This window comes from Bidens hawaiensis, unplaced genomic scaffold (genome assembly GCF_021521415.1).
Source record: "Bidens hawaiensis isolate Kalapana, Puna unplaced genomic scaffold, B.hawaiensis_p1.1 tig00026837_1, whole genome shotgun sequence".
In the NCBI taxonomy this organism is placed as follows: domain Eukaryota; kingdom Viridiplantae; phylum Streptophyta; class Magnoliopsida; order Asterales; family Asteraceae; genus Bidens; species Bidens hawaiensis.
The window spans coordinates 228636-300724 of NW_027494319.1; the positions used below are offsets into that span (position 1 = coordinate 228636).

At 38.7% G+C, this 72089-nt stretch overlaps 2 protein-coding genes across 2 annotated transcripts; one reads left to right on the forward strand and one right to left on the reverse strand.

Moving 5' to 3' along the window:
- Positions 1-30604: 30604 nt before the first annotated feature.
- Positions 30605-46650, forward strand: LOC143574083 (GABA transporter 1-like). Its single transcript, XM_077058801.1, has 6 exons — positions 30605-30827; positions 31421-31513; positions 44708-45124; positions 45187-45317; positions 45417-45632; positions 46255-46650. The coding sequence occupies exons 1-6, from the start codon at positions 30605-30607 to the stop codon at positions 46639-46641; spliced, it is 1467 nt and encodes a 488-aa protein (XP_076914916.1). The 3' UTR covers positions 46642-46650.
- A 1080-nt stretch (positions 46651-47730) lies between these two features.
- Positions 47731-53626, reverse strand: LOC143574088 (E3 ubiquitin protein ligase DRIP1-like). The gene is made up of 7 exons (XM_077058807.1): positions 53462-53626; positions 52234-52333; positions 50766-51081; positions 49545-49957; positions 49412-49459; positions 48304-48376; positions 47731-48106 (listed from the first exon to the last, which is right to left on the reverse strand). The coding sequence occupies exons 1-7, from the start codon at positions 53610-53612 to the stop codon at positions 47897-47899; spliced, it is 1311 nt and encodes a 436-aa protein (XP_076914922.1). The 5' UTR covers positions 53613-53626; the 3' UTR covers positions 47731-47896.
- Between the last annotated feature and the right edge of the window lie 18463 nt (positions 53627-72089).

The window sequence follows — 72089 nt, forward strand, 5'->3', positions numbered from 1 at the left end:
CCACTACAAGCTACAAACTCGTCTTTCCGCCTTATCTACCACTAAATACAGAACCTACAACCAACATACCACAATACCAAGCAAGTTACACTCACGATCAAGCCTCTTACACTATAGTTTCGGTTATTGCTTTAAAAACAAAGATTTAACCGTAAAAATCCGTTTTTGGTCCGTTTAACTCCTTTCTTGGACCAAGATCCCTTGTATAACCCGTATACATCACTTGATCATGCAAGAATCGGTTTTCATCTTTGAAACCTCATTTTCTTGCAAATAAACTCAAGAAACGAAGATGGAAACGTGATTAACTCGATTCTTTACCTTGTTTTCTTGCTAGATATCTCAGTTTTTGGATCATGAAGTTGAGAGAAGATGAAGAACTTGAAGATTTGATGCAAAAAAAAGAAATGAAAGGCAAGGGGGGTCTTCCCCATTCCGATCGGAAACATAAGGGGGGTGGGGTGGGACCCACCTCTCCATTTTAGGCTACATGTTTGGATTTCGGATATCCGGATAATGTTTTGGATAATCTGGTTCAGTTCATTTTTCGGTTAAATGTTTAATTCGGCTTAAAACGAGGCTAAAATGGTCGTTTTTCGGCTTAAAAATGAAATTTATATAAAACCGATTTAAAAACTTTAAAAACTTAAACCATGACATTTATTAACTTAAAACATCATATTATTAATTATCGCGCATCTTTTTCGGCTTGATCGATCATCTCTTGCTCGGTTTGGTATTGAAGGTTTCGTTTAATGTTCGACGTTCCATTAAATCGAAATTCTTTTTCTGTGTCGTACTTTACTTATCCCGAAGCATTAATGCTCCGTAAAATCACTAAATATCATATATCTCGTCTATAATTGAACCCTCGATTCGTTCGGGTTTCAATAACTATCGATCGATTAATCGCATATTCAATGCGATGAATTATATATTCACGTACAATCAATACAGTGAACCATGTATTATCGTATAATTACTATGGTAATTCATGTACCCGACATTAAATATGACGTAACTATTGTCTACCGGTTAGGGTATACCGGGTTTCGTCGGAATCGTTACATTCTCCCCCCGTTAAGAAATTTCGTCCTCGAAATTTTACACGCCCACTATCCCCTTCCGAGAGAAAGGTGGGGGTTTTTCTTTCAGAATTCACCCTCGCGTTACCAGGTATAATCTGGTCCACGTTGTGAATTCCACTTAATCTTAATCAATAAAGCTTGGTGTGTCCAAACTGTTTAGTTTTTCCGTCTACTATCTCAACGGAATTATTTATGATATCAAGTATGTCTTCTATGAGTACTTCCATTACCAGTACTTTCGTTGCCTCATCGCTTAGGTACTTTTCAATCCGTATACATGGCAAAACATCATGTATAGTACTTAGCCCCTGGAGTACTTTAATCAATAGGCTAAATGACCAATCATGGAGATAGTCTCATGAGGTCCAATATATTAAGGAGCTATTTTCGGTTTTGCCAAGCCTCATATCACCTCTCTAAGGTGATGCCTTAAAAATGTCTTGTCACCTCTTTCCGGTGACAATGGTTTCCTTTGAATGTTGGCATAAATCCTTTGCCAATCTCGCGCTGCTTTCAGCTTATCTTAAATATTATAAATCTGATTGGTTGTTTTTCGAATCAATTCAAATCTTATGGCTTGATTGGCGCCCATTTTCAATTCAACAAATTGGTGATAATTACTTCACCCATAGAAAGCTTCAAGCTCTCGATGCTTCCTTCCCCGCCTTCCAATAATGGAAGTAGGATGACTATTTCGATCTGAGATAATTGAAACTGGTACTCCACGACGAGATACCATTTCACCATCATGGATTTGGGCGAGAATTCATTGTGGTAATCGTCATGGATTGGGATGAAATGCGAGGATTGGTTAATCGATCCGCGATTACCCAATTTGCCTCATGCCTTTGATATATCTTGGGAATTTGCGTCCCGAAATCCATTGTAATTTATCCCCACTATCATTGGCGAATTTTCTGTCGTTGTGGCGTTCCCAAGGGTTTTCGGTATGCAGCCTTATCTCTTGCATAACTTAAATATTCACCAACATACGTAACCATATCTTTCTCCAAACTCGGCCATTAATAAAATTCTTTCAGATATTCGTATCATCAATAGTCTAATCCGATCCCGGATGTATGGAATATTTCGATCTATGCGCTTCGTCCATAATTAATTCACGAAGGTCATGGAGGGTCGGGATCCAAACCCGATTTTTGAAGTAGAGAATTTCGTCCACGCGCTGTTCGACATTCTTCTCATTGCCGTAAAGTCCCTCCTTTTCCAATTGTTCCTCTTTTAACGCCTCACTTTGAGCGACTCGAATCAGGTCCGAAAGGTTCGACTGGACTATCATCCCCAGCGCTCGCACTCGCAATGGCTTAATCCGATCTTTCCTACTCAAGGCATCGGCTACGACGTTAGCCTTGCCGGGGTGATAACGGATGTCACAGTCATAATTGCTTAACAACTCGACCCATCTTCGTTGCCTCATATTCAGTTCTTTCTGATCGAATATGTGATGCAAACTTTTATGATCGGTGAAGATGGTGCACTTCGTACCGTAGAGATAAAGTCTCCAGATTTTAAGTGCGAAGATAACCGCTCCCAGTTCTAAGTCGTGAGTAGTGTAATTTTTCTCGTGTACTTTTAACTGTCGGGAAGCATAGGCTATAACCTTATTATTCTGCATCAACACGCATCCTAACCCGCTTCGCGATGCGTCACAATACGCGACAAAACCATCGTCTCCATCGGGGAGACTTAAAATCGGCGCTTGGCACAATTTTAATGGTTTCTATCTTATTTGGATCTATGTGAAATCCTTGTTGCTTTACAACATGACCAAGGGATTATGCATTCTTTATTCAAAATCACATTTCGAAAACTTCGCGTACAACTCCTCTTGCTTTAACACTTCCACAATTTTCCTTAACCGTCGTTCGTGCTCTTCTTTACGTTGCGAATATATCAAAATATCATCAATGAATGTTATGACAAATTTGTCAAAATAAAGTTTACAGGCTCGGTTCATGAGGTCCATGGACACTGCCGGCGCATTTGTTAGCCCGAACGGCATAAATAAGAATTCATAATGGCCGTAACGAGTCCGAAACGCTGTTGTTGCAACGTCCTCATCTTGGATTTTCTTCATTTGGTGATAACTATATCTAAGATCAATTTTAAATAAATCGCCCATTGCAGTTGGTTAAACAGATCATTCACTTCGAAGAAGTGAATACCTATTCTTGATCATCACTTTATGCAATTCTCTCTAATCAATACATATCCTAACACTTCCGTCCTTCATTTCCCAATTAACACTGGTGCACCCCATGGTGACTAACTAGATCGTATAAAACCTTTATCCAATAATTCTTGCATTTCAGTTGGTGCAAGTCGGTAAGATGCTTTAGCAACAGGGCCAGCTTGAGGTATTAAATCGATTCTGAATCCGACCTGTCGGGTTGGCGGTAATCCAGGAAGTTCTTCTGTGAAAACTTCTGGAAATTCGCATACCATCGGGATATCTTCTATATGTTTTCTTTTAAATACTTTGGCAATCGCGTTCGTTAAATACACCACGTCTTCTTGTCGTAAATATTATAACATCTCAAGATGAGATTAGAGTGGTAACATAATACCGTACACTTTTCTCTGTATCTAATCGCTTCATCGTCCGAAGGAGAGCTTCTAATCATCTTCTTTTCATATTTGATTTCAGCATCATGTTGAGTTAGCCAATCCATGTTAACTATTACGTCAAAACTTCTTAACTTTACTGATCGTAAGTCAATAAGGAAAGGTTAATCGTTCAGAATAATAGGACAATTCCGAACAATTTAGTTAACCATTAGGGGTTTACCGTTAGCGATTCTACAGTATAGGGTTCTATAGTTTCACTAATCGGTATCTTCCAAATGATAGGAGGTTAACAGGAACTAACTTCTATCGACGACCGTAAAAATATCACTGAAGCCTATTGATTTAAAACTACAACATACTTAACACCACCTTTGGATCATGACGTGCTTTATTCGAATTACTCACAAAAGCACGGCTCCTTGCTTGATCAGGGGTTGATGCTTGCCATGAGGTTCGTCTTCCAACGACACCTTGGTTCAACTTTGGGCAATTTCTCTCGAAACGTTCTGTACTGCCACATTCATAGCAAGCACAACTGTTTGGTATAATTTGGTTTCTTTGGATGGATTGTTATTGAAGTTGTTGGGTTCGGAGTGGTTGTACACGAATGGGTTGGGGTTGCCGGTTCACATGGCTTCAATTGGTTCTACAATTGGGGCATTACGTCCATCTTTACCACACCTGTGGCCTACTATCACTCGACATTCTTCTTCCTGCCGATAACCATATTTTTCCACATTTAGGGAAGGACCCTTCATGCGGTTCACATTTTCACACCAGAACTAGTCTTAGTATAATTCTGGGTTGTAGGACATACCTACTTATTTAAAAGCCTATCTTGCACTATACCTTTATCATTTCTCTTCTTTAACACTCGACGTCTCACCTAACGTCCTTCCAGTACGTTTCCCATAGAGTCAAATATATCAATGCTGGCTTGTGACACAACCCTTCCAAAGGTTGTATGTTTTACAGGATTGACAATACTCCTTATCGATGGAGTTAGTCCCCAATATAGCGCTCACTTTGTTTAGTTTCAGAAGTAATTAGCCATGTTCCCAGACATGACAATTCTTTCAAACGATTAGCGTGTTTTAAGTGATCAGCACACAACATTTCTATATTCCATAGCTCAGTTTCCAATCTCTGAACTTAATTACTCGAATAAGAGTGCTCTAGCTCAAGAATTTTAAATTCTGGTCATACCATCTGAGTAATAATTTTTCTAACTATAATTTTGTACCATCGTGTTCCATCACGATACAACATAATCTACCAACATATCTGTAGCATATTTCACTACACAATGTTCTAGACTCTTACCAATATCCTTAACCATTCCGATCTTTTCTATCCACTCGCTAATCTATTCCTCCCTTTACCATCAGTAAACTATTAATACTTTCCTTAACACAACCAACAAATATATCCTTCATACCGGATCTAATTCATTACGACTACTATTCATGTTTAGTTTATAACTAATACTTGTAGTCGTAATAGTATTCGGTGGGACATTATCACTCTTAGTAATAACACTAAGAATTAAAATATTCATATTCATGTGATTGCTCGATCTATAATTCTGCGTTCACATTTGCATCAACACTAGCAGTGATCTGTGATACGACATTCGGTATCATCATCTGCTATCTTTGAGCAATCAACTGAATCATATCACTCTCCATCATTGGAGTTACTCTTTTTATGTCATTCTGCCGTACTCATCCCGTACGCAGTAATCAACACTAATCTCACCGTATAACTCGTTACCAGCTCAATCATAACAGCAGGTACACATACACACCAAATATTATCATACATATTACACATACTAGTATCTAGTATATATGTCCCACAAATATAATAACATATGGACTTAACCTGACGTCGGTTAACGTTTAAATATGTTTCATAACCCCTGTCACCAACTGACATATAGATCTTTCTCAACAAAGATTAATGTTTAACATGCTTGATTTCAATATCCTTCTGCATGTCATCATAACCGATACATGCTCACCGTGAGCACCAAACGATTACGTACCACGGAGTTATAATTTCCGTGTCTATTCGTATATCCGGCATACACGGTATACCACCTACTAACGAACAACCAACTATGCTATAATGATTCCAACACCTCTTTGTGTATGGGTAATCATTCTATTCAAGCATATATGGGTATAGGCATCTAACGGATGTAAGGATAACATAGGGAGTTGCAAGGTTCAAGGTAATCGCGCAACATGGGTTGCCTTCAAATATTATCAATTACTATTATGGGAAACTCTATCACTTGCTCAGTCAGTGTCCTCAGGCGTTCTAGGTTCACTAAATTTGGTAATTCTCGATCTGGAGGTGATATGTCTCATATGTTTGAGAGTGAGAAATACATATATATATTTCTATATATTATTTTTATCTGCTCATTTATTATCAAATTTATTATTATTATTATTATTTTTATTTTATTTTATTTTATTTATTTATTTATTTACCTTAATGGAATAAGAACGGGTTCAGGTACGGGTCCGTCCGTACGTGAGGGTCGACGGTTCGTGTGAACATCTGGGGTTATTAGGGTATACGGTACCGGTGTTGGTAGGGTAAGGAATTTATCACTTTCGGTTGGGAGTTACGGTTACTAGATATTTCTGGCTAATGTCAAACGGGAGATCTAACTTGGTACTATCATAACTATGGCCCGATAAGTCAGGCTTATCATCAACCGATGCTATAGAAATTTCAGCATCCTCGGTACTTTTATTATTTCATCCCCCGATTCCTTATCCGGGTCCTATTTCTCAATACATGTACCCACAAGATATGTACATATATATATATATATATATACACATTAGCACGTATAAATAATATTATATACTTTACACATATGTTGCCATTTTTACCTATTAATGTACCCCGTGACTTCCCCTGAATTCCCTCGTACGGACAAGCATGTTATTATGTTCCGGACCATAATAACTCACTTGTCCATCCAAGTTCATCCAGACCTCGTCACTATAAATTATTAGTTGATATTCAGATCCTATAATACTTGAGCTACTGGTTATATTTTAGGTATCTTTTAAAGACATCCTAATTCTTTATAACCAATGGCTCTGATACCAAGTTCTGTAACACCCCGAAACCGCAGCGGAAACGTAAACGGGATGCAACAGACGCCTCCGATATCAACCACATTGTTTATAAAGAAAACTGAATGCATTAATATACTTCAAAATTACATTATCTCGTAATTCATTACCGTCTAGGTGATACACACATCATACAATACGATTCATAATTCTATTTATTATAATGTATCCTAACATCCCGCACGCAAATCTTACACACATCAAGCACTTAGCACGTAAGCAATCACTTCATTTTAGTTGTACCTGAAAAGCATGTGAGAAAACGGGTCAACTACGAATAGTTGGTGAGTTTCACAATTTGAGTAAACCTTGATAAATCAATATCATAATATAATATTATCTGGGGTCACTGTTAACCCAGTACTGTACCCTTTCCGGGGGCAATGTTAACCCAGAAACACCTCTTTGGACATCTGGGGACACTGTTAACCCGGTACGGTACCCATTCCGGGGGCAATGTTAACCCCGATACACTTCTAGAGACATTTGGGGACACTGTTAACCCAGTACTGTACCCATTCCGTACGATTCCCGTATAATCAAATATTTATAAATACACGCAAATCCATGCGTTCAGTATGTACTTAAACATTTCAATAGTAACATGCTTCCGCCCCGGGAAAATATTTGAAAACAATTCAGAAAAAGGGGCTCGTGAAACTCACCTTAGCACATGCAAGCAGGTAACAACAATCATTATCAACTAACACGTCCAAATCTTGTAATATGATCCCTACGATCGTTATTATACAATTATTGTTTATATAATCTTTAACCGTGTTAACCGGTATATCTGGGGACACTGTTAACCCAGTACTGTAACCGTTCCGGGGGCAATGTTAACCCAGAAACACTTCTCCGGACTCAGATTGTGATATCGTTTAGAGTTCCATGGTCACAATTACTATTAGTCGTTTTTCTCGTTTTGCGTGCCTAGCACGGTTATCCGTTTTTTACGTTTCAAAAATGAGTTTGGTCACACACGACCCGAAAGTAGTGGTTGACTGATAATTTAATTAAAGTTGTGAAATTTGAGCTCGGTTTAGACGCCCCGATTGGCCGCGGGACCCGTTTCCGTCTTTGGCGTACCGGAAACTGTTAAATCGGTTAAAAATACCCAAATCATCCGAATTACTTTCGGATGATTCATTTTTACTTGTTTAACTCTATTATATGAAAATAGTTCATTTTTAGGGTTTTTATACACCAGTCAGTTCGTTTAGACGAACTTTACCGGTTTATGCTTTTTAAACTTTAAAAGTTTGTTTTTATCTTCTTTTTAGCACAAATAATTATCCGTTTAGTCTCGGATCTTGAAATTTTGCACAAATCACTTTTTGACAGTGGGGAATTTTATAAAAATATTTCCAGAATTAATTTTTATATTTAAAATTTATTTATCTATTTTTAAACACCATTTAAACACTAAATATGTCGTAAATACCAAACGATCTTAGAAAAATCCCAAATTTCTCCTGGATGTCCCCTGCCATCTACATAGTCCCCTGTAATTTTTCCAGAACCAAAATCTTCCTTTACATGCCATTTTCACTAAAACCGAGCTAGAAAACCCTAGAACTCGTTTAACCGAAAAGCCTACTTAGTCTTCTCCAACAGACCTAAAATTTTGTGTTTGACTTATTCATGATATAAAAAGCTTATCTGAAATTTTCCAGAAGTTTTCATGATATTTAACTAATTTTCACCATTTTTGGCCAAAACCGAGCATTAAATTCACCAAATATTCATCCTTTATTCAAAAATTACCAAAAATTCACAGAACTCATATTTTCATGTGTAGATCATCCCTGTGAAATTTCGTGACCCAACTCTAAACCATTAACAATCTGTCCAAAAACTCCAAAACCGAACATAAACCGAATATACCTTTCGTTTTCCGCCACTACAAGCTACAAACTCGTCTTTCCGCCTTATCTACCACTAAATACAGAACCTACAACCAACATACCACAATACCAAGCAAGTTACACTCACGATCAAGCCTCTTACACTATAGTTTCGGTTATTGCTTTAAAAACAAAGATTTAACCGTAAAAATCCGTTTTTGGTCCGTTTAACTCCTTTCTTGGACCAAGATCCCTTGTATAACCCGTATACATCACTTGATCATGCAAGAATCGGTTTTCATCTTTGAAACCTCATTTTCTTGCAAATAAACTCAAGAAACGAAGATGAAAACGTGATTAACTCGATTCTTTACCTTGTTTTCTTGCTAAATATCTCAGTTTTTGGATCATGAAGTTGAGAGAAGATGAAGAACTTGAAGATTTGATGCAAAAAAAAGAAATGAAAGGCAAGGGGGGTCTACCCCATTCCGATCGGAAACATAAGAGGGGGGTGGGGTGGGACCCACCTCTCCATTCTAGGCCACATGTTTGGATTTCAGATATCCGGATAATGTTTTGGATAATCTGGTTCAGTTCGTTTTTCGGTTAAATGTTTAATTCGGCTTAAAACGAGGCTAAAATGGTCGTTTTTCGGCTTAAAATGAAATTTATATAAAACCGATTTAAAAACTTTAAAAACTTAAACCATGACATTTATTAACTTAAAACATCATATTATTAATTATCGCGCATCTTTTTCGGCTTGATCGATCATCTCTTGCTCGGTTTGGTATTGAAGGTTTCGTTTAATGTCCGACGTTCCATTAAATCGAAATTCTTTTTCTGTGCCGTACTTTACTTATCCCGAAGCATTAATGCTCCGTAAAATCACTAAATATCATATATCTCGTCTATAATTGAACCCTCGATTCGTTCGGGTTTTAATAACTATCGATCGATTAATCGCATATTCAATGCGATGAATTATATATTCACGTACAATCAATACAGTGAACCATGTATTCTCGTATAATTACTATGGTAATTCATGTACCCGACATTAAATATGACGTGACTATTGTCTACCGGTTAGGGTATACCGGGTTTCGTCGGAATTGTTACAGATGGGGTCCAAAACTTGCTATAAATAGAAAGGAAACAAGACATTCACAATTCGCTCAAAACTCTTTCATTCTCTCTAGTCTCAATATACACATACATATTAAATATTAATAATATAATACCGAGTTATCGTAACGATACCCGATCGAAGGAAATATAGACGAATCCGAAAGCTCTGCCTGTTAAGATATGACATTGTGTCATCGTGTAAAGTTTCTACTCTCGTGATTATCGTTATGATTATTGATTTTATACTAATCTAGGTATACTACATTGTGTTTATCCTAGGTGCTTAATACCAGGAGGTGTTATTTAAGTGTAAACTTGCAAGGTGAGACATTCGAGTTTTTGTACCACTCACATTTGTGTGAGACAACTGTTTTTCCGACACTGTCATGATGATTTCAAAACCTATAAAACTCATGGCAGATGGTCTAAATATTTTCAAATATATTTTTAAAGTATTTAAATATATTACAGTGATTAAGTCTCTGTAGACTTACGAGATGATTACTACTGGTATTGTGGGGTTTTGTATACAAGGCTTGCCTACTGGGCTATTACACGTTACTTATTGGACAAGTGTTAGCCAATAAGTAATATGACCACCGTCATAGATACGGTCGAGTGACAAGTACCTTTCGGTAATTTGTAAGCAGGCAGGTGTAAAAACATCTTAATGTTGTAACTGTAAAATGTGTCATTTACAAATGAATGTACTCACCAGTATTTCTTGCTGATCAAATATTTTAAACATGTTTCAGGTGACTTGTTAGAGACAAAGGAATGATGCCTGCGGGCTTCCAGCTTAAATAAGTGGCTTGTCACCAGAATAAAGAAACGTGTTTTGTAAATTAGGGTTTAACCCTATAAAACTTATGTTTGTATCAAAAAGGGATTAAATTCCCGGTTTATCATAATAATAAACATGGTGTTTTTATAACTCTGATCATTTTTCCTAACTACGGTTCTGATGAAATATTCCGCTGCAAAATAATTTATTAAACACCGATACCACCAATCAATGTTCACGGCTCCCCTCCCGGGGTGTAGCGGTCGGGGGCTGTGACAGCTGAAGTGGTATCAGAGCCACTGGTTTAAGCAATATGGGTATTTTAATAATACCTATTCTTAAAATTAAGAGTTAGGAAATACATGCATTAACCTATGTGCTAACCATAAAAATAAGATTTTAACCACACGTGAAAATAAGTATTATTCTCGTTTAGAGTTCGTTGTTTTATAATTTTTGATTAACATAATGAGTGAGCTAGTTGATGCTTTTGAACACATATCCGTTAACTCCACGGATATAGAAAAGGAGAATGTAGTCAACAACAACCTGAACCCATGATCTTTCAAGCCCAACCTGTAGAAAAACCAAAGCCTAAAAGAAGAAGAAGGATGGAAGACTGGCAACGAGGATTGAGAAGAAATAAGAAAGGAAAAACCACAGTCAAACAACCAACTCAACCACAACCTGAACAACCAACTCAACCACAACCAATTGAACCACCACCAACTTTACCACCACCTATGTCAACAATACCAATGCAAGAAAGACTAGGCAGATGCCTAGATGAATGTGAAATCTTCCAACCAACATTCAACGATATAGGTGCAGGAAGCTCCAGCAACCCTAATATATCATCCCAGGATCCAAATAATACCATGCTCCCTGATGACATCATCAGTCAAGCTCAAATGGAAGAATGGTGGACAAACGATTGGCAATATCAAACAATGATGTTAAATCCTTATGCACCATTCCAGGCTGAAACCGCAAACTACCCCACCATGACGCCGGAAATGACGACAGAGCTCCGTCACTACGGGGATGAATTGGTGGATACCGCCAATGGACTGAGGAATATTGGGGAGACCCTACTCTGGAAATACTATGACCGAGAGCCTTATATATAAAGCTATATATATACTATTTATATGTTCATTACCGTAATTTCTTTTGTGTAAAAAAATGAGTGTAGTGACGGATATATATATATATATATATATATATATATATATATATATATATATATATATATATATATATATATATAAAGTGTGTAGATGTAAAATGTAGTGATGCATATATATAAAAAGAGTAAATGTCGCAAAGATCGACGATTTTGACATATTCTGTGCCTATGTGTATTTTATGCTTATGTGTTATTAATATCTTGCTACTTTATTATTTGATTACGATATTAATAATTTATTTCTTGTATGTAATTCAGATGTCGAATGAGCACAATTGTGAAAATGAGCACAATCGTGAAAATGAGCAATTTGATTACGATATTAATAATTTATTATATGCTTCTAACCTCTTTATTAATGAAGCAATGGAATGGTGGAATACAGTCCTCCAGTCAAAGGGAAGTCATATAGTCTATACTATGCCTTGGGAGGAATTTAAAGAAATAGTAGAAAGGAAATTTTGTCCTCCTCGTGAAAGAGAAAAGATTGCTACTATGTTCTTAAACCACAAGATGGAAGGCGTTAAGTGTCGTGAGTATACGACAAAGTTCTTCGAACCGGCTTTGGCTTCGCCAGAATCAGTACTAATTTCTCGTTATATTTGGGGATTAGTAAGTGAAATCCGCGATCTGGTAAAGTCAGCTAGACCTCAGACTATTGAAGAAACAGTTGAGCTAGCTAATACCAGTGTTGTAAAACTCGGCCTAGGCGGCCGAGTACTCGGCGCCTAGGCGCTCCTCGGCACTTCACTGCACCGCTTTTCTTCTCCAAGGTCAAAAAACTCGGAATCGGACCTAGGTGGTCCAACTCGGTCCTAGGCGGTCCAACTCGGACCTAGGCGGATCTACTCGGCCTAGGAGGTCAACTCGGTCTTAACAAAATTTTGACTTTCATTAAAAAGACTCAATTTCTCCAAGAGCCCACCACGACTTATTTCTTTTTCACGCTAAAACGCAACCTAGGTTCGGTTCTAAACTTGCAACCACCGTTATTATCACCTGATTCGAAGTTCTAAACTCGCAACCAACATTATTATCATCCGATTCGAACTTCTAAACTCGCAAACCTCTTATTTAAGTTCAATTGATGTACGCCTTTCATCGACTGAGACATGTTCTTGAACTAATATGTATGTGCTATTGATTGTTTTGTATTTTTTATGTGTATTTTGTAAAATATTTAGTAAACTTTTGATATTTGACATATATATATATAATCTTCGAAAAATGAACTTCTTTATAAAATACCATGTCCGAGTACTCCCCGAGTACACCCCGCCTAGACCGAATACTCGCAACTCCCTAATCGACCGCCCTGAGGCGCCTAGCGACTTTTTCAACCTTGGCTAACACCATGACAGACAGATTAGTCCGAACCCAGGAAGAAAACAAAAAGAAAGAGTTAGCCCAGAAGATTACCCAAGAACTTCGGAAGAAAGGAACATGGAAATCTTATGCTCATCCTTTCTGTAAAACTCGCAGAAAGAGGCATTCAGGGAGATGCGCTTTTAAGAAAACTAAGTACTGCAATTTTTGCAAAATGGCTGGACATACGGATGAAGAATGTAGGAGAAAAGAAAGTCGTGTTTGCTATAACTGTGGAGAACCTGGCCACATCCGTCCAGAATGTCCAAAGCTGATAAAGGTGCCTGACAACAAAGCAAAGAACACATATGGACTTAAGAAGAATGCACGAGCTTTTCAGCTTACTGCACAAGAAGCGGAAATGATTCCAGACGTCATTGCGGGTACGTTTCTTATCAATAACGTTTACGCTAAAGTATTGTTTGATTCCGGAGCAAATCAAAGTTTTATTAACACGAAGTTTTGCCAAGCCTTAAACCAACCATTAACCAAACTTAATCAAGTCTGCACGGTAGAAATGGCTGATGGAAGTTCTATTCATATCCATGAAGTACTTCAAGAAGAAAACATAAATTTACTAGGCTACAAGTTTAAAGCAAATTTACTCCCAATGAATTTGGCTGGATTCGATGTCATATTAGGAATGGACTGATTAGCAGCCAATCATGCTCGAATCCTATGTAATACAAATTCTATTGAAATCCGTACGCCAACGGGAAAAATCATTACCATTCAAGGAGATAAAATGCTCAAGCCTAGGAAGTTCATATCAGTAATGAAAGTGGCAAACTATCTAAGGAAACAAGGCGTAGCATATATGATTTCTGTAATCATTAGCGCCAAAGGAAAAGAGCTAAAGGAAATTCCGGTAGTATCGGAATACTCTGACGTCTTTCTAGAAGATTTACCCGGAAAACCGCCTGATCGTGAAGTGGAATTTAGAATCCATATAATACCAGGAGTAGCGCCAGTTGCTAAAGAACCATATAGATTGGCGCCAACAGAGATGTTAGAATTAAAGAAGCAATTAGATGAATTGCTAGACAAAGGTTTCATACGACCTAGCTCATCACCCTGGGGAGCACCAGTACTGTTTGTCAAAAAGAAAGATGGGTCGATGCGTATGTGTATCGATTATAGAGAATTGAATAAAGTCACAATTAAGAATCGGTATCCTTTACCGAGAATTGATGATTTATTTGATAAACTCCAAGGAGCTCGATATTTTTCTAAAATCGATTTACGCTCAGGATACCATCAATTAAAAGTGCAAGAAGAAGATGTTCTTAAAACAGCTTTTAGAACAAGATATGGTCATTATGAGTTTACAGTCATGCCCTTTGGTTTAACCAATGCACCAGCTGCATTCATGGATATGATGAACCGAATATGTAAACCATATTTGGATAAATTTGTAATCGTTTTTATAGACGACATACTTATTTATTCCAAAACTAGTAAAGACCTTGTTAAACATCTTCATACACTTTTGACACTATTGAGGAAAGAGAAGCTTTACGCTAAATTCTCAAAGTGTGAGTTTTGGTTACAAGAAGTAAAGTTTCTAGGACACTTGATTAACCATGAAGGTATTCACGTGGACCCTGCTAAAATAGAAGCTATTACTAATTGGGAAATTCCTAAAACTCCTACAGAAATTCGAAGTTTCTTGGGATTAGCAGGATATTATAGACGCTTCATTCAAACTTTTCCCGAATAGCAGTTCCATTAACCAAGTTAACGTGTAAGAATGCCAAGTTTGAATGGGGACCTAAGCAAGAAGAAGCTTTTGTAACTTTGAAGCAAAAGTTAACAAATGCCCCAATACTTGCACTACCGGAAGGAACTGAAGACTTCACAGTTTGTTGTGATGCTTCTAAATCAGGATTGGGATGTTTACTAATGCAACGTGAAAAAGTTATTGCTTATGCATCTAGACAATTAAAGAAGCATGAAGAGAATTATAAAACACATGACTTAGAATTGGGAGCAATAATTTTTGCCCTAAAGATCTGGAGACACTATTTATATGGTAGTAAGTTTACCGTATTCACAGATCATAAAAGTTTAAAATATATCTTTGGGAAAAAGGAGCTTAACATGAGGCAAAGACGCCGGATGGAAATTCTTAGCGACTATGATTGTGAAATCCTATACCGTGAAGGTAAGACAAATATAGTAGCCGATGCACTAAGCAGAAAAGAGCATGAGAAACCTAAAAGAGTGCGAGCTCTAAGGTTAGAACTTCAAATCAATTTAATTGATGAAGTAAAGAATGCTCAGAAACAAGCAATAGAAGAAAATAATATTGCTGATGAGAAAGGAAATGATAAAATTCTCTGAATGGGGAACAAGATCTGGATACCAAATATAGGAGGGTTACGAGAAAAGATTCTCGAAGAATCCCATAAATCCAAATACACAATGCATCCTGGAAGAGATAAAATGTATCAAGATTTGAAGAAAATCTATTGGTGGATAGGAATGAAAAAGGACATAACTAGTTATGTTTCAAAATGCTTAACTTGTTCACAAGTTAAAGCAGAACATCAGAAGCCATCCGGATTACTTCAACAATTAGAAATGCCAGAATGGAAATGGGAATTAATAACAATGGATTTTGTTACCAAATTACCTACCACAAGAAGAGGTAATGACACAATCTGGGTAATTGTGGATAGATTAACAAAATCAGCCCATTTTATACCAATGAAGGAAACTTTCAAAATGGAACAATTAGCTAAGCTGTATGTAGACAAAGTTGTCTCATTACATGGAGTTCCATTATCCATTGTATCAGATCGGGATAGCCGTTTTACTTCTCATTTTTGGAAAAGTTTTCAAGAAGCTATGGGAAAAAAATTAAACTTGAGCACAACATACCATCCACAGACCGATGGTCAAAGTGAAAGGACCATACAAACATTGGAGGACATGCTAAGAGCATGTGTAATAGATTTTGGTGGAAATTGGGATGACCATTTACCACTAATAGAATTCTCCTATAATAACAGTTATCATACAAGTATTAATGCTGCCCCATTTGAAGCCCTTTATGGACGAAGGTGCAGAACTCCAGTGTGTTGGGCAGAAATAGGAGGAAAACAATTATCAGGTCCTGAAAGCATACAAGAAAGTAGTGATAAGATAAATCAAGTTAAGGAAAGATTAAAGACCACACGAGATCGTCAGAAAAGTTATGCGGATCATCGACGCAAACCATTGGAATTCCAAGTTGGAGACAAAGTGTTACTGAAAGTATCTCCATGGAAGGGAGTAATCCGATTCGGTAAAAGAGGAAAGTTAAGTCCAAGATTTGTTGGACCATTCCAAATTATCAAACGAATTGGACCAGTAGCCTATCAGCTAGAATTACCAGAGGAAATGTCAGGTATACATGATGTATTTCATGTAAGTAACTTAAGGAAGTGTTTAGCTGATAAATCACTAGAAGTACCCCTTCAAGACATAAAGGTGAATGAAAAGTTGAAATTCGTTGAGAAACCTTTACAAATTGAAGATAGAAAGGTCAAGAATCTCAAGCATAAAAGAATAGTTCTGGTCAAAGTGAAGTGGGATTCAAAACGTGGACCAGAATATACTTGGGAATTGGAGTCTGAAATGAAACGAAAGTACCCACACTTATTCCAATCAAATCTCGAGGAAGAGATTCAAAATAAGGAGGGGAGACTATAACAAACCACAAAATATAATAAAGGAAAAAGTAAGGAAAACAAAGGAGAAAATTCCATCCCACATTGGTGGAGGAAGAAAAAGGAGAGCCTTCCACCATGGTATAAATAGGAGTGTAAGTCCTTGTCCCAGATCGCTAGATTATAAAACTAGTGAGTTCTTTATAAGAAAGAAAATTTATATGTTAATGTTCTTATAAGACAAATCACACCCAGTTGTCCTAGAGGAGGGTGCGAAGCACCCGAACGCGCACGCGCACACACACACGCACGGGCGAAGTGCGATGGGCGCAATGTGGCGCTTTGATGGCGCACTTTGCACTTCGCTAGCATCGCCGTCTCCCATCGCGATACGCGACAGGTTTGGGTTAGCCTCATCGCGTACCGCGATGACGTGTAATATTATCCAGAAATTTGGCGGTATAGCGATACGCGATAAGCTATCCAACTAACTCCATCACGTACCGCGACGTGGAGGTTACGCAGAGGACACGTGGCGTGCCACGTAGCAGGCCTAGGGCTGACTCGATATAGCTACAAGATTCTTCGCGATACGCGACGGCTTTCTATTTATGGCCATCGCGTATCGCGATGGGGTCCAAAACTTGCTATAAATAGAAAGGAAACGGGACATTCACAATTCTCTCAAAACTCTTTCATTCTCTAGTCTCAATATACGCATACATATTAAATATTAATAATATAATACCGAGTTATCGTAACGATACCCGATCGAAAGAAATATACACGAATCCGAAAGCTCTGCCTGTTAAGGTATGACATTGTGTCATCGTGTAAAGTTTCTACTCTCGTGATTATCGTTATGATTATTGGTTTTATACTAATCTAGGTATACTACATTGTGTTTCCTAGGTGCTTAATACCAGGAGGTGTTATTTAAGTGTAAACTTGCAAGGTGAGACATTCGAGTTTTTGTACCACTCACATTTGTGTGAGACAACTGTTTTTCCGACACTGTCATGATGATTTCAAAACATATAAAACTCATGGCAGATGGTCTAAATATTCTCTGTAGACTTACGGGATGATTACTACTGGTATTGTGGGGTTTTGTATACAAGGCTTGCCTACTGGGCTATTACACGTTACTTATTGGACAAGTGTTAGCCAATAAGTAATATGACCACAGTCATAGATACGATCGAGTGACAAGTACCTTTCGGTAATTTGTAAGCAGGCAGGTGTAAAAACATCTTAATGCTGTAACTGTAAAATGTGTCATTTACAAATGAATGTACTCACTAGTATTTCTTGCTGATCAAATATTTTAAACATGTTTCAGGTGACTTGTTAGAGACAAAGGAATGATGCCTGCGGGCTTCCAGCTTAAATAAGTGGCTTGTCACCAGAATAAAGAAACGTGTTTTGTAAATTAGGGTTTAACCCTATAAAACTTATGTTTGTATCAAAAAGGGATTAAATTCCCGGTTTATCATAATAATAAACATGGTGTTTTTATAACTCTGATCATTTTTCCTAACTACAGTTCTGATGAAATATTCCGCTGCAAAATAATTATTAAACACCAATACCACCAATCAATGTTCACGACTCCCCTCCCGGGGTGTAGGGGTTGGGGGCTGTGACACCCGATTACCCAATAACATAAACCCATTTACCCGATTACTCAATATAGCTTATTATATTATATATATACTGTATTCCAAATATATTATTTGTCAAAACTTGTTTATGCCAATTATTTGAAACATTTTATCTTTATGGTAACCATATTTGTAATCGATTAATTATATTTTGTCAAAACTCGGTAGAAACCTAGAGGGGTTGGTGTCACACCCCAACCTACGGCGGAAATGCCGGGGCGTGAACTGATTGCCACAGCTCACAAGGTTACTATTATGAAATTATAAAGCGACAATATCTAATTAATTTATTTATTATCAAATAACATTCATATACAACAAAAATAAAGAAAATTACAAATACAAAACCAACTATTCTTGTATATGTTTTATCCTAAAGTCATCTCTATGTGAGCTTCAGTTCGATAAGCAATCCAAATCTATAACCTGCAAATGCGTACAAAATATATGTTTGTCAACAACACATGTTGAGTGAGTAGATCACCAGTTTTGACACAAACAAAAAATGGTAATAGTATATAATGATATAAGTGTATAAAAATAGGCAAAACTGTTATCTGTGAGTATAACCAATTAAACCATAGCACATACATAAACAATCAACCATAAAGAAAGGGCTAAACCGTCGTTGCCATGCGAATGGGCATTGGTTACCAAAAATGAGGTGTCGGTGAAACCATTGCCAATGAGATCGGGCTTCGGCCACTACGATGGTCGTATGATCATACTATAATGAGATTATGTTGGACCTCTCCGAATGCGATTCAAGTAAGCAAGTAAGCAAATAGCAAGTAACATGCAATCATTTAATTGATACACAACACAAAGATCACAGTTTGCGTTTGAGAAATAATAAGATAAATAATATGATAAATGGTACGCAGGTGTCCCAAAAACATTTAAAAACAAGTAAAATAGGGGAGTGATTACTCACCTGATCGGATGAACGAAATGTAAATGATGATGAGCGAAAGATGAACCCTTCGGGGTACACCGACAAGGATTACTAATTAAATATAATAATATAAATAAATTAATAAGAATATATAACATGATTTAATGAGTTAAGATTTCGATGAGTTTTGAATTATGATTGTGATTAGAATATCATTGATTGAACGATTTATTTTATATATTGATTATTATTGTAAGAATTAATATAATTGTTTCACATTAATTTATTAAAGTCATAATAATAATGGATAATTATTTAGTTATAATATGTAGTAATATATAAATAAATATGTTGTTTATAAATCCTTTAATAAAAATCTATTTAATAAGTTTATTTTATACATACTATATATATAAGATTAAATATAAGTATGTTCATAAAGACGTTCAATGTCAAAAATCCCCAATAATGAAGTCGGTTTCAAACAAAATTTAAAGTTTATATATATATATATATATATATATATATATATATATATATACGAATACTTAATGAAAATAATTGATAAAACGTAAATTAGAGATGTCGGTTAAACAAAATAATGTTTGTCTAATAATTAACTATAAATGTATTATTTATTAAAATATATATAACAAATACTAAAAAAAATTAAAATCTAAAAATCCGGGTGGCCGGGTTCGAACCCGCGACCACCAGGACCACAATCACGCAGATCAACCAATTGTACCAACATGATAATTGTATAACAGCTGAAACGATTAAATTTTTTTATACAGATACGATCAAAAACCCCAATTTGACATAAACCCTAATCTATGCAATCGATCCAGTCTGTAAGTTGTTTGATTAATATACCATAGGTTAATGATAAGCGATTTACAAAGATTATGCGGCCTATCTAAATTACCTGCTGGGATGTTAACACGAGGGTTAATTGAATCATCACAGTGTCGGCTTTAACGCGCCACGGACACAATACGAATGGTAACGAGAATGAAATTAGATAAGGGGGTTTTGATTGCGAGGCTATGAAGAATGATTCTGAAACTTTAATTGAATCATGAAGGTGATTATGCTGTATAACGACATACGGGTGAGATGGATTGATAATATAATCAATTCCTAATAAACACGATCTCGTTTTCCTAATTCTTATTGTCGGTTAGGCCAGTTTATTATGTAAAGCGAAGATCACGAAATCAATCTCATAAATTAGACGAGAATTAAGGGCCAAGTAACAAAACAGGTATATGGGTTGAATATGAATACTGGTCTAACGGGTAAGGATAATGGGTAATTGGGTTATTTATAATAATATAATAATATATTTACATATTTGCATAATGGACCCTGAAGAATATAGGTGGAAACACATTTGGGTAAAAGTTTTGGTTTAGGGTAATTTTTTTCATTACTTGAAAGTTTTAAATATGTATAATATATACAATATTTAGAAAAAAAATATTATAACAATAAATTAACTTGATAAACGTGATATTCTAGTTGATTAAAATTTACCCAATAACGAAAACGGATCGGTTAACGGATAAATAAATATTAATTGGAAATCCGAGTTGTTACAATTGGAGCCGGGTATACCCGGTGGGTATTTTATCAAAATCCGATAAGAAACCCGAAACCCGATGGGAAAACCCGAAACCCGATGGGTAATTACCCGATTAAGACCCGATGAGTTTGGGACAGGTTTGGGACAGACTTTCATAACCGGGTATGGGTTTGGGAATACCTAAACCCGACCCATTGCCATCCCTACCCCCTAATTTCTGACTCGAATTAGTGAGGTCTTCAACTCCAATAAGCTTTCACATCTCCACGAACTTAATCTTCCCGAGTGCTTTAGTTAAGATAGCGGCTCGTTGTTCTTTCCCGCTTATGTGTTGAACCACAATCTCTTCTCGATCAACACATTCTTGAATAAAATTATATCGGGATTTATATGTTTGGTTCGACAATGAAACACGAGATTTTCATGAGGGCAATAGCCGAAGTTATATCGACCCTCAACACCACCTTGTGTAATTCTTCCCGGTTATCTCGCTAACCTAATCTCTAAGCCACACAGCTTGACACGCGTCTGCACTCGCCGCCACATATTCTGCCTCACATGATGATAACGCCATGCTACCTTGTTTTTGTGAGCACCATGTGATCGGTGAAAGCCCGAGATAAAATACATGGCTCGTTCTACTCCGCTCGTCATCCTCATCAATGTTATAACTACTATTCGAATACCCGTTTAGCATCCCCTAATCCTAACAATATTTGATTCCATACCTGTTGTTGTTTTCACATACCTTAGAATCTGTTTGATTGCATTAGGATGGGACACCTTAGGAGCTTGCATGTATCAGCTAACTACCCCGACCGAATATCCGAGATCAGGTCGGGTTTGGAGTAGGTACCGGAGAAAACCATCCAGCTTTGGTACTCCGTTGGATCTACATCATCCTCGTATTCGGCTTTCGATAACCTCAGGTTCGGGTCTATCGAAACATAGGCCTTATTACAATTTTTCATCTCGGCCTCTTCTAGGATTTTCCATGCATAAGCTTCTTGTTTAACCCGAATTTTGTCTTCGTCTTGGGAAACTTTGATCCCAAGATAATAGTATAGCAAACTGAGATCTCTCATCTCAAATTGGTTCTTCATCTCTTAATTAAACCTTTTTAATTCGAGCCACGTTCGATCCAGTTACAATTAGATTGTCCACATACACACCGATAATTATGATCTCGTTATCGGTGTGTCTCATGTAAACGGCTTGTTCTTGAATGCATCTTTCATACCCTAGTTTCTTTAACGTTCCATCAAGCTTGAGATTCCAAGCCCTAGGTGCTTGTCGGAGTCCGTACAAGGCTTTCGTGAGACGGTAAACTTTGTCTTTTCCTTTCTTTATGTAACCCTCCGGTTGAGATACAAATACTACTTCATTCAAGTTCTCGTGTAAAAACGCTGTTTAACGTCGAGGTTGTGAACTTGCCATTTTTCTTGCGCAGCTAAGGTGAGTAAGACTCGTACGGTTTCGAGTCGAGCCATCGGTGCGAATACTTCATCATAATCAACTTTGTATTGTTGTATGTAACCTTTAGCTACGACCCTCGCTTTATATTTAATAATTTTCCCAGCCGCGTCTCGTTTTAATTTATAAAGCCACTTGAGCCCGATTGGTTTATGACCCTTAGGTAGGTCCGTTAAAGTCAACGTACCGTTTTTTTCAATAGATTCCAACTAGACCTTCATTGCCTTAAACAAGTATTTGTTATCTTTTTCTTCGAAGTAATTCTTCGGTTCGTCCTCGGCGAGCAACATCAAAACTTCTTCCAATTCTTCTTGTTCCCGGTTAACCCCATCATTTATTACGAAGTCCTTGAATCTTCATGGTACCGTATGGGTCCGGGCTGATCGTCGGAGTGGTGTTACGGGCTCGTCAGTAAACTCGGTTTCAGTCAGTTGACCTGTAAGCGAGCCCGTGCCATTTTCTGCTGTGTTCGTTGGCTGAATCGACACATTTTGGGACTGCTGCCTAATTTTGGGCTGTTCATTTTGGGCATGCTGCCTGGTAGTGACTGGATCATTCCCGGTCGAGAAATCCAACTTCAATTATGAAATCGTTTGATATGGTCTCGGTTGATGATCTCGTCCATACCGAGCTCCTTTTCTCATCAAAATTCTTGAGACATGAATTTTCTTCTTAACCGGGTGAACATTCGGTAAGCTTTCGATCCAAGTTTTGACCCAAAATATACCATCGGTCGGCTCCTATCATCCAACTTTTTCAGGTTAACTTTAGGTTCGACTGCAAAATCCACACACCCGAAAACTTTTAGATGATTGATATTTGGCTTTCTCCCGAGCAACGCTTCATAAGGTGTTTTCGAATCAACGGCTTTTGTCAGAACCCGGTTTAGGATGTAAAAATTATGTATTTCCGCCTCTCCCCAATATTATTGAGGAACCTTCATCGATTTTAATAAACATCGGACAGTCCTGATTACGGTTCAGTTTTGCCTTTCAACAACCCCGTTCTATTGAGGCGAATACGGGGCTGTCAATTGTCTTTGTAGGGCATGTTTTTCACACCAATCATTGAACTTGATCGATGTAAATTCACCCCCACGATAAGTTCGTAGCGTTCCTGAAACGTTTAAACCCGAATGCTTGGTTCGTGTCAGTTTCGACCGCGTTCTTGAAACGTTTAAACCCGAATGCTTGGTCCTTGATTTTAATAAATAACACCACATGTATCGTGAATAATCATCCATGAGAAAGAAAATATAGCGATTTCCAGCCGGGGTGCTCGGTTTTATCGGCCCGCACAAATCACCATGAAGCAATTCGAGCGGTTTTGAAGTCCGAAAAGAAGCTTGATCCGAGTATGGTTCTCGAGCCTGTTTTCATACTAAACAACAATATCATATGTTAGCAGTATGCGAAATATAAGGGATGCCACCATAGGCGGATCGAAGACAAGCCCAGTGGGGGCCAGTCACCCACTGAGATTAAATTTAATGAGACTATATTAAGTTTCGTAGTGGTAATTGGTAAAAATATAATAAAAAAATCAGTTAAGACCCCTTCTGGCTTTTGTTTTTTAATCAGCCCAATATTCTATATTTCTTCCGATCCTCTAAAGTGATAAACAAACTCATTCTTTCTTTTTAATGGTCGACTAAAAAATGTTAACTGTTAAACGAAGAAGATAAACATGGAGATGATTCATGACTATCAAGTTCATTTGGAGAATTAGTTTTACCCCTTGGAACTGCAATGGTGAAAACTTTTTTAAACAATGAAGATGTATTTTGTTTTGTTATATTCAGTGTAGTTCATTTTTATAATTTTATGTAATTTATTTTATTGATTATTTTTACCCCCACTGAGTTAAATGTCTGGATCCGCCACTGGATGCCACGTACCATTCCTTTGGTGCTAAGAGACTTCATGGACTCGAAGTTAAGATGACCGAGTCTGGCATGCCACAACCATGCCGGGTCATCAAGCTTTGATAGTAGGCAAACCGGTGTTCCAACGGTCAATTGGATTTTGTAAAGCCGGTTCTTCATCCTTTGAACTTTCATAATTAATTTTTCTCCACCGTCATGTAAGAGAAGGTAGTCGGACCTCATACGGATATCACATCCGTACCCTGTGGCTTGTCCGAGGCTAATTATTTTACTATGTAGGCTCGGTATGTAGTAGACGTCGGCTAGGAGTTGGTTTTCACCGGTTTTGCTTGTGAACATGATCAACCCCTTTCCTCTTATTTCCACACACGCGTCGTCGCCAAATCTTACTCGTCCCGAAACCCGCTCGTTTATAGGCTCGCGAGAATCTCTGAGTGTTCAGGCATTCAATCACTATTAGATTGAGATGGATAATTTATAGAAAAAAACATGAAAAAAATGATTCTTTTTTTTTAACCTCTCGTCAAAAGTATAATATACTATCTCCCAACTCCTTCAGAGAGACAATCGGGAAAGGGTACGGATTAGATCAAATAGGAAAAAGTTTGTAATAGATAGCAATTGATTTATTTTTACTTTGAAGAGCAAGAAAAAAAGGAATGTGCCCTCTTATTTTATTACTAGATGTTCCATTAGTAACATTCCTTTGTAGTTTTGATTTTTTATTTTACTTGTGTTTAGTCTTTCCCGATTATAAATCATATAGAAATTTTTGAAATGGATTTTTTGATTGGTTCATCAATAGTGTTCGCCCATAATCCCTTTTTGACTCTGGACCATTTATTCTACTATTATTAGTGAGCAATAATGGAATAATTCTATCATAGAGATAAGGGACATAATTCACATGGATATAGTAAGTCTCGCTTGGGCTGCTTTAATGGTAGTCTTTACATTTTCCCTTTCACTCGTAGTATGGGGAAGAAGTGGACTTTAGAAGCACTCCTAATTTATTTATAGTCATGTGGTTTGACGCTCCGTTGTCAAGATACCACGTGTCAGCCGTTTCAGATTCAAATTGGCTGGACATCACTTTCTGAGAGAACGTCATAGAGACCAAGATCTAGCCGCTAATACGATACATCAACACGAAATCGATACTTTAAATATAATACTTTATTGATAAATATGGAGTAAATACATTATGGTGGAGATAAGTTATGGAGAGAATAACTTAAACTATGTACAAGTTCTCTACTAAATTATGAGCATGAGCTCCCTATTTATAGGCTATTAAAAATATACGTTAAATACAAAGACTAAACCGTCTATAACTTATTCGATCACTACGGACACCAAAACCGTGCACTAACAGACTCCCCTTTTCCGTAGCTATCGAATACTTTATCCTTGAATACTTTAACTGCAAATCACCAGTCACAAACCGTGCACTAACACTTTCTTTTCATCCAAGAATACAGTGGCTTTGATTCGTGCCATGTATAGGTTCTAATCGAGTTCCTCGGTTTTCGTGATATTAGCCTCCTGTTTGGCCCTCCTTCGTTCCGTACACGCGGATGCGAAGTGTCCGTATTCGTCGCACCAAAAACATTTGACCTGTGATCTGTCCTTCTTCGATTTAGAGCTCGAACCTCATCGGTCCGATTTTGAGATGGGTTATTCGAACCCCGACCATGACCTGATTCTTTCCCTCGTCCTCGACCCCTTGACTTGCCTCTACCGCGTCCCCTATTCGACTCGTAGGATCGGCTCTTGTCCCTGGTGTCATAATTATTGAACATCAATTTACTTTGATTCTCGGTTAGATCGTATTCATCTTTAATCCATTCTTCGAACGGCTTTAAACGACCTACAATATAATCAAAAGTAATTGTTTTTAAATCAACAGTTTGTTCAATGGATGCTACCATCAACACTTTGTACAATGGACACTACCATATGGATGAAGCTGCGTCTTGGTAGTCTGGTGAGGAATTTCTTCACGAGCTTGAACTCTTAGATAACTTGATCGAGTGAGGCCGATTTTGCTGCAATACCGACTATTCTTGTTGCGAACTCACCGATTGAGCTTGAATCTTTCATCTTTAACCCATCGAGCTCTGAGTTGAGTGTTTGAAGTCGCGTCTCCCTTACTCGTTCTTCCCCTTGATGTCGTATTTTAACGGCTTCCCACATCTCTTTGGCAGTAGTCATGTTCCCGATTTGCATAACCAATTCTTCGGGGATCGATTGGAACAATAGTGCAGTTGCCTGATTATTTTTCTTGGCATCGTTACCTGTCCCGGGTTCGATCACGTTCCAAACATTATGTACGCTGAAAATTGCCCTCATCTTCATGCCCCATATCATGTAATTCGTTTGATTCAACATAGGGTAGTGAAGCGTGGCTGTGTTGGTCTCCTTAACCGTAACCCAGTTTCGTTATTCGGTTCCCCCATCGATCCTCTTCTCCGTTGCCTTCTGTACTTAAGAAGGGTAGATGGTTCAATGTCCAGACCTTGGATCTTTAATTAAAACAATTATTGTTTGATTGTTTTGAATCTACCGCGACCACGCTTTCCTTCTACCGTGACCACGCTTTCACTATCAATTCACGATTGTGAACCCTAATCGCACAAATTAGATGCGACTTGCTTGTTCTGCCGTAATCGTTCAAATTGATTATGTAATTCTAGAACAATTGTTTTGTAACATCCCGAAATTTCGAGAATAATATTTAAAAATATTATTAGCGTCGAGAGAAATAATTGAGTTAGTGGGGGTAATAATAATAATAATAAAATATGAAAGGATAAGTAGGCTTTTTAGATGGAATTAATTATGGACCAAAAAGGAAATATGGGCCTTAGGTCCATGGGCTTAAGGGAGTATAAATACCCCTTAAACCCTAATCCTTTCCATTTTATTCATATCTACACCATATCCTACACCTTGAAAAACACACACTAACACTCTCCTATATCCCGAGCCAAGATCCAAAGGTGGAAACCCGAACCCGTTGGTGCTTGAACGTTGTAACGAACAAAAACAACATCAAGACTAGACCGTGTTCGTAAACCGACTCGTTTAAGGTACGTTTATAGTTATAAATCGTTCACTTAGGTTCGGATTCGTGTAATAGTCCTATATCTGAGTATATGTGGTAAAAACGAATCCAATGATACAAAACTTACTGAAATTGGTTTATATTTGATAGGTTAATCGGTTGATTAACGAGCCACACCTATATACATAAATCACACATTTTAAAACGAGATGTTTAAGTATTTGGACGGTTGGGGTTTGCAAGCGCTGGTTAGACGAATCCAATGATACCAAAATCATGATGTTTCGTCATGATTTGAGGGATTAATTGCAGATCTAATAGGGTTGACTGCGTCTGTACTTATCAATTTTGACTTTGACCCCTTAGTCAAAGTTTGGATAAGAACATATGCTAATTCGTTATTATGAACGGATTAAGATAACAAATCTGGTAATTCGTTACTCGCCCATTCGTTCTGTCAAGATAACGAATTAGCTCACCCAGTTCGTTATGTTAAGATAACGAATCGAGTAATTCAATACTCATCCAATTCGCTATATTAAGATAACGAATCAAGTGATTCGTTACTTACCCAATTCGCTATGTTAAATATAACGAACCAGATGATGACAAATGGAGGAAGATTACATGACGAATCAGATCATGTGCAGGTAACGAATTAGGCTGTGTTCTGATAACGAAATAAGCTTAATTCGTTATAGCGATTGAGATGGCGAATTTGATAATAATTTAAAATTCTAATGAAAATTGTGTTAAGACAGTTGATGTAAACAAAAATTTTCAAAGCTGAACCGGCAGCTCGACCCCAGCCAAGGGATCTGCCCCCTGGACCCTGCTAGGGGCTACCGCCCTAGATACTCGCTGCCAGGGGCGCTGCCCCCGGACCCCCGTTCGTTGAGGGTTGTAATTAAACTAGAAATACGATACGGATAGTGATAGTTAATTGATGCGTGTAATTGCTATATAGTTAGTCGCGCACAGCTAAAGAACGGAGTAACTGTTAACGTTTAACGTAACCGAGTTCTGGTGAGTTTCTAGCCCCATTCCTTGTTATGTTTCGGGGTTGTGTGCATACTCGATGTGATTAGTTAATACACTTACCTTAAGTGGTAAGTGTATGCTATATATGGTATAATGGATAGATATGAATGATTGCTTGTCGGTACGTGAACGATCTTCGGATATTGCGCGTACCGTCAGGTTATAAATAAAGATAAGAATGTTATATGTAATGTATGGATGATGTACGAACGTTATGAATGAATGCTTGTCGGGACGTGAACGATCTTCTGATATTGCATGTAACGACAAGGAGTATGATTGTTAAATGACTGATGTGAAGAACGCTTAGAGTGTTCTTATGCTACGATGTGATTGTTGTATATGCAAAGTAAGTGTATGCAGGTACAGGAACGGTAAATGAGTTATACGTCTGACGTAGTAAGTTAGGATGGCAAATCCCTCTAACTTCCGTTGGATATAGACTTGGCATGCGATGGCGTAGTTAAGGACTGCGGGCCTTATATGTGTTATAGATGATAGATGAGAACGTAGTTAAGAACTGTGGGCCTTATACGTACTTAGGATATGATCCAACATAGGAAAGGACTGTGGACCTTACACGTGCTGTTATTGTATTGTGGTAGCATAGGGGAGGACTGCGGACCTCGTACGTGCTATGAACTAGGTTGCAACATAGGGAAGTACTGCGGACCTTGTACGCGTTGTTATTGTAGGATGGTATAGGGAAGGACTGCGGACCTTGCACGTACCATAAATGGTGGACATTGGTAAGGACTGCGGACCTTTTACGTGTTCACGACCTTGAGTATAGGTATAGACGGTGGACTATGAACATACTCTCGGTAGGCTGAGGTAGGTAATAGTATGTATGCATGAACGTATGTTGGAAAGGTAACTGGTTAAGTATGGATATGTATCTTCAGATATGTATGTATGTATGTATGATAGGTGTATGTATTGTATGCCGCCTGATTAACTAGAACTCACTCAGCGTAGCTGACTTTTAGTATGCACACGTGTGAGTAGATTGGGACAGCTAACTTGAGCGGGCACATGGTGGGCGAATAAGAGACTGACATCTGAAGACTCAAGATGTTTTAATGTTAATTGACGTTTATTTTGAAAGACAATAATGTTTAACTAAGACAAGTTATGAATTATTATGTAATGTTTTATGAAAATTTTAATATTCTACGACATTTTTATTTAACTCTGATGTTTACAACTGTGTTTATGAGTAAATCCAACGTTCAAAGTAGGGCACCGGGAACGGGGCCTTACATGTTTGGTCCGTAGCCTATCTTGATTGCCTCTCTGAAAATTGATCAGCCTTGATAAATTCTCAATTGCACCCTGCCACCCCCAAGGGCTGGGCTGGCCCTGCTTTGGATCACCATAATAAATATCTTCGCATGCATTATGAGATTAAATGTTTTGAAATTGATCTAAACTTCATGCATCACTGAAACGTATGAAGTGAAAATCATCATGAAATGATGAAAACATATGTTTACTAATGATACGCAACATACATGTAAAAACTGGTACACGTGTCTTCCCTTTACAACATAAACTTAACAAGTTTTCATGTAATATGCGGGTTAAAGTTGATGCTATTCACATATAACTCAAAAATTCTTTCCATCGCGGTATATTTTATCCCTACTCTAACCAAATGTTAAAAGAATGAGTAGTATTGTTTATCTAACCATTGGGCATGGGAGAGTCGAACCACCCCATGGTCCAAGCTGGCGAGCTCCACGTCGTGGAACCTGTGCCGCATGCGTTTGGATTGCAAGTGTGATTACTTGGCGGGTAAAGCTCAACCAGTGAGAAAAGGTCAGACGCCTTTTTTTTAAGAAAATAGTAATAAGTAGATACTTTTCTTAACAAAGAAAGGTAATTTTCTTGTTAGTACTAGCTATTGTGTATTATTATTATTATTATTATTAAAAACTAAAGTGGAAGGTGACATTAGGTGAGAAAGTGTATCATTTAGGTTTACAAAGGAAACTTTGAATTAAATTCCAAAAAGTAAAACATAACATTATGGTTATGGACTTATGGACATGCACGTTAATGTGTTAAACGTCAAACATGTAATGTCAAAGTGATGCCGCCCTTACGGACTTTCTTCTCCAATATCCATTAATTAAAATGCTAATTAGTACCACAAACCATTCACCAACACCCACCCGGATATATATGGCCTCAACCCCTGCTGCTGATAGTTATGGCGATTACGACGAAAAAGATGTCACGCCCGTGGTAGACCATTCACTTCAAAGTAACACCACTAGTGCTGGTACTAGTACTAGTGGTAAAGGCTCATGGAAGCATGCCGCGTTCCACGTGGCAACCACTATTGCCACGCCTGCGACATATGCCCCACTTCCTTTCGCAGTCTCTTCTCTTGGATGGCCTCTAGGTACGTATAATATTATTTATTTTACAAAAAAAAAAAGAAAAGAAAAATCTATCTTTATAGTATAGAAGTTGGTGTTGTTGATGTTTTGTTTTGTTTTGTTTTGTTTTGTTTTGTGCATGATGTATATATATAATTAAAATTAAGGGTGATTAGCTTGGTGGGTGCAACATTAACAACATGCTACTCTAGTTTTCTCATTGCCTCTTTATGGACATGGGATGGGAAGAAGCATACCACTTATAGACATCTTGCTCGTAGCATCTATGGTCAGTTTTACTACGTTGGACCGAATTTACTTCACTCGCTAAATTTGCGACTAATTTTTTTGTAGCTAAGTGATTGTGTCTCTAATACGGGTGTAAACGAGACAACCTGCTTGTGAGCTCCTTGATATTGACTCGCTAAAAGATTGAATGCCAAACTCGAGCCTAAATTATAGCTCATATAGTAAATGAGCCTGAGCCCAAGCCTAATCAAGTCTATTTGTATATATAATTTGTTTTATATTTTTTGTAATATTTATTATTATATATAAACATATGATAAAACAACTAAATAATTTATATTATGTTATATATAATTTTCATTATTAGGGGTGCAAACGAGCCAAGCTGCTGGAGATCGGCTCATGAAAAAGCTCAAACGACCGAGCTTAAACGAGCACGAACCCGAGCTCGAGCCTAAAAGTAAGCTCGCTTAATAAACGAGCCCAAACCCAATCTTCACTTATCGAGCTTAAGCTGGCTCGTGAGCTTAAACGTGTCTACCATTTATATAATGTTATCAAAAAATAACTTTATAATATATATTATGTTATATATATAAAGTTAGAATTAATATATATTTACAAATAATTACAAATAAATAAAAATTAACTAATAAATAGTAACGAGCCGAGTTTGAGCTTTGAAAACTACTCATGAACCGAGCTCGGGCTTTACAAATAGAGCTCGGGCTCGGCTCGTTTGCACCCCTAATTATTCTAAATATAGATAAATAAAATTAATAACTTAATAAGTGAGTTGAGCTCAAGCAAAAAAAACCTCACTAGCCGAACTTGAGCTTTAAAATTAGAGCTCAAACCCGGCTCTCATAGGTTAAATGGGCCGGAGCTCAGACTTGGCTTGTTTACACCCCTAGTCGCTAATGCCCGTAATAGTGCTAACACATATTTTTGGTAGCATGATCTTTTCATTTTCTAAGATCAAGAAACTGCAGCTATAGCTTAATTATTAAAATCAAACTTATTATAGTGTTTAAAGTTTAAACTCTAAAATAACGAGTTTTCTTGTCAATAAAAACATTGTTGAAGAGGTATGTACCCGCCTCAACACCGAGCGAGGCGGGTAAACCCACAAGATATAGACAAGACATTATGAAGGCACAAAGCCAAAACCTATGCGCATGGCGCATATCACATATGCTCACGCATATCACATATGCTCAGGCATCACAGATGCTCAGGCATCACATATGCTCACGCATCACATATGCTCACGCATATCACATGCTCACGCATATCACATCTGCGCGTGGCGCATCCGCGCGTGGCGCATATCACATGCTTGTGCATATCACATCTGCGCATGAAACATCTGCGCGTGAGAATAAAGAGAAGACCTCGCGCATCCTCAGGATAGGCGCGTATCACACATGCACATAACCAACCTTGTCCTTATCCAAATCAGGATTAGGGCAACCTTGATTGTGCATGTCAGTCAACCTTCCAGAAGGTATCTTTTTAAGGAATAAGAATATGCTGATGTTGACAGCTGCCAATGAAAGGTGGACAACTCAGCAAAACCCATGTGCTACCACGTGATTATAACCAATGAAAAAGCACGAGGTGTCCCAGAGGACACGTGACGCAAAGCAATTGGAGGAGGCCAACAAGGCCCTAATTGGGTCTGAGCCCAATCATGAGAAACCCTAGCACTATAAATACCACATCAACTCCACAAGGAGAGGATCAGTGAATTACACACAATTACAGAGTATTCAGCTATTAAGCAATACACTCCATTTTCCTTACTCTCATATTATTATCTTCTCCCACAAACACTTATTCTCACACCGGAGGGTTACCCCAAAGAGGACCCCTCTGTCCCTTTCTGAGGGGTAAGTTTACGGTGCTGTTCATTTTGTAGGTGGAGGAACCCAGATCCCAGAGAACCATCGGTGAAATAGCATAATCACACCCGAGGAAAGTAGATCGTCTACTAGTGAGTCGATCCACGTTTCTTCATTGGCGCCATCCACTGTTACAACGGCAACAAGATCTCATCAGATCTCTACAAAAACAAATTTTCACCATGGTTTCTGGCGTTCGTAACGTTGATCAAGTTCTGGAGGATATTGAACGTGAGGATGTTAATGAGGGACAGCAGTTTATGAGGGTGCCGCGTGATTCCACGCGCGCCACCAGTAACCGTCCCTTCATCACAACTCCTCATGGCCAGACTGAAACTCCTCCAGACGATCTCACGTTACAAAATCTTGCCGGCGCGAAACAAAAAGGACCAATGGGTCCAGAAGATGAAACCAGTGACCCCAAAGAATGGCTCATAAACGAGCAACGACGTCTAATGGACAAGTACAATGAGCTGGTCAAACACAAAAAGTCAGCCGACTTAACACAAAGGCTAGCGTTTGACAAGCAAAACGTTCATGGAACAAAAAGGGCGCGCGCGCCGGAAGATGGTCACTCTGTTCACACTGCACACACTGAGTTCGGTGATGAAGAAGTGCACAGCATGAGGAAGACGCGAGATACTCATGCAGGAGGCTCACAGCTCCGCGCGCACGTAAACATTGCGCCTGGAGCCAAAGCCGATCTGGATCTGCACATACCGTACAGCCCACCAGTTAGAGGGCAAGTGGACGTAACCACACCGTACAGACCAGCCATCTTGGTGAAACATTCAAAGTTCACCGAGCGCATCGCGAAGGCCCCTATTCAGCACAAAACCAAGATGCCAAGTGGTTTGGGCAAATATGACGGCACAACAGATCCAGACGATTTCTTACAAGGTTTTTACAACACTGGAAACCTAGAAAGCTGGACGATGCCAACATGGTGTCACATGTTTGCTCGCTGCCTCACGGGCGCGGCGCGTGTCTGGTTCGAGAGCTTGCCGACTGGGCAAATCGATGGGTTCGAGGAACTGTTGGAAAAGTTCCAAGCCCACTTCGTACAGCAGCGCAGACACACGCGCGACCCTGACGACATCATGCACTGCGTGCGCAGGAATGATGAAACGATTGAAGACTACATAACTCGTTTCAATCAGGAGTCTCTGGCAATCGGAGGTATCACTGAGCAACTCTTGCGCGTGGCCTTTATACAAGGCGCGCGCAGTGATCAACTCCGCCGAGCTCTCGTAAGCAGAGATGGCATGCCAACCACTTGGGCCAAGCTAATGGAAGCATCGCGAGTCTTCGCGAGAAATGAAAAACAAATTGCCCAAGATAGGGCAAGAGAAAGAGCGCATCAAGCTGACCGCGCAGCAACGAAAGAAGGGGCAAACAGAACTCTGTGTGGTCCAGGTTGCAACCAACCAGTTTTTCTCCCGCAGAAAAGCAGGCACAACCAAGCTCACCCCAGCCCCAAAAAGACGTTCGTAATCGCGGGGAGGGTGACAAGAGGGAAGGCGGCAGAGATCCTAACAGACCTCTGCCAAGAATATGGACTCCCCTCACTAAAACGCCTTCACAAGTGTTAAGCACTGAGAATGTCCAGTTCAAAAGCCCCAAGCCACTACACTACAAGGGACCATCAGACAGTGGCAAGTACTGTGAGTTTCACAAGTCCACAGGACACAACACTGACGCATGCCACCACTTGAAGGATGCAATTGAAAAGGATGTGAAATCAGGCAAGCTGGCTCACCTGGTGAAAAACTCAAGACCAGAAAATGAACAACCAGAAAGAGCCTCAGCCAGCAAAAAGTACAAAAGAATCTGTGTAGCCGAGGGAGGAAGGCAAGGGCAAATATCAAGAAAGAGAAGCGCGCAAATCCAAGGAGATTGGCGCGAGCAACAAGTAATCTTCCCAAGAATCAGGGGAGGCCCTTCCATCAGCAGTCCTCTTGTCATCACTACACACATTGCTCATTATGAAGTGTCAAAAGTCCTGGTGGACACTGGCAGCGAATCAGACATCATGTATGAGCAATGTTTCAGGAAACTGGATCCGGCAGACCAAGCAAGGCTTGAAATTGTGAATGCACCAATCTCTGGTGTTTCAAATGAAATCATTCATCCCCTAGGTCAAATACAATTTGAACTAACCATGGGGGATGAAAAACACAAGCGAGCCGAAGTTGTCAACTTCTTGGTCTTGCCCACCACTTCATGCCACAATATGATCTTGGGTAGGGAAACGATTGCCCAATTCAACGCCATACCGTCGCCAGCGCACGGCGCATTGGGGTTCCCAACACCAACAGGTGTAACTTTTGTATACCGAGATCATTTGTGTGCAGTGACAAGTACTCCGCGGGAAGGGAGAATGAAACTTCCAATGGCAGACAACGCGCCAGAGGAATGGATTCTCAACCCAAAATTCCCGGAGCAGACAATCACAATTGGCGCTACGATATCAGACGACACGAGGTTGAGAATGAAAAGATTGCTCACAGCATATATGTCGGTCTTCGCGTGGCAACACTCTGATATGACTGGGGTTCCGCTAGACCTGGCGCAACATTCTCTCAACACGTTCAAGTCTGTAGAGCCAATTGCTCAAAAGAAGAGAGTCATGGGGGATGAGAAGGCGAGGGCCATGAATGAGCAGGTTGAGGATCTATTGCGCGCAAACATCATCCGCCCGATACGATACCAGACATGGGTAGCCAATCCTGTGATGGTAAAGAAAAGTAACGGGTCGTGGAGGATGTGCATTGACTTCAAAGACCTCAACAAAGCGTGCCCAAAAGATTGTTACCCCCTCCCAAACATCGACGCAAAGGTGGACTCCGTGGCGCCATTCAAGCTCAAATGTTTCCTGGATGCCTACAAGGGCTATCACCAGATTCAAATGGCACCACAAGACGAGGACAAGACCGCCTTCAGAACCGACAAGGGTGTTTTTTGTTACACAAAAATGCCCTTTGGTTTGAAGAATGCGGGAGCCACCTACCAAAGACTTATGGATGCCGTTTTCAGCGAGCAGATTGGAAAAAACCTAGAAGTCTATGTGGATGATTTGGTGATCAAAAGCAGGGAGGAAAAACAAATGCTCAAAGACATCGAAGAAACCCTTGGGAGCCTAAAGGAAGTTAACATGAAGCTCAATCCGAGCAAATGCACTTTCGGCGTACAAGAGGGAAAATTTCTAGGAGTAATGGTCACCAAGGATGGTTTCAAGGTGAACCCATAAAAGGTGGAGGCCATCCTTGACATGCCCTCGCCATCCACCATGAAAGAAGTCCAGAAGCTGAATGGTAGATTGGTTTCAATCAACAGGTTCCTAGCGAACCATGCAAGCAAATCTACCCCATTTGTCAACACATTGAGGAATTGCTTAAAGAAAAGCCAATTCAAATGGACTCCTGAGGCCGAGCAAGCTTTCAGTGAGATAAAAGAATGTTTGATAAATCTGCCCGCGCTCACAGCTCCACTTCCTGGTGAAACTTTGACATTGTACTTATCAGCAGGAGAGCGCGCCATCGGCGCAGTATTGTTGGTGGATCGCAAGGGAATCCAAACGCCAATATACTATGTGAGTCGGGTGCTGACAGATCCTGAGACGCGCTACTCCATCATGGAAAAGTTAGTTTTGTCACTAACACACGCGTCGCGCAAGCTTCATAGATATTTCAATGGTCATCCCATTGAAGTTCTGACTGGCTACAACATCCAGCAAGTCTTGCGGCGTCCCGCGCTCTCAGGAAGGCTGACAAAATGGGAGCTGGAATTAGGAGAGCACACGATCGCCTATAAGCCCCGTCCAGCAATAAAGGGACAAGTCTAGGATGATTTCATTGCCGAAGTCCCCGAAGGAAAAATTGAATAGGCTCAGCGCGAGGTAGACCCTCCGCGAGCCAATGATGAAGAAAATGTGTGGAGATTATTCACCGACGGAGCTTCAAACAATGAAGGATCCGGCGCAGGGCTCAAGCTGGTGGATCCAGAAAGTCAGGAATATACTTACGCCATCAGGTTGGACTTCAAGAGCACCAACAATGAAGCTGAGTATGAAGCCCTGCTGGCTGGCCTGCGCATCGCGCACAAATTCGGAGTTAAAAAGCTAGAGGCCCACGTTGATTCATACTTGGTAGCAGCACAGGTCAATGGCCTTTATGATGCCAAGGAGAACACCATGCCTCTGTATCTAGAGTAGGCGAAAAAGCTCATCGAGCAATTTGACTGCTTCAGAATCATTCATATTCCGCGCAGTGAAAACAAATCTGCTGACGCGCTGAGCAAGATGGCATCAACCAGCTTCGATCACTTTGGCAAGGATGTCAGGGTAGAAGTAATGAGCAACCCGTCGGTGGGAGCGAAGTCTGTCCTTGTAACTCATACAACCCCTTCATCATGGATAACTCCAGTAATGGAATTCTTGAAAGAGGGAAAAGTACCAGACGATCGCGCACAGGCGAGGAAGATAAGACACAAGTCGCAGAACTATGAACTGCTTGATGGTACATTATATCGACGCTCTTTTCTTGGACCGCTCATGAAATGCCTAGATGCTGAGGAAGCAAGCTATGTGATCAGAGAGATACACGAAGGAATTTGTGGAATACATGCTGGCCCGCGCATGGTGGTTGCCAAGGCAATGAGCGCAGGTTACTATTGGCCAGGCATGTACTTGGACGCTTTAAAAGAAATCCAAAAATGCAAAGCATGTCAGAGCTATGCGCCAAACACCATGCGGCCAAAGAACAACTTGATTCCGGTGACCTCCGCATGGCCTTTCCACAAATGGGCAATCGATATTGTGGGTCCCCTACCGCAAGCGCAAGGGCGAGTAAAATTTTTGGTAGTGGCAGTAGACTATTTTACAAAATGGGTTGAAGCCAAGCCACTAGCAAAAATCACAGCCGAAGCGATGAAGCAGTTTATCTGGAGCCACATCATATGCCGTTTTGGCTTGCCCATGGAAATTGTGAGCGATAATGGCAAACAATTCACTGACAAGAAGATATCCAGCTGGCTCAAGGAATTGCGCATCAACCAAATTTTCACTTCAGTATACCACCCTCAGGGGAATGGCCAAGTGGAGCGCGCGAACCAAAGCTTGCTGAATGGGCTGAAGAAAAGGTTAGAGGGAGAATCCCATTCTTGGGTTGACGAGCTACCTAATGTCCTGTGGGCGCACAGGACATTAAGCAAAACCAGCAATGGCGAATCCCCGTTCAGCCTAACCTATGGAACGGAGGCAATGATTCCAGCAGAAATTGGATGCCCATCCCATAGAGTGCTCATGATGAGCAAGATTGATAACGAGCGCGAAAGAAGGTTGGATCTCAACTTACTTGAAGGGCGCAGAGAGGCGGCTATCATCAGTGAAGCCAAATACAAGAAAAAACTGGAAAAATATTACAACCAGCGTGTGAAAGAATGCCACTTCAAGAAAAATGATTTTGTCCTTCGAAACAATGAAGCTAGCCGCGCGATACCCCCGGGAAAAATGTCCCCAAATTGGGAGGGACCTTATCAAGTCTCGGAAGAATTGGGAAAAGGCGCATACGCTTTAAAAGATTTGAATGGAAAGAAGATCCCGCGCGCATGGAACGCGGCACAGCTTAGAAAATGTTTCATGTAAAAAATGTCAAGTTTGTAATCAAGGCTTTTTAAGCCATTATGAATAATGATACGCGCTATCTTCTCTTAATGTGGATTCTATTACCTTTTGCATACATGTTTCACACTTCCCTTTATTAATTTTGAGCAATATGACAACATTGTATTGACATCAAAACGAAATAAAAACGAAGTAAAGCATACATGCGCGAGCTTCAAGCTCAAACGCGTTAACGAGTCTTAACTCTAAAACGTCAGGGCCTTAGCCCAATTCTATTACCTTTTGCATACATGTTTCACACTTCCCTTTATTAATTTTGAGCAATATGACAACATTGTATTGACATCAAAACGAAATAAAACGAAGTAAAACATACATGCGCGAGCTTCAAGCTCAAACGCGTTAACGAGTCTTAACTCTAAAACGTCAGGGCCTTAGCCCAATAATGTGAGCCTTAGCTCAGGGCCTTAGCCCAATAATGTGAGCCTTAGCTCAAATCACTCATAACATCCATCCTACATACTGCGCAGCCTGACCATAAAAATACCTAAACACAACTAAGGCAAAACAAATGCCAAAAAATAGTTGTTAAGGTTTCAGGTCGAGGTCGCGCATACAATTGTAATGGATATCTGAGCAACACATATTGATACGTAAAGGCTAAAAAACTCATAATTCCATATAATAAATGCGCGATAACGTCGCGCAAAAGAGGAATAATGAAAAGGCCTAGGCACGTGTCAACATAATCAAGATACGGCAAAATCACTTACAATATGACAAGGATTAAGTATAATAATTTCCTTACAACCTTGTTCTTATTTCAACGTGCAAGCATATCTTATATTCAACAAGCAAACATGCAATATAAAGAGATGAATGGGGAATGCGCAAGATGCGAAGAAGGGAAAAACAAAATTTCATTCCAAAGCTTTGAAATTTACAAGTTTACAAGATGATAAGATACAAACTACAAATAAAAATAAAAAACATGAAGGGCTTCTCAAGTCTCCACGTCGACGTCAGCCTCTTCATAGTCCTCATCACCGCCCTCAGCATCTGGCGCAGCCCGCTCCTCGTCATCTCCAAACTGACCATAGTCAAGTTGTTCATCCTGAATGGAGTCTTCTATCACAATAGTGTCAGGAGCGGATCCTTTGGCCACGCCAGAGCCGCTAGCAGGGGCAACATTCCCCGCGCCATCATCGCCGCCACCAGCCCCTTCGCACTCGTCAAGTAATTTCTTTAGCGCGCCGAGATCGGGCTGGTCAGCAAGCGCGGATATCTGCGAATCATAAGGAAAAATATGAGTACAAAAAGACTTGGAAAATAAGTCAAGGTAATCTCATTAAGGTTAAAATACCTGAGCAAGGATGGGAATGGGAGTATTCATATACTTCTCCCCCATCACGGCCATGTCCGCGCAGGCAACGTCGCTCTGATAAGGGTAGTCGGATGGGTTCTTCTTCAACATGCCATATTCATAGCCATCCGTAAACCCTTCAGCTCGACCCACCAAGCGCGCGGCAGCGTTGCAATCCATCACAAGGGCCTGAAACTCGTCTGAGTATTTCATCGCGTAAGCGCAACGAGTCATACCCTGTGAGATTAGCCATTGGCGATCCTGCGCGATGGAAGCAACAGACGTCTCAAGAGCAGGAATCTGAGAGTTTAACAACTCATCAGTTTCCTTAGTTTGTTTCAGCTCCTATTTGTCGGACGCTGCTGCCGCCAGGACTTCTTCCTTTTCTGCTCGCGCAAGCTCGAGTGCTTCCTGGCTAGACGCTGCCGTCGCCAATGCTTCATCTTTCTCGGCCTGCGCGGCCGGCAGCTCCTCCTTCAGGCGCGCAACCTCACTCTCCAGTGATGATTTGTCAGTTATAGACTGGACGAGAGCTTGGTCACGCGCCTCCGCATCAAGCTCCAAGTCGCGCACTCTACGCGCGTACTTGGCCGCGTCCGCCTCGGCCTCCTGCAGCTTCTCCCGCGCAGCCTGTAGCTCATGACCGCGCTTCACGAAGGCGGTGTTGGCACTTGCCCTGTTCGCACTGAGCTCTGCTTGGAGCTTCTCAGCTCTCTCTCGAGCATCAGAAAGATGCCAAGCAGATACTTTAGCCTCTTGCTTGGCTTCCGCAAGAGCATCACGTACCTTTACGTAATCATAGCGAAGCTCTTGGGAGGCAGCAAAGAAAGCCGACCCAGCAAACAGATGATCCTTGAGCAAGTCATCGCGAGCGCGGCCCTCCTGAAACCTCCTTTCAGCTGGAGGCACAGAATGAGCCCAGAAGTCCTCACACACACCCATGGACTGAAATGAGCTGTCCTCAGTAATGTTCCATCTCGGGCGGTAAATGTGATCGGCTTCCTGCAAACACAAAGTAATGATCTAAGTCATCAAAACACTAATATGGAAGTCCGCGCAGCGGAGCAAAAACGAACCTATACCTGCGGGGATGAAGCAGAAAAGTCAGCGCCAGCCCCACGAGAAGGCTGCGCCGGAAAATCTCATGGCGCTGAAGGGCTGACGCGGCCGCCGTCGGAGTCTTCAACTTCAAACTCCTCAACCTCCTCTGAAACAGGCCTTTTCTCCTGCGACCTAGAGCCAAAATCAGTCTCGCGAGGAGGACTGTGCGCAGGAGGAGGTGAAGGAGGTCTCGACGCCGCCAGGTCGGCGCGTAAAACGGCCTCCTGCTCCTTAGTAATCCCGATGAGGGGAGATTCAGTGCTTACAGGAGCAGGAGCAGAACCAACGGCGCTGGCACCGGCGCCAGGAGTGCCGCCATAAGCTTGTACGCCAGCTACGACTTCTATGAAAAAATCAACAAAAAGAAATGGTTCATGACTTGATCTAAAAGAAAAAAGTCAGAAAATAAAAGCACAATACGTACCTTGGCGCAACTCCGTTCGCGAGGCAAACATCGCCATGTAGTCCATTCTACCCTTTTTCGAGGGTAAAACAGGGGACTTCGAAGCGACCTCCGGCGCAGCCTCGGCATCTTGTTGCGCTTGAGGTTGATCCACCAAGGTCGCCGGCTCTACAAACATTTGAGTGAGCAAAGATTCATTAGTAATTCTATCAGAATCGCGCTCATAGAACCATAAAAGATAACCAAAGGATAAGCAAAGTATACCTGTCGAAGGCGCAACGCCGCTTCCCTTTTCCGCCGCGCGAAGGGAGGAGGTAGTGGCACCATACCGCGTGTGGACAGGAGGTCTGCCCACTTTTTGAGGCAGGGAAGAGAAGGAAAACTTGGAGGGAAACTCCTGGGTTTTCTCAAATCCCCTAGCCTGAGTAGGAGGATCCTGAACAACAGGGGCATCATCTTTCTTCTGTTTCTTACTGGCCCCTGCGCCAGTTTTCCCCTTAGCTTTACGCTTTAGTTGGGGCGCCTCCTCCTCCTCCTCCTCTTCCGCGACCTCCAGCTCATAGTTCTCAAGCGCGTCTACAATACACGCAACAGAAGTGTTAGCAAAATTTGGTATTATAAAGGCAAATGCATAAGTACAAAGGCTTACCAGGCGCATCGCTGTCAAAGAGAAATCCCAGATCAACAGGGATGAACATGTCATCGAAGCGATCGGGGAAGCCAACCTCCCCAGCGCCCAGCGCGACGGAGCCACCCTCCATATGCTCATCATAGGCGGCGTGGACATAATCCTTGCTGACTGCACAAAACAAGTCAAATGATATCAGCAAAAATAATTATATTCGCGCAGAAGTAATGCAATGAGATTAACTTACACAAGCCGTCAACTTGGATAACGGGCTCAGTCGCGCTGTCAGCCCACCTCCTGCTCATACCAACCCCCACCAGCGCCTCCTCACAAATTTTCTTGGCGGGGGATGGTTCGGCAGTCAACTTTTTAACCCAGGCGCCAGTTGGGTTCTTGAAGACACCCACATCCGCAGGCGCAGAAGAGATCGCGCGCATGGTCATGCGGATGGGGATCACACCAGCCCTGATGTAAAAATATCTCTCAGACCAGTCATGAAGGCTCTTGAATGAAACAGTGCAGCACTTGACCTTCTGACTGCGAGGAATAAATGAGAACCAAGAACTTGGATCTTGGGCTTGTAAAAAAATTGAAAGCGACGAGGGGTGGGCTCCTCGCGCTGAGATTTGCACATGAACTCAAAATGAGTCATGCGCACAAGTCCAAACGGATGGACTTGGGATATATGAATCCCATAGAACCTAAGCAGCGCACCCACAAACCTTGTCATCGGGAGACGAAGGTTGCAGTGGGTGAAAAAATGGCAATACAAGGATATAAAGCCGGTGGGCGGGTCCGCCGCCGTTTGCCCGGCCGCCGGCAACATGCAGCCATACTCAGGGAGAAAACCCTGAGTATCGATAAGGCTGTCAAGATCGGCCTGCCTCAGTTTGCAGGGGATCTCATCCCACTTCTTCACTGCCTTGGTCCTCCCTACCTCCTTCGATGAGGCCTCAGCAGCCCTCTTCCCCTTGCCGGTCTTCTTCAACGTCGACATTACTAACGATTTAACACGGCGATGGATAGGGGAGGTTGTGTTGTCTGAGCTATCAGACATATAACTGTAAAAACGGACAAAGGATGGTCTGAAGAACAGAGATCTGGAAGCAGAAGACAGCTAATCGGAATAGTATGAAAGGAAAAAGCTCTGAATAAACAAGAAGATGAAGGATAAAAAACTCAAGGGGGCTGGCTTTTATAGGCCCAGGAGAGAGAAAATTTGGTGCTGATCGGACTTCCCGCGCCCCCACTCGCAGGTGTAAGCCAACGCGAGCGCGACACGTGTCCCTGACACTGTGTGAGGGGACACGAAAAGAAACGATACAGCTGCTGCCAGAGTTCACGCGCCACCACTCGCAGGAACGGACCAACGCGAGCGCGACACGTGTCCCTGACACTATGTGAGGGGACACGAAAGGCAACTGTAGCACCTCGAGCACACGAAAGGTCTGACACGTCTCCATCACTGACGCATGTCAGCAACAACCAACCACGTACAGGGACGATTCGTTTTCAACCAAAAGGATAGAATTTCGCGCAACGATGAATAATAAGAAGAAAAAGACAAACCCCTACTAAAAGAGCAAACTATTAAGTCTAATATCTATCTTACCTCGCTCGCGCGAGACAAGACACACATTAGACTGGGGGGGCTTGAAGAGGTATGTACCCGCCTCAACACCGAGCGAGGCGGGTAAACCCACAAGATATAGACAAGACATTATGAAGGCACAAAGCCAAAACCTATGCGCATGGCGCATATCACATATGCTCACGCATATCACATATGCTCATGCATCACATGCTCAGGCATCACATGCTCAAGCATCACAGATGCTCAGGCATCACATATGCTCACGCATCACATATGCTCACGCATATCACATGCTCATGCATATCACATCTGCGCGTGGCGCATCCGCGCGTGGCGCATATCACATGCTTGTGCATATCACATCTGCGCATGAAACATCTGCGCGTGAGAATAAAGAGAAGACCTCGCGCATCCTCAGGATAGGCGCGTATCACACATGCACATAACCAACCTTGTCCTTATCCAAATCAGGATTAGGGCAACCTTGATTGTGCACGTCAGTCAACCTTCCAGAAGGTATCTTTTTAAGGAATAAGAATATGCTGATGTTGACAGCTGCCAATGAAAGGTGGACAACTCAGCAAAACCCATGTGCTACCACGTGATTATAACCAATGAAAAAGCACCACGTGTCCCAGAGGACACGTGGCGCAAAGCAATTGGAGGAGGCCAACAAGGCCCTAATTGGGTCTGAGCCCAATCATGGGAAACCCTAGCACTATAAATACCACATCAACTCCACAAGGAGAGGATCAGTGAATTACACACAATTACAGAGTATTCAGCTATTAAGCAATACACTCCATTTTCCTTACTCTCATATTATTATCTTCTCCCACAAACACTTATTCTCACACCGGAGGGTTACCCCAAAGAGGACCCCTCTGTCCCTTTCTGAGGGGTAAGTTTACGGTGCTGTTCATTTTGTAGGTGGAGGAACCCAGATCCCAGAGAACCATCGGTGAAATAGCATAATCACACCCGAGGAAAGTAGATCGTCTACTAGTGAGTCGATCCACGTTTCTTCAATTGTATAACTAACTTTTATACCTGGTCTATCTTTATATATCCATGTTGGTGTTGAAGGAAATTGGGGTTACTGGTCTATTGCATTTTTCCAGCAGGTGGCTTCTTTGGGCAACAATATTGCCATTCAAATTGCTGCTGGAAGCAGCCTTAAGGTCAGTCAAATAGTCAACAACTCGACCGATACAAATACATATACGCATCCACCACTATTTTTTATAAATATTTACCGTCATGTGCAAGCCGTGTACAAATACTACAACAAGGATGGCAGTTTAACACTTCAACATTTTATCATATTCTTCGGTATCTTTGAACTTGTTCTTTCCCAGCTTCCAAATATCCATTCACTAAGATGGCTTAATGCTGTATGCACTTTAAGTACAATTGGATTTGCTGGCACAACCATTGGTGTAACAATCTACAATGGTATGTCAATATTAAACAATCTATATATAAAATTGTGTTTTATGTATTTATTTATCATGCAGGGAAGAACATAGATAGAAGAAACATAAGTTATAGTCTCCATGGAAGCTCATCTTCAAAGACGTTTAAAGCCTTTAACGGTCTTGGCGTTATTGCATTTTCATTTGGTGATGCTATGCTTCCTGAAATACAAGTAAATGTTATTAGATTTTTTTGCATGTAATGACTGCACCTTGTGTGTATATGTATATGTATATTACAACTTGGACGGGCACGACTGTGATGTTTGCAGAGTACTGTTCGAGAACCCGTGAAGAAAACTATGTACAAAGGGATTGGAGCTGCATATACCGTTATTTTATTGAGTTACTGGCACTTGGCGTTTTTCGGTTACTGGGCGTTTGGTATAGATGTGCAGCCTTTTATCCTTGCTTCTTTAACAACCCCTGGATGGACAATTGTTATGGCAAATATTTTTGCTGTGATTCAAATCTCTGGTTGTTATCAGGTAATTTGCTTGAGCTTTTAACTATTATACTAGGCTTTTCATTTCAAACACTAAAGCATGCAGATTTTTTTTTTATTTTGTAAGTTAATATATTTGCTAAACGTATCGTAAAACTATAGAGTTATTTGCACCGATATTCCATGTGGTTTGCCATATTGCACGCATAGTCTCCACTTTTCTAACATTACAGATATTGTTCATCCCGTTCACAAACGGGTAACACTGATGGCCCCTAGAGTTGGTGCAGGTTAGTTTTTGGAGTTTTTTTTTCAAGATGACCAAAATATCCTTGCCTAAAACGGAAAATAAAACACCTTAACTCGTGGGACCAATTTAAATATTAAAAAAATTGCGGGTGTTTATAAAAGTATATATTTTATAAAAGTAAGGAATATTTTGTGGTAATTTAAAATGTTTTGAGTTAAAAAATCAATAGATTTATTATGGATACAGGGGTATTTTAGGTATTTTTAAAATAATAAATCATAAAACTTAACCTGCATTCACTTTAAGGACCATCTGAATTTTGAAGGTTTATCTATTTAAGATATACTTTGGCATAGTTTTGAGCCGTTTGAGATAATATATTCGTAATGTTATGATTTTCTTGGTGTTTGGCTAGATATATTGCAGGCCGACATACGCCTACTTCGAGGAAAAAATGACAGCAAGCAAACAAACTAACCGATTCGCGCTGGAAAACCATCTTCTACGCCTTGCATTCACTTCTATTTACATGGGTTTGATAACATTAGTGGCTGCAGCCATGCCATTCTTTGGGGATTTTGTGTCCATATGTGGAGCCATTGGGTTCACACCAGTTGACTTTGTGTTTCCTGTTTTAGCACACTTGAAAGCTGGGAAAATGCCCAAGAATTCTAGCCCCGTTGTCATCTTGAACATTGTTATAGCCACATGGTTTTCTGCTGTTGCGGTTATGGGTTGCATTGGCGCTGTTAAGTTCATCATAGATGACATCAAGACTTATAAATTCTTTCATGACATGTAAGTATGTATAAACATTCGTAATAGTGTTATAGAACTTTCACATTCATTTAGAAATTTCAATAAGTAAATTCAAGATATTATAATTGAACAGCCAGTATCATTGTTTGTCATGGCTGCAATATTTTATTCTTTTTTATTAAATGAGAGAATACTTTATTGGTGAAGTCATGGGACCCACTAATATTATGCTAAACAACCGAATAAAGGGAGATGACCTTCAAGAGGTTGAAGACAGAAAACCAGCCGAATGAAAATAGTAATGAAGATAATATATGGTGTGTAGATAGTAGGGACCATGATTTACTGAATAAAATATAAATTATTTTTAGTGTTTGTTATAATGTTCATTAATAAGATATCTAACTGTTAACCACCTTTCTCAAGCCATCCAAACTAAACCTCTCTGTCTACAATACAACCCATCAAATCTAAGTCACCGCCAGGACCACACCTTCACCATCACCGCCACCACCCCCATAACAACAATACATATATCACCTATTTATGAAAAAAATAGAAAACTATATACAAAAAAGATGGCTGATTATGCCACCATTTTGGTTGTCTTGCCCATGGTCTTGTCCATGTCTACAACCGACGACGCCGGAGAAAAATTTATTGTCCAACAAGCATGGGCTCAAAGGCAAGGGTCAGTATGCTAACCTGCTAGGATTCATGGCCTCAAATGCAGATCCTCGCTGCAAAGAGGCTCTTGACGAGCGTGGTTTTACTAGAATTTAGACCATTGCTACAGATGTTTAAAGTTTTAACCCATCGGTCGTCAAATCGGTTGTTTTTCCCTTAGTCTGTTACATATTAGTTAGGATTATTAGTATTTTGCTCCCTAATCTATCAGTTTTCTCAACTTAGCCTCCTCTTTTCACATGGTTTATAAAAAACAAAATGTGTACTCAATACTTGATATCTATGAAACAAAACCAAATAAGTTTAGAACTCAAGAACTAAGCTAATTATTATGTAAATACAACTCAGCAGTATAATATAACACCACAAAAGTAAACTACCAAATGCAAGTATAAGAACAGGTTAAATACTAGGAGTAATTGTAAACTAGTAAAAAGTTGGAGGGTGCAAAGGTAACATGTTAAATTTCACCAACGTTAACAAAGATTCATACCTATATAGTTAAACTTTATAACCAGTCACAGGTCTCTTACATAAACTATAAAAACTAGAACAAACTTGGGGTACATCCTGTTCTTTATCGGCCAGAAAACAACATGAGGGCATAATCGTCAAGTAGCTGGAGCCAGACTCGGACCCATACCGGCACCTGCACCTGAAGTCTTTCTAGCATAGGATATCTCCATCATGTATTCCTTAGCTGATGATCCAACTATGACCGCAATCTTCTGTGATGTTGGCTGTTTCTGCAGCCACATGTCCATTAAGTTACCTAGCGAAAGTGTCGGCACGAGTGGTTGACCCATGCATCTGAGCTCGATCTGTCAAGAAACCACTTGCACTCAGCTACTAACTTGAAAATATATTGTAATTATAAAATTGATTCTTGAGTGTTGACTGTAAGTCAATAAGTTATAGAAAGGGTAGATAAGTAAATAGTTGAAACTTTTTTGTTCTTTTTCTTCCAGTGAGAATATAACATGATGAAAATGAAAAAGCAATGAAAATATATACTAACCTCATGTTCACTTCCAAGTTTCAGCTTGTTCATCACGAATTTCTGGATAACTGAAACGGTTATGTTACAATCCCTGAAACCATATTAAACCAGTATATTAATATACAGCCTATGAGGAGCCAGTAACCCTCGGTGCACATGTTCTTGTGTTTAGTTTCTTGTTTCTTACATGAATGGGAGCTACATGTGACTTATTCATCAATAATTGATATGCAAGTATGCAACATTGTGAATTCTTTGTAGTGTAAATAAAATATCATATCATAAAAAAATGTTATTATAGTGTATGTCTGGTCGAAAATCTTGGATTTGGCACAATACTAAGGCTTCAACTATCTTAAATATACAACACTCAAACTTCAATTTATACAAATAGAAAGGGAACTATAAAATCATGAGAATACAGAAATGATACAGAGTCAGAGAACTGAACAGAGGAGTTAAGCTATAAAACCATAAGAAAGATAAGACAGTAATTGTAACATCATGAACTAGTATTTCTTCTTTAATAAACAATATTCTAATATCCTCATTGGAGACTCAAGTCAAAATTTCAGCAAGGAATCATATAACATGTACACATGTATCAGATAAGCATGTGTCACTTTCAAAGATGCATTGACCAATATCACATGATAGCTACGTATTTTTGATGCATCAGAATCTTTGAATTCAAGTATGTATTTCCCTTTCGACTGCTGCTTTATGACACAACAGAAATAAGCAATTTATATTACGTAATATAAGAACATTCTTGACGTCTTACAGGTAGCAACTTCATATAATTTACTTACGAAGGGGCCAATTTAGGTTGAATATTATCTAAAACGGGCCAAATCAAGTAATTAGCTACATGGGGAATGGGCCATATTGGTTGAAAGTCTCCCTAAACTTAGTATTTGTACGATTGAATCCTGAAAGTTGCTTCTAACTAACCAAAGGGTCCTTTAACTTATTAAACTAACGAATGGACCTTTAACATTATTGGTTCTCCAGAGGTCTCCCCTAAATGCTTATGTAAATACAAATAGACATATTTTCACATTAAAAAAGAAAAAAAAAAAAACCTTTAAACAATAAACAGTAAAATGGCAAAAGAGGAACTCACTTTAGTCTAACAAAACTTCCTTCTATCTGCCCCAAAGGCTCGCCCTCCCTGACAATACAACAGAAAATTAACGAGTGAACGCAAGGATGAATACGTTATTAATTTGGTAAAAACTGTCTTATCAGGTACTCACTGTTCTTCAGAAGGTATCAAGTGGAACCAGATAGGATTTATTCTTTTTTCCACAACAGCACTATTAGCATCAAAATCCATCACAGCTTGTGAACCTGCTTTATTTTTGCGATATTTTCTTATTTTTTTAGGTTTTGCAGATTCTGTAACATCCACATCAGACCTCCCATTTTCATCTTGAAATTTAGAACGCTTCAGTTGATCTTTTCCTTTAGTTTTTCGGGCATGCCCTTCACTCCTTGGGGTAATTGGTGTATCTGAGTTGGCATTAGATCCTTGTGAAGCAAATTTGGAATTTTTACTCCTATTTGTCACTTCCACCAAATAATTGAAAGGGGTCCACGGATCAACGCTACCATTGTTCGTTTCTTTATCAGGTGAAGGATCACTAGATGGCTCAGCGGCTGAAGATTTCTGCACACATATTGTTGTTTCAAGTTAAAGATATTTATAAGTTTGCATATCAATCGGTCTATGTGGGTTATGTTTAATGAGTAAATAGAAAATAGCATCAAATGTGTAAGATTGAAAGTTGTCCAAAGTGTATTTTAAATGCATGCAGCCTCCTAATTTAATCTATTAAAAATATTATACTATTATAGTTTTTGTACTCATATTTAACAATAACTGTTTTAAGAGAATAATCATTCAATTTAGCATTTTGCTAACAATAGGACTTTACAATAGCAACTATCGTTTAACTACTTCAAAAATTAAAATAAAGAAAACATTTCCAAACATCTCAACCTATTCCACCTCTCTAATCCCCCCCCCCCCCCCTCTTCCTGTCATAGTCTCATATCCCTACTTTTCCTCAATGTCAAATTATAAAAATAAAAATTCCCTTTTTTCAATCTTTCTTATCAATTAGTTCAAAAATGATTGTTATCAATAGCCTTAAATGCAAATGAACCAAAAAGATAGTTGTATATTGATTGTGAGTATGAAAGGATTACATAGGGGCTCTAAAATAGAATTGGATATGACAAATAAATACCCTCAAGACTACGATAACTGCAATTAAGTACTTGACTAGTCTAAAAAATGTGTGTCGAGTCAACCCAAACTGCCCAACCCACACAAAAAGATTACTTGTTTTGGCCCAAACCCATGTTGACCTGTTACCTGATACATAGACTTTTGCACATCTAGTAACAAGTATGCATATTAAAGAAGTAAATAAACGCATGGAAACCTGGAATATATTGGTGATCTTCTTTACCTGCCTCAAATTCTGTGTGAACTTGTTTGAAGTTTCACGTGAGCTCGAGCTATCTTGGCGGTCGTCCATGGAGTCGTCATCCTTCTTGACAGAGAAAGAGGGCCCACGTGGTTTCTTTCTTGGGGGTCCTTTTGACCTTTTACCAGTCAAAGCAGTTTGTGGTGACACCCTGGGAGTGCAAACCACCAGTGATGACAGTGACCTCTCTTTCCTTCTTAATGGTAATGTAACTGAAGGCACAACTTCAGGGGCCTTTACCCTTTTCCTTTTCGAAGGAAATATTTTCCCTCTAACATCTTGCAAATTATGGTCTGGCCTGTTTCATAAAAAAAATAAAGACTTCTTCAATAATTAACGCATCAAACTACAGCCTAGTTAAGAGAAACATGACCACTGATATATCAATTGTCATACTTTCTAACATATATATAATCACAGAAACTTGATTTGATCAGAGTTAAAGCTCTGACAATTACTGAGTCAATGCAATACTAATACTTGAGAATTGAGTTTGATGTATATAAAAACATACATTAAATAAATCAGTTTTGTTGAAGAAGCTTAACTACAGCAGATGCTTCCAATTGATTGGCAAAATAATGAAATAAATGTACAGATTATGAAATAAAAATCTTTATGCAAAACACAAGAAAGGTCAGATAATGAATAATTACAGCATAACCATATGATTATATCAGACATAACAATTAAAGCCACTTCTGTATCATGGATAAAACACATCATTAAGGTTGCATGTAAATCTACTAAGATAAACTGAGCACCTGAGCATCACATCTGTCTTACATAGGGGTGCAAACGAGCCGAGCCGCTCGTGAACTACTCGAGATCGGCTCATTAAAAAGCTCGATTGAGCCGAGCTTAATCGAGCCCGAGCCCAAGCTCGAGCCTGAAAGTAAGCTCGTTTAATAAACGAGCCCGAGACCGGGCTTTACTTATTGAGCTCGAGCGGGCTCGCGAACCTAAATGAGCCTGTCGTTTATATAATATTTTAAAATATATATTTAATAATTACTAAATTAATATATACAATGTTATGAAAAAAAAATAAAAATAACTAAAAATAACTAAACAATATAAATTATTTTATACATAAAATTATAATTGAAAAAAATATATAAAAATAATTAAAAATATATAAAAAATAATTAATAAACAGTAAACGAGCCGAGCCCGAGCCAAACTCGAACTTGTAAATTAAACGAACCGAGCTCGAGGTCTCGGCTCGGCTCGTTTGCACCCCTAGTCTTACAGGAAATGTTTATCAATCAAATCATGATTCTAGTTTATATGAAATACATCTGTACAATGCTTGATGCATTTGTACACCACCTGCATTAACAAAAACTGTAAATTATGTAACAGGCGCGTCTATTATGTTTCTTTGGCAATTTAAACTAACAATCCATACAAATACATCAAACAGAAAGAAAGAGACAGAGAGAAATACCTCAATTTCTCTAGAGGAACACATCCAAGGTCAATATTGCATATCGGACAACATTCAAGCTCCTCATCTGTGAGCTTCTTATGAATACATTTCCTGCAGACTGGATGTTGTTCAAGAGGCAAAACAAAATCAGCAAATACAAGTTCATAGGGCCTGAGGTCCATGGTACAAAACTTAAAAGAGTGGAAGAAACCATAAACCAACATAAGCATCCAACGTCTAGAGTTACAGTGAAATGGGAACACTTATATATTTAGGGAGTGTTCAAATGTGTGTATTGCAATTAATGATATGTCATGAATGTGCCTTGTAAATTCTGATCATTTAAGGAAGTAACAGATATAGACATTTCCTCTTCCAGTTGAGTATCATTTTTGTTGCAACCAGTAACAAACTGATTAATTAAACCCCTAACTGGTGAAATAATCATAAGCTTTACCACCTTACCCAAACACTATATACTAATAAATATTTAAGGAAGTAACAGATAATAAAAAAACTCCTCTTTCATTTGAGTATCATTTTTTATGCAACTAGCATCAAACTGATCAACAAAAACTAAATTATTAACCCCTAAATAGTAAGATAAACATTACCATTAACATATTACCTATTAAGACTAAATGATAACAATTTTTTTTTCAGAACACATATTTACATCATCTTCAATCAAAATTGCATGCATGTTTAAACTCAAAAAGAAAAGTCAAGTTCCAAACAGACCTGCAGCCTACATCTCATGACAAAATTTCAGCTAATTTTGGGCAAAAACAGGATCAACATATATAGTTACATTCAAATTATAAAGAAACCATCACCCTAAATTGAAAGTAAAACATGTAACTGATTCATTCAACTTTTTTCTGGCAAGCACATGCTTAACAATTAACATACATTGAAAGTAAACATGTAACTGATTCACTCAAAAATCATGTTCAAAAAGCACTATCAATCATATCAAATCAAATCATGGCAACAGGTAACTGAATCAGGAGCAGCAAGTGTTTGACAGTCTTAACAAGAAATAATAATAATAATAATAATAATAATAATAATAAGTGATAAACGAAGTAATATTTAAGAAATCATAAGCAGATCACCATGAAGAAACCTAATTGCGAAACCATACACACGAAATTATTGCAAAAGCTATATGAATTGAAACATATGAAGTGAAATAACGATGGAATTGGATGAAGAAATAATGAAGAAAGTAAATAATACTGACACGTATGGAGGCATTCTGGAACAGTAGTAGCATCTCGGAAGAGTTTATTGCAGATAGGGCATGTCATGCATGCCGCTAACTCCTTCCTTCGCAATTTCACCACCACTGCCTGCTGCTGCTGATTATTATTATTATTATTATTAATCGACATATCGTTCTTCTTCTTCTTCACCTGGCAGCAACAAACCGAATAAGAAGGCGCACGCGTATGTATGTATGTATGTATGTATGTATGTATAGTTCCAAACGGAGGTGCATGTATGTTAGGTTAGGGTAAACGCATTGAACTCATATATGTAGCTAGCTAATTAGCCTGCATTGAAAAGAAGGAACGATTGAGGCCCTAACATATACATACATATATACATACGCAGTAGGTATTCGAAGATAGATACGTGTATGAGTATGTATGTATAGGTAGAAATTGATACGTACCGTGGATCTATGATTGGATGATTGACGAAGAAACGAAGGACGTGCGTGCGTCGAGAGGATATATTAATATTATTACTGGATCATCTCTTGTCTGGGAGTCGAAATCGAGAGAGTTTTAGTTTTAGAAATTGAAATAGAAAGAGAGAGATGGAATGGAGTGGGTTTTTGTTTTGTTATATGGCGTGGACCCAACCCAACACAACACTTCTTTGCTTTTATTCAACTCGTTATTCCTTTTATTATGTGAAATTAAATTAAAGATAGGATAAGATAAGCTTAGAATATATTAGATTTGGTATAAATAAAATTAATCTACTATGTGTTTACGAACACGAACAACTCATCAACATTTATCGAACAAGATTTTATGTTCATGTTTGTTTATTAAGAAAATGAATATGTTCGTAAACAGTTCACAAACACAGATAATATCGGCATAGCCTAGAGATTGAAACTGATGTATTCATCAATGTGAATAATGAAAGTTTGTAAACGAATCGAACGAACACGAGCAAGGGCATGTTCGTATTCGTTCATTTAACTTTAAACTATCACGAACACTTAATCAAACAAATCTTTATGTCCATGTTTGTTTATTTAAAAAATGAACATTTGGGTTCGTTTGTTTAAAATATATACCAGCATAACTGAACAAAGATAAACGAACATAAATGCAAACATTTAAATGAACACAAATTAACAAATGTATAAAATCTTTAAGTAGATGACTTATCCAGATAATATTGAATTATTTTCTATTAATACATAAACGAACATTAATGAACGTTCATGGACATAAACGAACGAACGGAAATGTGTTCATGTCCGTTCGTTTAATTAAACGCACACGATTTTTTTTTCATGTCAGTTCGTTTATTAAATAAACAAAATAAACGAACAAAATTTTTTTTGTTCATGCTACTTCATTTATTAAATAAACAAACATAAACGAACATAATTTTTTGTTCATATTCGTTCGTTAATCAAATAAACAAATATAAACGAACTTTCCGCCGAACAACTCACCGAACGTTCGGTTCGTTTACAAGCATACAAATAATTAGCGTAATTACAGTTTTGAATTAGAGTAATTTTGTTATAAAAAAATATAGTGTAATAATATTTACTCTAGTTCAATATTTATAGTGTAGTAATAATTACTCTTATGTTAACATTATTACTCTATTTATTTGTATACTTCCTAGTTCTCACTATAAAAGTCATTCGTATTTGATACACACATAACTTAGACTAAACTAATAAACAAATTAATCAGCAAAAAAAGTTTTTTTCTTTTTATGGCTTAATTTTATTGATAGAATTAACACAAACATATGTATCTTTTGCCTGGGCTCGTTTGTTTATATATATATATACTACTAGCTTTTGAACCCGTGTATTACACGGGATTTGTCAAATTACTGAAATTTAGGTAATTAATCATATGTAATTTATGGATTTTCTTTTTAATTTATAGATTAATTTTAATATTATCACACACACGTACTTCAAATGCTACATATTTAAACTTTTCATTTTTCTAAGATTGAAATAATGTTTTAAGGTGACATAAAATAAAATATTGGTGATTACCTAAATATATTAAAGATGGTTATTTGATCAATACGAATGTAAGTTAAATACTGTGTTACAAATTGTAAGATTATAATTATAAATATTGTATTTATTCAACGGAATTTGAAGTAAACACGTAATTAAATATCTATTATAAACACTGGTCACCAATTATTATACGATAATAGTTCGTAAATTATTAATTAACTAATTTAATAATTCACTGTTTGATTTTAAACTTATTATAGATATTCAATGGTTTATGTTTTTTTTAAATCATGTCAAACTTTATATATTTAATAGTAAAATTAGATGTAATGGGATGGATAGTAAAAGTTAGTGTGAGATACCAATTGGACCCATAGATACTTTAACTAAAACATGTAATGCGATAGAAAAAGTTAGTAAAATTAGATGAAATGGTATTAAATGACATTAAATATTTTTTTTCATATGGGTTACAATTAATGGTCATACCAATTGGACCCATGACCCATGGATAGCATGGATTAAGGAGAGCTGAGATTAGAAAATAAGATTAAAATTAAAGTTAAGATTGAATGTGGTTAAGACACATCATCATCATTATTTTTGTTTATTAGTATAGGTAGATATATAAAGCATGAGTGAGAGACCTTTTAATTTTTAGGAGATACCAAACTTGTTGCTTTTAGTACAAGCCATATTACATAAGATTACATTTTAGAGGCAATTTTATCTTTTAACAATTTTGTCTTTTAGCAAAACCAAAACTATGTTACCGTTTATTTTTAATTATTAAATAATAATTACAAGTTTGGTCATTTAACTTCAATCACATTTTGTTAATTTATATAATACTTACATATATGCCCTTTATTTTAAACCAACTACCCCGACGACGTTTAAACGTTTGTAACTTTTTCACAAGATAATATTTTTTTTAAAACATTGTACCATAAAAACAAGTATTTTATTCTCTTTAATTTGAGTATAGTATTGTTATTTTTTTTTCATTTTAAAAACTTAACGTGTTACGTGATTACCATTAAAAACCGGCAAACTAATCGGGCCCAGGGCCGTTCGGGTCATGGATCTAAAAAGTTAATGTTGGAATGAGTCGATACAAAAAGGTTAATTTGGTTTGGGTCGGGACGGGTTTGGGTTGAAATGGGTCAAGTCATAACGAATTTTGATTAGAACATTGTCAAGCAGAACGGGTTGTGGGTCAAGACGAGTTCAATGTAGCGTTACGTGCGCACCGACACCTGACTGAGCATGCACCGTCGTTGTGTGACATGCTTACTAACATTGGTTAAGATTCCAATGACGTAATACCAGCATACTATTGTCGGATTACACGCGTACTATTGTGAAGTCACGCACATACATAGACAGTAACACCGGTTACGCATCTGATGTCATGTTTGCGTGCATACCTCGCCCCATCGCGTGGGCACGCAACTAGTATATTATTAAGACTAATTGACCGTCTAAAAGTAGAATATTTAAAAACAAAGATAAACTAACGGGAAAACAACACATTTTCTCAAGTATCTTCATTTAGTATATTTATGAACGGATCGATATAAACAAACACCAACACGTTTATTTCTTAACAAAGGAAAGTGAACGAGAAATTTGTTCGTTTAAATGTCCGTGTTCATTCATGTGTTTAGTTACTGTTAAATGAATAACACGAACATGTCTCGTGCTCTCGTTTGTACTTGCTAGGTTTGTTTATCACCTAAAAGTAGAATATATATTATCTCGGGTATATCATGCATAAATAGTTACAGAAAATAACGTTTATAGATATGCTGTAATCGTGCTCTCGTTTGTACTTGCTAGGTTTGTTTATCACCTAAAAGTAGAATATATATTATCTCGGGTATATCATGCATAAATAGTTACAGAAAATAACGTTTATAGATATGCTGTAATCGGTATGCAAACTCTTGGTGGTGTTTTCACTTCCACTTGTATGATACTTTGGTCTCATATCTAATAGAATATGTTTAGTTATATTTAAAGGTTTCATATTATTTTATTATACCCTTATAAGTCATTATTTCTTGACCCAACCCATTTTGTACCGATCCGCTTTTTACTAACCCATATCCTTTTGTCATTATAACTTGTATAACACACAAGAGAAATGACTAGTTTCCTTATTCTTCACGTTTACTTATCTTGTGATGTTCGAGTTCCTAGCAAGAAAAGGGAAATGGTTGGGTGTTGGATGTTGGGTAATTTTAGTGTTATCGGGTTCACTTGATGATGAAGTAAATGTTATTGATTATCAAACGAGTTAGGTGATGCGAGAGTGAAGACTTGATAAATTTTTGCGTTTTGTCGGATTAAACAATTTAATCACATGATTAGGTGTTGGGCTTTATATCAATTATATGGGCTAAGTTTCTTCGGGCTTTTAAGTTTTTTTGTGATAAATATATAAGAATCAAGCCCAGACTCTACACAAGATTTTGATCAGGCCCATATCATATACTTCAGTGAGTCTTCACGTACTTAATTATGTGCTGGTCGCCGTAACAGGCGCCTAGTGTGATCCGAAAGCAGAGAGGAGGCTTAGCCCCGACTTTTTTTTTTTTTTGAACGGCCAGGCTTTTATTATTACAAAGCGGGTCAGCAAGAAGCTAAAAACTTGAACCGAAAAGCAAACAAAAAAGAAACATAAAAACAAGACACCAATTACATAACGCCATCCAAACTAAAATCGTGCCACACCCTCCATTCCCTTAAAGACTGTCTTGCACCAAATCGAGAGCCATAAGAAAGTCAGTTCTTTAATATCACCCAGACTTCTATAGTCGCAATCTCGTGAAGTCATTGGTGAAGCATTGTTAGGGCTAGGAGTGGCCCCAACCCCCTCCGTTTTTTTGGGCAGTATTGTAAGTTCACTTATTCTTCATTCGGAAATTTTTATACGTACTGTAAATTTACCTGTTTTTGTCCGAAAATTGAGTTTGGCCCCTCCATTTACGAAATCAATTCTGACTGTAGTTTGCATCCAGACCAATTATATGATCAAGCTAGCTTTCCAAAGTATATTTCATATAAAGAAAATGAATGTGCATATTTCATATTCATCACGTTATGCAATAATCAATATGTGTTTGTACGATAAAGTATATCAAGTACTACAAATTTTGTTTTTCTTGTATAGATGAAGTTAAAATATCATGTACAAACATTATTAACCCGATGTTCTTTTGTAAGTAAAATAACATCTAACATCCAAATCACTCTCAACTTGACCCATATACATCGGGTTATGTTGCATCTGATACTCTTTCTCGTGTCAAATTATCTATCCGACATTCGTATAACACTAATTTATCGAACACTTTGATTATAATCTTTTTTTTAGATAATCTCTTAATTTATATAGCACAAAACGATTACAATAAAGTGGCAGGCAAACGGGAAACAAGTTGCGCCGCAACCCCCTTTTGAATAGCAAAGCCTATCCTACTAAAAACGAAGCTTTGGGACCTAGGAGCTGAAGAGGTTCCGTATACGACACGTTGAACCCTACTCAAAAAATTTACAGCCTCTGGGGCCAGAAAACCAAAAGTATCAAAAGCAAATGGGAGAAAGACATGTTGATTCTCTAAACAAGCTTTGATTAATAGCACAAAAAAAGCTATATTAACAAGTTAGTGATCGAATAAACAGCTTTACACGCTTTGGACATATTATACGTGAGGTCTATGCATGTGCCCTATTTTGATGATCTTAAAGATATAAACGTGTAGGTCATGTTTTACTCTAAGATACATATATGCTTACATAATAAGGCTATCGGCAATAACCACAATCAAATGCGAGAACAAAACAGAGGCATAAATAGTGTGGTAGGTTCACCATCTGACCATGAACCGACATGCTCCATCTCTTAACAGGTTATATTGGTGTTAAAGAAGTGTATGATAATTAGTACACTGATGGGCCTTGTCATGTATGGCATATTTATTTTAAGTTATACAAAGTTACATTAGGTTATAACAAGTCATTTTGATATTAAAGTCATGTGTATAATGATTAGTATGCTAATTGAACTCAATAGGCATTGTCATGTGTTAGTGAGTTACTTTAGGATATAAATAGTTACATTAGGTTATAACAAGTAATTTTGTTATTAAGACGTACGTGTTGGTAACATTTAATTAGCTCAAGATTACAAGAAACCAAAGCAAGACTATTTTTAAGATCCATTTAAGTGTTAAGAACTAGTATAAGATCTACAAGAATGTATTAAGAAATAGTGACGTGTAAGTTTTAAAATGGCTATCCAAACAGTTAAACAACGGCTAAACAACCAACAACGATTCACATACTCGTTAAGTGAATTAGCGTGCCTAACTAAAAACCAAATAAGACTGAGACCGTGACTGTCTGAGATATGCAGTCTGCGGTTGGGGAACTGAAGTAGATTGGTTTCATTCAATGGTATTTCGAAGGGGACAATTTGAACAGCCTCTTGAAGCCTTGAACCAAATTTAAAGCAATTTGTAACAACGTAGTTCATGATGTTGATTCAATACCTAGTGAGATCAAAATGCAATTATCAATGGCTCGAGGGAACTGTGAATCTAAAAAGAAGATGCATTGTGATTTCGGCATCCCTTAATTAAAAGTTGGTTATCTTTTAATGTGGCTAGTAAAGGCTACCTATTTACTATACATATTCAGTGTATCCCATGAATTAGATATGCCCGGGTGACATAATATCAACTGCATGTACCTGCAATAACTGTTTGCATGTATAGCATGTATGGTGAAGTTAATTAGTAACTTTACAACAAATGACCTTAGGTCTTTAGAAGCCACTTTTTTTCCATCTAGCTGTGAAGGAACTTAGAGCATCTTTCAACAGATGTATGTTGAGTGCATCGGAGTTGCGTGAAGCCGTGAAGTACGTGGCAGTTCATTATAAGAAAAGAGGGGGGGGGGGTATAGGGAGGATGGGGGAGGTTTTTAATTGGGGTGATCAGTTCGGTAGTCCATAATTGTTCATGAAGGTGAGAAATCCGAACATATAAAGGGGTTATGTAACGGCATATCTGACTCTTTACTATATTAGATCAACGCTACGTATAAGTGTTTATACAATTTTGTGATTTTCTGCTTGAATTTGTTATATGAAAAAAGAAGTTTTTGAAATTCATAAAATAAATTAGAGAACGAAGATAAATATGACATTTGTGGGCATTAAAATATCATTATGCCCATGATGTTTAATTGCTCTTGAAAAGGATTTGTGTGTTGTTTCTTGGTGTCTTTTACAATGTTTGGCAACCATTCATTCTTTCAAATGTAGTTGCAAAAATATAAATGCTCCGATATGTGTTGCTTTTTTTCTTTAATTAGACAAGTATTTATTTATAAACTTTGTTTTCAGTAGGGTTACACCAGCTATACGTGTTAACAAGTTACTTTATTATGACGGATTCACCAAAAGATATCAATATCATTAATGTTTCAATATTCCTTAGATGTTTCGGACCTTGTAAAACTCGCTACAAATAAGGGTTGTTTAATAACAATCCTTCTAACTATAACTAACAACCGTTTTTGATGGTTAAAACTCGCAATTCTACAAGTTTTAGTAGTTAGTAATTATAACTGTTTTTAGTTAAAGAAAACTAGTTTAAGGTTGTTGATAGTTTATGCTTAAACATCCTAAACTTTAAATAAAAAAAGAATTATATTTTGGAGTATCAAATATGCTGTCTTTTTTGGACAGCATGTGTCTTTTCAAATTAGTTGTAAGATGCAAATATCATGTCGGGTCTATCCGATTAGGCTGAGGGGTGTGGGGCTTCAGCGGGGGCGCGAGAGCCCCTCCGCTCGCTCCCCCAGGCGCGAGCACCACACCACCGGGGCGCGAGAGGGGCGCGAGCACGGAATTCAAAGCAGGCGCAAGGTGGTTCGCGGGACCTGTAGGGCGTAAAGGGACATTGGGAGACGTGAAATAGCCGTTGGGAGTACAGAAATGAGCCGTTGGGCTCTTTAATTTAATTAAAAAAAAAGTATTCTTCCTATATATAACCCCAATATCACCTAAAACAATTACCACACCCAAAATCACATAAAACAATTACCACAACTTCAAAAAAAAAACCCAAAATCAACCCATCTTCCAAACTTTTTTTTAGTACTTTAATTTTTTTATTTTTTTTTAGATATTAATGTGTTTTTTTTTAATGTGTGTTTTTTTTAATAATTTATGAGTTTTTTTAATAATACGTTTTTTGAATATATTTATAAAAAAATAAAAAAAAAAATCCGCTGGAGCCCCTGCTGGAGCCCCTCCACACCAGGGCCAGGGGCTCCAGCGGGGGCTCCAACACCCATCTTATCCAGTTTCTCTCTCTGCCACACGTCACAATATTATTGGCTGGAGCCCCCACTCGCGCCCCCGTTAGAGCCCCCCACACCCCTCAGCCTTATCTATGACTTTTGAAGCTTTTAAGTTTTTTTTTTTTAATATATTCTTGTGAATAAATGGTAGTCACAAGTGAGAAGCAGACAATTTTGAATTGGAAATATTGTATTTGTTTTCAACTAGTCAAAAGAAGGCTACAAGTGAGAAGTCTTAAATGATGGGGTATGGATAATGGGCTGTTGGGACACATTAACTTATGGACATGAGGACAAAAATAGGCCCAACCCAAAAGTCTAATTTATTGGTTTCACGTGTGGTGTGTGGTCCATGTATGACCTTTCGACATTTACTATACACGCGTGTACGTTGTACCTTACCATAGAGGTGCACAAATCGGGTTTTCCAAATACCCGTTTTCCGGTATTAAACTGGGTTGGGGTTGACTGCGTATTGGAAAATTGGGTATTGGCAATACCCGGGTCGGGTTTGGGTTCGGTATTGTCTATGAAAACCACACCATATGCATCAGGTTGGTCGGGTATAGAACCAGGTATTCTAAAACCGGGTATTTGAATGCCCTATTTTCGGGTATTGAAAAAAACCCTATTTCCAGGTTTTCTCAGGGTAATTTTCGGGTATAAATCGGATATTTTAATGGGTTGCACTTTTTTAGGGGGTTTTTCGGGTTTTTTTTCATGTATTTTTCGGGTAATCGTATGTTGGAAAAATCTGGTTTCGGGTACTAGAAAAACCCAGTTCCGGACATCCGGGTATGGAACCGGTTCCGGTTTTCGGGAATTACCAGCTATAAATCGGTTCCGGTTCCTGGTACGAGTTTTGGTACTGAAATACATACCCTATTTGTACCATACAGGTAGGGTCGAGTTTGGGTATTAGAAAAACCGATTCCATGTATTTTTTTCGGGTCCGGTTTCAGGTAGTTTTTTGTACACCTCAGCCGTTAGAGCCCCCCACACCCCTCAGCCTTAGATATGACTTTTGAAGCTTTTAAGTTTTTTTTTTTTAATATATTCTTGTGAATAAATGGTAGTCACAAGTGAGAAGCAGACAATTTTGAATTGGAAATATTGTATTTGTTTTCAACTAGTCAAAAGAAGGCTACAAGTGAGAAGTCTTAAATGATGGGGTATGGATAATGGGCTGTTGGGACACATTAACTTATGGACATGAGGACAAAAATAGGCCCAACCCAAAAGTCTAATTTATTGATTTCACGTGTGGTGTGTGGTCCATGTATGACCTTTCGACATTTACTATACACGCGTGTACGTTGTACCTTACCATAGAGGTGCACAAATCGGGTTTTCCAAATACCCGTTTTCCGGTATTAAACTGGGTTGGGGTTGACTGCGTATTGGAAAATTGGGTATTGGCAATACCCGGGTCGGGTTTGGGTTCGGTATTGTCTATGAAAACCACACCATATGCATCAGGTTGGTCGGGTATAGAACCAGGTATTCTAAAACCGGGTATTTGAATGCCCTATTTTCGGGTATTGAAAAAAACCCTATTTCCAGGTTTTCTCAGGGTAATTTTCGGGTATAAATCGGATATTTTAATGGGTTGCACTTTTTTAGGGGGTTTTTCGGGTTTTTTTTCATGTATTTTTCGGGTAATCGTATGTTGGAAAAATCTGGTTTCGGGTACTAGAAAAACCCAGTTCCGGACTTCCGGGTATGGAACTGGTTCCGGTTTTCGGGAATTACCAGCTATAAATCGGTTCCGGTTCCTGGTACGAGTTTTGGTACTGAAATACATACCCTATTTGTACCATACAGGTAGGGTCGAGTTTGGGTATTAGAAAAACCGATTCCATGTATTTTTTTCGGGTCCGGTTTCAGGTAGTTTTTTGTACACCTCTAGCTTACCTTCCAATGAAATACAGTTGTAGCCTTCTTATTTGAGATGTGTAGGTGAAATCACTAAACCCGCAATGACGGTTGTGTTATTGTTTGAGGCGTGTGTTAGGTTGTTGCTAGGTGATGATGGAGTGTACCTAAATTGGGAGTAGCCAAAAGCCAAATTGACTTGTGCACCACAGTTCAAACTTCAAATAATATCTTATTATTTTGCTTGAACATGAATAACAATGATGTTCGGTTAATATTAGTCACTTGACTTCGTTAAAGGACAATAATGCACTAGATTGGGATAAGAGTGACCTAAATTGGGATTAGCGGAATTGACTTGTGCACTATTATTATCTTATTATTTTGCTTGAACACGACATTCAGGTAATATTACTCACTCGACTTTGTTAAAGGACAATAATGCACCGTATGTATAGTATTGCTCATCACAATAGTAAGATGTCGTTTTCCCTAGACCTGTCTTTGTGCGTGCGTGTGAAGGTTAGAGTTGTATTATTTTCATTTGAGGTGAATGTGTGACATGCGCACAGTAGTTTAAATGCTATCTTATCTTGGCTTGAGCACGGATAACACTGACATTCAGTTAAGATTGCGCACTCGACTTTCTTAAGGACAATAATGCACCTTATGAGTAGTAAAGCTCATCAAATAATGGTAAGGTGTCGTTATCTCCTAGACGTATGGAAAACCTATAGATAGTGGGGCTCATTGTTACAACTTAATACCCACTTTTACTACAATTGACTACTAGCATGAAAGTAGAACACACATGGGGCATCCCATTTTACCCCTAGGTTGTTGAAGAGTTGTTCATCTTTTTTAGGTTGTATGCCTAATCTGACCAATCCATGAAGCTCTCTACACATGTTTAAACGTGCCGTGTCATGTTTTTGTTACATCTTATAACATGTTTAATTATGCTTGAACTAAAAGCAATATAAAATTTAGAAACAACATGTGTTTTCTCAATGACTACTAACAATTTTAAATCGGTATACGAACAAACAGTTATAACATGTTGCACACATCAGCAAGAAACTATATAGTAGTCAAAAGTATCAACGAGCTAATGTTACTTAATAACTTTAGAAATAACCACCTATTTTAAAAGTGATAGCACTTTCACAAACAATTGTTGTATAAGGTTTATAGAAGAATACTTGTAAATTTACTTCATCTAGATTATGATTGTCATTTAATGTCATTTCTTAAAATAAAAAGGCCACGGTACAAATTTTAGGTTTTTTAGTATTAGATGAGAATTACATAAATCTTCTAATTGTTTTGTCATTTTGCCATGTGATCACTTTTCTATTGATGTGAACTTCCAAAAGCTACAATAAAGCAATTACAATACACTGACAGTCAAACGGGCAACAATGAAACTATCACAATTCGTGATCTCCTTAAGATCCACGAGTCAAGCAACTTAGTACTCGGAAGAAGAAGGCATTCTATGGGATTATCCTTACGGATTGTTGGTGTATTTGGAAGTCTAAAAATGAAACTATTACAATATTTGAAAACAAATCGGTGACTGTAAACAAAGCTACGGAGGATATTAAATCATTGTGGTATCTTTAGATAAAAATCGATCTCCTTTATCAAGTATTTTATGGCATAATTGGTGTAGGTTTTTGTGAATTTTTGTTTCTCTTATTTATGTTTGTTCCTAGTTGTTAGTGGTTTAAAGAAAGTCGTTAAAAAAAAGGAAAAAAGCAAGCATTTATTCTATTAATTTATTAATTTAAGTACTTTAATAACCTTAGTAATATGTCCCGTATTTGCATTTTACATTTATATCAAGGCCGGTCATGGCGTATGGCAGCGTAGTCGACGGTCATAGACCCGACTACCCATTAGGCCCGGATTTTTTTTTTAAATTGTATGTATTTTGATGAAAAACTATATCTATACTTAATGTTTTAACACAATTAAAAAACAACTAACATAATCTAGTGGTAAAGGGGTATGACTCTCAACTAAAAGGTTGTGGGTTCCCGCCTCATTTGAAACATGTTTTAGTCTATAATTATACATTAGTTTTTTAAACAACCCAAATCATAACTAAGGAAGCCAATTTAAAAATTAAATTGTTTAAACCTAACAAAATACTCATATTTACTTTAGGCCTAAAATATTTTTCGCCTTCGGCTCAATTTTTTTTTCAATTCTTAGAGCCAGACATGATTTATATAATAACCTTGCAGCTTCGTTGGCCAGCCCTTTCCAGTGAAGATGCATGTTCGATTCCCACTTTGGTCATTTCCATGGATATCTGGTGAATGGACGAATCAGAGCTTTAATCTCATGTTCGAACCCCGACAGTGGGCGAGGATTTACAGGTTTCATCTAGTTTCCACACATCAGGAGGGTATGGTCTCACGACGGTCGAGAAGTCAATCTTAAACATAATCACATAAAGATAAATTTACATGTGAGATCTCTTTCGCTAAAAATAAAAATAAATTAAAATAACATTATATTTAAGTTGTGATTTTGACAGGCATGCGGAATAATTAAATGTGACACCTCCAAAAGGTGAAAACAAGGTTACAAATAACTAGAGGTGCGAGAACTCCCCTGAGGCGCGATACAAATAAGGCTGAGGGGTGTGGGGCTTCAACGGGGGCGCTAGAGCCCCTCCGCTCGCGCCCCCAGGCGCTAACACCACACTACCGGGGCGCTAGCGGGGGCGCTAGCGGGGCGCGAGCACGAAAAATCATGCAGGCGTGAGTGGAATAGCGGCAAAAGAGAGAGTAAAGTTGCATAGGGGAGTGTGCAAAGAGCCGTTGGACATATACAAAGAGCCGTTGGGCTCTTATTTAATTAAAAAAAAACGTTTTTTCATCTATAAAATACCCCATTTCACCCATATCAATCACCACAACTTCAAAATAAAACCCAAAATCAACCCATCTTCCCAACTTTTTTTTAAAAAAATGGCTGGAAATTAGTACCCAAACCTAGATTCAGATTATATTGACGACGATTTATGGTCGTCACCGCACCAACCGATGTTTTATTCGGAGCCGCAAGAATCATCCGGCTTTCAACCATCCAACACACAACCGTCTCCTAACTTTGTTGTTCCGGAGACACAAGAATCACACGGTGAAGCTACGGGACCAAAAAGACGCGTCCACCGGAAAAAACAACTTGCAACGGACGGGTCGGGACCAGCTTCAACTCCGAGGACGAAACGGAAACCACTCCGTGGTCATCGTATGAGAAGGAAGCCTTGTGTCGGGCTTGGATAGTCATTTCTGAGGATCGGCGTTGCGGTAATTGTTTTAACGTTTTTAAAAATGATTTTAATAAAAAAGTTAAATAAAAAAGTTAAATGAAATCTAATTTATTTATTCATTTTGCAGCCGACTACCAAAAGAGCAAGATTTTTTGGACAAAGGTTATGGAGACGTTCTATACGCTCGTTGGGAGTACAGAGCGGAACTCCGATATGATTTCGGGTCGGTGGTCCGAAATCAGAAAATTTGTCGGCTTGTTTACTAATCTTTTCAACAGGAACAGCGGTCGTATGAGACCAAGTGGCAGTGATGATTTGGCGGTTTACAATTTCACGGTCGAAGAGTGGAAGCAGGAGTGTTTGCGGAGGTATGGGACGGTGAAGACGTGGGACGATTTAAAGTTGTGGGAGAGGTTGAAAAGGTGTTCCAAGTGGGTTGAGCTGGTGGCGCCGGACGTTGATGCGGAAGTACGGCCGAAACGGAATAAACTAGTTCGTCTGGAGCGTATAGCACTTCAATCGGGCCGGATTGCCGCGTTGGATTCGACCTAAACATTGCGGAGGAGGAAACGTCTTCACCGCCGAGGAGGCGGCCATTGGGAAGGGACACAAAGGGGAAAAAACCGGCTGAGGGGGAAGCCGTAAACATCGCCAATCTTGTTGAATCCCTCAATAAATTCAACAAAACCATGGAGGTGGTCTCTAATGACAAAAAGGAAAAAAGTCGAATGAGAGATTTGGACTTCCTTACTAGAGACTTCAGTAACCTAAATCCGGTCGATCAAATGCTAATGGAAAAGCAAAATGAACGTATCCGAAAGAGGTTGATCGAAGAAGACCAAGCCGAATAATAAGAATAATGTTTTTTTTAGTACTTTAATTTTTATTTTATTTTTAGATATTAATGTGTTTTTTTATTAATGTGTGTTTTTTTAAATAATTTATGAGTTTTTTTAATATTACGTTGTTTGAATATATTTATAAAAAAATAAAAAAAAAATTCGCTGGAGCCCCTGCTGAAGCCCCTCCACACTAGGGCCTAGGGCTCCAACGGGGGCTCCAACACCCCCCTTATCCAGTTTCTCTCTCTGCCACACGTCATAATATTATTGGCTGGAGCCCCCACTAAAGCCCCCATTAGAGCCCCCCACACCCCTCAGCCTAATAAATAATAATAATAATCTTTCACCATGGGTCCCACCAATCCACACATGGGCAGGGTCCCAATCCCCGACAGGAAGCTGGTCCGCGTCACATGCAATATCTCCTCCGGTGCACCTGCCAAGCCATCTCAGCCGTCCATCACACGGTGTTCCATAACTAACGGGTTGGTTGTGTCCCCTGGGGTTAAAAAGGTGACGTTAACGTGCCTCTCGTGTGACCAACATCTTTGGCTGGGTTATACGACAACCTGTCTCCTTCTCTTATTAATCAGATGAAGCTAACGCGCTAAATGTCAAACCCATTTGCCCTTTGACTTTTTACTTTATTCGTACGGAGTAGTAGTTTTTTATTTCTTTTTTTTTTAAAATAACTAATTTCATTGTTTTGTTCATATGGTTAATCACGACAATAAAAATCTGATCAAATGTGTGTATCAATTGGTTATTAAACTTCGATTTTAAGATTTTAAGACCATGTATAGAGGGCGTTTTTTCCACCAAAAAAACCCCCATAGCGTCAGGATACGGTTGATAGAGGCGGTATGACTGTTTTGGGGTGGGAGACTGACTATCAGATCCAACTTAGAGCCTAAGCGTGTGACCAATAGTTGATATCTGTTTTATAAATATATTAGAGTTTAAGGTTGTAACGCGGAAGTTCTAATTAAAATATTAATATATTACAAAAGTCGGGAATTAAACACCCGATGGTTGATACAAAAGTGTTTGAAATATAAAAACCATAATTTACATTATTTTAAAAATAAAACTGCGACTGAGCCATCAGATCGTCCGGTTATCATCATCTCCAAACATCTAATCTCGGTTACCTGAAAAACAGTTATAAAATACGCCAGCAACACATGCTGATGAATATGTTGACACAAAATATTTTAATACTTAATTATCCCATCGAGACATCGTAGGCCTCGACCCAACGTGGCTTAGGAAACAATCAAATTTTAAAAGTCTAAATAACTATTACAAACTTCAGATCAACTCGAAACCGCTCAGCGAAAACTGCAGCGTTCGAGATCGTAGCCACTATCTGTATACACAAGATTATCCTCACTCAAACATCGGAGGTCCGCCCCCAACGTGGCGGAGGCATAATCAAGCGTGGTGCGGTGTGCCCACCGTCTAACCACATATGAAAGGATCCAGACAAACATATGCAATAGCCTAAGAGCCAGCGATTACCTTTATTTATAACGTTATATGGATACGCAATCCCATGTAATCATTTTAATGACTCGATTTAATAAGTTGTAAAGAGTTGGATATATTCACTTTTGTTACGATCAGTGTAGTTTACTGATATATTCTTCTTATTACCTCAGACCTATAGTACGAGAATAACCTTTTATAAATACTAGATCAACGATCTAGCTTTAGACTTTTAGGTGCTGTTTGTTTTTCCTCAAAAGCACTTCTCAACCTCTTTTGTCTGCACTGAGAAGAGGGCGTGCAGAAGTTGGGCTCTGCAGTGTGTTTGTTTTTCCGAATACGTTTCATTAAAAAACGTCTGCGATCCCTCTTCTCCTAGAAGTGTTGGTATTGTTACTCCTCACCTCTTCTACCCCATTCTTCTTCATTAGAGACTCCCAAGCCCTAATCCTCTCCTCCTCTCCATTTCCGCCCAACTCCTCCACCGCTGCAACCCCGCTGGCGGCCTCCACACCGCCGCCGCTCCACTGATCCGCGCCGCCGTCGCTCCGCCGTTTCAGTCATCCACCGCCGCTGCTCCACTCCTCCACTGTAGTTAGATGTGGATGACTAAGGATTGACAACCAACGAAGTGATTAATAGCAATATGGAGGCATGTTTGTAGTTAGATGTTCGGTTAGTTGTAGTCAATAAACAACTCAAACGCTGGTCTCGGTTCAGTTTAGTTGTGTGGTTAAATCTTCATTTAGAGGCATGTATTTGATAGTTTGCAGTTTATTAAAATAGTAACCTTTGTTAAATAGACAAGAAATGTTAGTGTCATTCTGAATCATATGAACAATGATTTGTAATGATTGTGAAAAGTTGTATGTAAAACATATGAACCAAGGTATTGACTTTATGACCAAATGGAGAGCTCTTCGGGTTCTTACAAATCACTGTCTTGACTTATCTTCATGTGGCAGTTCACAAGCCGAACCAAGCTAGGGCAAGCTCGAACTTAAACGAGTCTGCTAGGCTCGGTTGTTTTTTTTTCATCTTTTTTTACAAGTTGAAAAGTCACTTGTGAGCTTGGCTTGTTAAAAGCTCTAGCTGACTTGTTACTTTTTTATAATAGAATTTTAACTTATTTTAGTTTATTTAAATTTCAGTTTATTTAAATTTCAACTTATTTTAGCAGTCTGCAGATGTTAAAAAACAAACAGTCTTCTTGTTGCAGACTGCAGAGTTTTGGTCCACCTCTTCTGCTACAGATGTTGGCAGATGTGGTCCGCAAACTGCAGACATTTTACCTCTGAAAAAACAAACAGCACCTTAGTCTATTTGCATAATTATTACCTTGATAATAATTTCTCTTTTATAAAATACTTGGATTTTTAGTCCAAGAGGTTTCATTATTTAAACACTACGTTTCTTCTTCATGAAGAAATGCATATACCAAGTTTCTTATTTCTTAAGAAACAATATAAAATATTTATAATCATAAAGAAATAATATTTTATCTATACTCTCGTCTTATAAAAACTATATTTCACTTATTATATAATCAAGGTATATACAATATCCTCGACTATGGTCTAAGCCATATATAATAAAATAATCGGGCGGAACCCCTACCTTGCGTGGCTTGTATTTCAAGAAATGCCTAAGCTTGTTGCGGGCAACACTCCTACTTGTCGTCAGTATCGAGGGAATGATCTAGCAACACTTCTACGCCTTGCACGTATTTCGAGAATGGATCGTCAGGAAGGCGGATCTCAGGCACGTATTCGAGACAAATGATTAGTAAAGTGGAATTTGGGATGCCTAAAGCAAAGCCCGACACTCCTATTTATAGGGCTGAGATTGTGACCAATCGCGATACACGATGGGTTTAAAATGGATCCATCGCGTATCGTGATGGAGCGCTTAACCGCCTCTGAATATAATATCCCATCGCGTATCGCGATGGAACTTAGGTTCAGCCATCGCGTATCGCGACGCCGCCCACTAGGTTTGATTGGTCACCTAGTAGACCTGTCACGTGTCCACGATTACTTCGCCTGGTCATCGCGTATCACGTATCGGACACCGCCCATCCTGGGACAATGTGTTGTACCCATCGCGTATCGCGATGGATTATTCTTTTGATCCATCGCGTATCGTCATGGGTCTTGAAATCAAGAATTTCATTTTAGTTCTTTAACTTTCATATCTTATCACGTCATATCTTGTCACGTCAAGGTTCCACTTTCCAAACACAATAAGGCGGCTCTCAAGTGGCAATGCAAGCGTGCGAAGGAAGCCACATTGCGCTCTTCGCCATCGCCACATGCGCGTGTTGGGTGCTCCGCACCCTCCGCTAAGAATACTGGGTGCTTTCTAAGCATAAAAGAATATTACTATGAAAACTACATTCCTTATAAAGAGCTTCCAAATCTTTTCCACTTTTAAGTTAGATGGAATTTATCTTCCTTATATATTCCCATGTAAAAGAGTTTCATTTTCTTCCTTTCTTCCACGTGGGATGAATTCCTTAACATGGAATGCTTTCACCTTTATAATCTATATATGTTATTATTTTTTTACCATATTTATTATTAAAATATTTTCAGGTACTTATATTTTCAAAGTTTACATTTTAACTCAAAATAAATATGATATTTTTCATATGGGAGGAAGAAGGTGTTTGTTGATTAGTTGGTTTGTTTTATTTGTTCTTTTAATATAATAATAATAATAATAAGGTAATGATTTGGATGTGTTTCATCCACTACAT

Excerpts from the sequence above, each read along its gene's own strand:
- LOC143574088 (XM_077058807.1), bottom strand. The coding sequence starts at position 53,612 with ATGTCGATTAATAATAATAATAATAATAATCAGCAGCAGCAGGCAGTG. Across the intron at positions 51,082-52,233 it reads GTTCCTCTAGAGAAATTGAG|GCCAGACCATAATTTGCAAG; the intron begins GTATTTCTCTCT and ends TTTATGAAACAG. Across the intron at positions 48,107-48,303 it reads AACTTGGAAGTGAACATGAG|ATCGAGCTCAGATGCATGGG; the intron begins GTTAGTATATAT and ends GTTTCTTGACAG.
- LOC143574083 (XM_077058801.1), top strand. The coding sequence starts at position 30,605 with ATGGCCTCAACCCCTGCTGCTGATAGTTATGGCGATTACGACGAAAAA. Across the intron at positions 45,318-45,416 it reads CTATGCTTCCTGAAATACAA|AGTACTGTTCGAGAACCCGT; the intron begins GTAAATGTTATT and ends TGATGTTTGCAG. Across the intron at positions 45,633-46,254 it reads AAATCTCTGGTTGTTATCAG|ATATATTGCAGGCCGACATA; the intron begins GTAATTTGCTTG and ends GTGTTTGGCTAG.